Source organism: Juglans regia, chromosome 6 (genome assembly GCF_001411555.2).
Source record: "Juglans regia cultivar Chandler chromosome 6, Walnut 2.0, whole genome shotgun sequence".
NCBI lineage: Eukaryota > Viridiplantae > Streptophyta > Magnoliopsida > Fagales > Juglandaceae > Juglans > Juglans regia.
Genome location: NC_049906.1, coordinates 1,091,279 through 1,163,367, shown reverse-complemented (window position 1 = coordinate 1,163,367; position 72,089 = coordinate 1,091,279). Strand labels below are relative to the sequence as shown.

At 35.6% G+C, this 72,089-nt stretch overlaps 1 protein-coding gene and 1 pseudogene across 1 annotated transcript; both read left to right on the top strand.

Moving 5' to 3' along the window:
* The first annotated feature begins 23,806 nt into the window (after positions 1-23,806).
* On the top strand, positions 23,807-24,487 carry LOC118348752 (secreted RxLR effector protein 161-like). Its single transcript, XM_035691073.1, has one exon. It carries the CDS (start codon positions 23,807-23,809, stop codon positions 24,485-24,487), a length of 681 nt encoding a protein of 226 aa, XP_035546966.1.
* Positions 24,488-32,180: 7,693 nt separating this feature from the next.
* Positions 32,181-53,132, top strand: LOC108998085 (annotated as a pseudogene).
* Positions 53,133-72,089: the final 18,957 nt, after the last annotated feature.

The window sequence follows — 72,089 nt, the reverse complement described above, 5'->3', positions numbered from 1 at the left end:
CACAACAATATAATTAGCCATTGTGGTAAATAGTGCTACTGTCTTCTACAAATTTGAACCTCAAGACACAGTAGCACCACCCAAAGTGTATACAAAACTTGTGGCACTCTTCCTACTGTCAGTTTCACCACTAGGTCAACATCAACATATCCCTATAGCTTTAGATCAGCTCCGGTTATAAAACAAAGGCATGTATCTGAGGAGCCCAGAGATACCTCAAGACCCACTTTACAACCTCCCAGTGTTATTTTCATGGATTACTCATATACCTGCTCACAACTCCCACTACATGGGCAATATCTAATCTTGTGCAGACCATAGCATAAATCAAGGAACTGATAGCTGAGGTGTAGGGTATCTTACGCATGTGATCATGCTCCTCTTTTGACTTTGGTGACTGATTCTTGGTAAGTCCGAGTGACTTTCCAAGGTTGTACTTACTGGTTGTGCCATGTCCATATTGAACTTGTTGAGCACTTTTTCAATATAATCTGTCTGTAAAAGTCTCAACGTACCTCTGACACTATCTCTGATAATTCTCATGCCAAGGATTTGTTTTGCAGATCCCAAATCTTTCATTACAAACTACTTTGACAACTGCCTCTTCAAATCATTGATCTTCTCAATGATAGGTCCTACAATGAGCATATCATCCACATATAATAATAAAATGATACAAAAGTCGTCAAAATACCTCATACAACAACATTGATCTGCCTAACATTTGAAGTACCCTGAACTATACAAGAAGCTCATGTCAAATTCCTTGTGCCATTGTACGGGTGCTTGTTCAAGACCATACAAGCCATTCTTTAGTTAGCAAACCCAGTTCTTCTTCTTTCCATATACTGTAAATCCCTCAGGCTCGTGCATGTTGATGTCTTCTTCTAGGTCTCTATGAATAAAAGCTGTCTTGACATCTAGCTGCTCAAGATATAAGTCCTCTCCAATTTCCACTCTCAATACTAACTTGATAGTAGTGATTTTCACCACTGGTGAGAAAATCTCAGAGTAGTGAATGCCTTACTTCTGCTCAAATCCCTTCACAACAAGTCTGGCTCTGTATCTCTTGCTACTGTCGTGCTCAGTCTTCATTCGGTATACATACTTGTTTTGTAAAACTTTCTTTCCTGTTTGAAGTTCTATCACCTCCCAAGTCTGATTCCCTAGTAGAGAATCCATCTCATCTTTCATAGATGACTGCCACTAGCTCGAGTTCTTATCTTGCAAAGTTTCCTCATAATTCTGTGGCTTGTTGCCATCAGTCAGTAGAATGTAGTTCACTACTAGTAGACTAGTGAACTGCAGTTGCAAGTGTGGACAGTTCTAGTTCTTTCTGTGGAATAATGGGAATAGGTGTGTTGGGCCCCTTCACCCTGTCACTGACATTTCTGCTATGCATTATGACCTCTGGCAGGTCATCTACAAACTCAAACTCATACGAGGCTGCATCTACTGATGTCCTAGACTTGTCTTTGTACAAAAATCTTTTAGCTTCTGATGATTTTTTGGCTTTGCTCATCCAATAAGTGATAGCCAAATAACTCATCTCTATAGCCAATGAAATAACATTTCCTTAAGTTGGCATCAAGCTTGCTACGAGAAGCAGAATTAACAAGAACATAATAAACACAACCAAAGTTTCACATCTTTCCCACTCTAGAATGTTTCAAGTAGTTTGCACTCCAATGGAACTGATTATCCTCTTTTTATCAATTAGACTTTCGTGCTGACTGCATCAGCCCAAAACATAGGTGGCAACCCTGCATGCAGCCTCATACTCTTGGCACGTTCATTGATGGTTTTGTTCATGCGCTTTGCAACATTATTATGTTGTGGGATCCCAGGAATTGTCTTCTCCATTCTAATTCCATGTGTTGCGCAGCACTCTCTAAATCTTCCATCAATGTACTCGCCACCATTGTCAGACCTTAAGCATTTCAGCTTCAGGTCTATATCTGTCTCAACTTGAGCTTTCCATTTCTTGAATACATCTAATACGTGAGATTTAAATTTCAAGAAATAAGCCCATACTTTCTGCTATGGTTGTCGATGAATGTGAGATAGTATCGAGGATCTACAAGTGATAGGACTGGGGAAGGTCCCTATAAATCAGTGTGAACAAGATCTAGATGTTTGGATCTCAGTGCTCTGCCACCCTTCAAGAAGCTTAGCTTTTTCTTCTTGCCCTGAATGCAACTCTCACACGAGACCGGATTAACTAACTTCAATTTTGATAGCTTTCCCTATGACAGAAGTGACTTCATCCCTTTCCGACTCATGTGGCCAAGTCTACAATCCCACAATTATGCTGGATTCTCAGCTGCAGTGGTAGCAATTGTGTCACTCGATCCTGTTGTAATGTACAAAGTACCCGTCTTCTGACCACGAGCCAACACCACTGCTCCTATGGTAACCTTCCAAGTGGTTTTTGAGAAAACCATTGAATGATCATAGTCATTAAGCTTTCCTACAGAGATCAGACTCTTTTTTAACTAGGAAATGTGTCTGACTGTTTGCAAGGTCCACACATTCCTGTTCAAGAGTACAAAATCAACATTTTCCACTCCCATGAGTATTTATACTCAGTGCCTCACTGTCGACTAGGTATGCCTTACCAAAATCTTTAGCAACATAGTTCTGCATAATTTCTATGCGTGACGTGGTGTGAAAGGAAACCCCTAAATCGAATCTTCAATCATCAACAGAGTTGTGAACTGTAAGAAGTAGAGCTTCCGGTAATTCCTAAGTTGTAGCGTTTTTCACGTCATTCTCTATTTTCTTAACAAGTAATCTGCTACCCAGATCTTCACTTGCTTATGCCCCAATTCTTGGACTTTGATCTACCCTTCTTATAATTCCTATAATAACTTTTGCCCCTAGAATCAATGTTTAGGGCAATACTTGAACTAGAGGTTTCGCAAGAATCTCTCTTGCGTACCTCCTTATCAAGAATTAAATCTTAAATATCTTGATATTTTCAGCATAATTACCTACAATTATTCTCATGGCTACCCAATTATTTGACAATGATACCAACAAAATCAATACTCTAATCTCATCATCAAATCCAATTTCAACAGATGACAATTGACAATTGATTTGTGATAGTATTAAATTCATTCAAATGTTGGGTAACATACGTACTTTCAGACATTTTCAGATTGAACAATTTCTTCATCGAGTGCACCTTGTTATTTGCTGACGGCTTTCAGTATATCCTAAACAATGCCGCCATCAGATCCGTTGTGATCTTTTCCTTAATAACATTATGTGCAACTTATATGGATAGAGTCAGCCAAACAATCCCCATAACCTATCAATTTAATAGATCTCAATCAGCATCTTCCATGCTTTTAGGCTTCCTCCCTAGTAGTGGAAGTTAGAGTTTTTTCTCGTACAGATAATCCTCAATCTGCATTCTCCAGCATCTATAATATGTACCATCAAACTTCTCTATTCCCGGCAGCTTCAGTGTTGCTCCAGTCATCTTTCTTACTTAATCCGGAGGCTAAAGTTTTGATACCAGTTGTTTGGGAAACAATAATGCGAGACTGGTAAAGCAAAATAGAGAATAACAAACACATAACACAAGATTTATGTTGTTCGGCAATTTGTCTACGTCCACAAAGCTGCATGGAACTTTATCCAGAAGAATGTTGAAGTGCGTTATGAAAATTACTAGATTTTCACTCACTCAAGCTCTCCCACTTTCTCTATCACCTCACTTTCTCTTTGCTGAAAAAATGTCTGTTACTCACGTTTCAACATTTTATATTTATATGCCTCATTCAATGTAGTGAAAAAACCCTAAGGAGGTGAAATTTTTCGTATGTTCACTCTAGTTGTATGTCCAGCGAGCCTTGAGTTAACTCTCTGTCTGGTGTTTGCTCGAGCACCTATCAAGCAAATTCTCTGCCTAGGCTTCACTTGAGCCCACTGTCGAGTGAGCTTTCTGTCTGAGCTTCACTCGAGTGGAATGTTAAGCGAACTTTCTATATGGTGCTTCCCGAGTAACAAAACAGTGCAAATCCACCCAAAAAAATCATAATGAATCTTTATCACATTGGATCATCATATCGGGCTATCACAAGAATACACCAGGCTCCACACTCAACATATATAGTCGCATATGGACTTAATTCATTAATTTGAAAAGTGAGAATTTTATATGTGTTTACGTTTGTGTGTGAAAGTGGTAACATATTATTTAAAAAGATATTTAAAAAACAAAATCTCAAGTTTTTCAATAAAAAAATATATATATAAATAGGCCAACCATTTATTATCATTACACATTGAATTTTAGAGTTTTTTGTTATACAATTTCCTACATGGTATGATATCAGATCAGGACACCATCATTGACCCATGGTGCCTGATCTAGTCGCTATTGTCCATGTCAAACCTTTTTGTAGAAGCCATTTGTGTTTACTTGCTGTTTTCTTGACAGTTCACCACAATTGCTATGTCGGTTCTAATATTCCACTTGACAGTTGCATTTCGTTCTGCGTATACTTATATTTTCAAAATACTCAAGCCGCCATATGACTCTTCGAGTGTTGCTCGTATTAAGCCCGTACCCACTACAACACAATTGCTTTTTAGTGATGGTTGGAAAATTGTGACAGTCCCTAGACCGTCACTAAAAGGCATTTTCTGTGACAATTTTTGGAAACCGTCACTAAAGATAGAATGAGATTTTTTTACATTCGAACGTATGGGAAATATGCGTTCGAACGTCACATATACGTTCGAACGTTATGTCTGTTTACGTTGGAACGTAAAATGTTTTGGCGCAACCGTTCGAATGTTATTAATTTTACGTTCGAACGTAAAATGTTTGCCACCGAACGTGTTCGAACGTTCATTGTAAATTTAAATTAAATGACTTTAATTTAAAAATTATGTATTTTTATTGTGCATAATTTGTGAACAAGTCTAAAAAATTGAATTGTATATATTTATATATACACACTTTGTAATATATAAATATATATTATTGATTTATATATATTTGAAATGCAGTGATTTAGTATTAAAGTTGAAAATTATAACATCAAAGAAGATTAAAAATTGAAATGAAAAAACGATAAAAATATTCCATAATATTTTTCGTTACAAATATTAAAAATAAAATACAAAAATTGATAGAACGTAGTAAACAACAGTCAGATGATAACGTTATCCGCAAAAGTCGAACTCCGTACTTCCTCAGTCAAGGTATCAACCTTGTCGTTGAGGATAGTTACACGATGGGTGAGTTCGGCAACAGACGCCGATATAGCCTCGAGCGATCGATCGATCTTATGATCAATATGCGCAGTCAGCTGTGAGATGACCGCATCAACCCAAGCAGGCCGCACATCTCCTGCAGATGTACTCGGCGTATGCTGACTACTACTCCCGACATGACCTGGCTCAGGCTGCGTCGGAGGAACTAGATCCTCTACAGGGGGTGGCTGACGTCCCCTCGCCTGTCCAATGCTACGCCGATGCGTGGTCATGTCGAGGGGGCTCATCTGATCTTTGACCCGCTCCTCTGGCTGGGTCGGCACTCCCCGTGCAAGTAATAGTCGGCTGATGAGGACACCATATGGGAGATTATCCGTGGAGACGATGCTCGCCTCGTAACGGATCCTCTCAAAAATGTGCAGTGGCAAATCTATAGGATCTCCACGTGCCACTCGTATCAAAAATTGTGCCCAAAGCCGACTAAATGTGGTTTTATAAGCCACAGGATCGAAATTTGTTGCAACAATAAGGTGCAACATGCGGAAGAAATGCAGCAGATGGTTCTGGTTGAAGGCGTTCTTCCGCTCGATCTGCATGCGATCCCTCCCGGTGAGGATGTAGAAATCCTCGTCTCGGTCATCCGGCTGATGCTGGCTCACATCCCCGGCCAGTAGATGATGCAGAAGTGCCTACATCCTCACGGGGTGTTGAGTGTGTAAATGTCTGAGCACCTCGATGAATCCCGAGGTGCTCGCCGATGACATCTGCCGATACCTCAATGGAAACACCGCGTACAGTCACGGTGTGAGAGGATGCATCCGGAGGCATGTCACACATCCCCATATAGAATTCTTGAACCATTGAGGGGTATACCTTCCCCCTCAATGTGCAGATATTTCCCCAGCCTCTACTGAGGAAAACATCTCTTAGGTTCGTCTGCTGCCAACAGAGTTCGTCGAACTCATTAATTAAGACCTCTCTCTCTACCATAACAGTACGAGCTCCGATACGGGCAGTGTCCGACGTGGCTCCTTCCCTCCCTCGTTTTCGTGTATGCAGTGGAAGAGCCATATCCTGAAAATAGAAAAGGAAAAAAAAATTATTTACAATAATGCATTTTTTTGTATTAATTTTAAGATGCTCTGAATTAACGTTCGAACGTTTTATCTTTAACGTTCGAACGTTAAAGATAAAAACGTTCGGACGTTAATTTATACGTTCGCACGTAAAATAATGTAAATAAATTTACGTTCAAACGTAAAACAAATACGTTCGAATGTACAGATGTACGTTCGAACATAAGCAGTAAACAAATACGTTCGAATTTAAGTTCGAACGTATTTGTTTTACGTGTGAACGTAAATATGAACGTCCGAACGTCGAAGCATGAATAATGTAGAAAATCACTACGTTCGGATGTTATAATTAAACGTCCGACCGTATGTGATTTACGTGCGAAAGTAAATATTCACGTTCGAACGTATGTCGTTTAATAATATTCACGTCCGAATGTAAGACGATTAACGTTCGAACGTGGAAGCCGTAACGGCTCGGTAATTTAAACGTCGTACGTTCGAATGTCTTGGTGAAACGTTCGAACGTTTTGACGCAGAATGGCTGAGTCGACTCAGCCATTATTGAAATCTCGAAAATTTCTCTACAAGGGTCTAAATGCCGAAATGTCACCATGTAAATGAAGTATACACTTCAAGAAACATTTCTACGGTGACTATTCGGCCAATGACTGGTCGTGGTGGCCGGAAAATGAAGTTGAAAATCCGGTAATATTTATCCGGTTTTAAACCAAACTCAATCCAAATGTCAATCTAAATCTCAATAAAATACATGTTATTTGCATAAAAGATGAATGCCTACCTTTTAGTGACGGTTGTGGCGGAGTTGACGGCGGCGGTGACGGCGGCGTGGCGGCAAATAACGGAGAAGACGATGGATACGGGCAGGGAAATGCGTTTCGACGTTCGGTTTTGGCCTTATATACATAGAACGTTCGAACGTACTTATTATTATGTTCGAACGTTTGTCAATATAATATATTATATTATAAATGTTTAAGTTATATATTAGGATGTTATATAATATTATTGACAATTAGATTATTGGTTTTTTTGTGAGTGCTTCTTATATTTATAAAGTTTAGCAATATGTTTATACATGTTGTTAGGGCTGAGCACCGACACTTTCGGAGTCGGAGGGCCCAACCTCCGACTCCAACTCCGAAACATATAAAATCCGCTCCGACTCCGACTCCGACTTGTCGGAGCGGAGTCGGATTTTTTTATTATTATTTTTTATCTTTTTTAACTTCATATTTGACCCACTTTTTTTTTTAAAAAAAAAATTGTGAGCTTTTAAATTTCAATTTTCTCAACATTACAATCTAAATTAATTAAACTTTTGATTATAACAAAAAATACAACTAAATAAAACAAGTAACATAATAACATGCATTCAAAAATTAAAAAGAAAGTCCTATTGCAATAGAAACGACGCCGTATTGTATAGTAGTATACTAACTAATATAAATCTATTTTATATATTATATATATATGAAAATTTATAAAAAAAAATATATGATATATATTATTATATATGAATATTAAAAAAAAAAGCACCGAAATATTAATAATAAACTAATATACTTGATATATATATATATATATAAATCTCTAATCTCTTATACTTGATATATATATTATATAAATATTAGTTATACTAATAATTATATTAGTATTAGTTATTATTAATACTATATATTATAGTATTATACTAATAGTGATATTAATACTATATCACTATTATAGTGATTAGTATAACTATATTAGTATTAGTTATAGTGATTTAGTATAACTATATAATATATTAGTATAAGTTATAATACTATAAGTTATAACTATAGTCTATATTAGTATTAGTATTAGTTATAGCGATTAGCATAACTATATATTAATATTTGCTATAGTGATTTTAATTTAGTATAACTATATAATAGTATTAGTTATTATTAATACTATATATTATAGTATTATACTAATAGTGATATTAATACTATATCACTATTATAGTGATTAGTATAACTATATTAGTATTAGTTATAGTGATTTAGTATAACTATATAATATATTAGTATAAGTTATAATACTATAAGTTATAACTATAGTCTATATTAGTATTAGTATTAGTTATAGCGATTAGCATAACTATATATTAATATTTGCTATAGTGATTTTAATTTAGTATAACTATATAATAGTATTAGTATAAATATTATTATATTACACTAGCTATATCACTGATAGTATTAGTATACTAATGTCTAATACTAATATATCACTATAGTTAATAGTATCACATAGTAATATAGTATTAGTAATTAATACTATAGTGCTTTATATAGTAATTTATATATAGGCTTAAAGTGGTTTACTAATAGTATTAGTATTAGGCCATAAATCTAATTATTATACTAATGTATATTAGAATTACTAATATATTTATCAAAATGAATATGTTGAGAATTTATTAGGTCAAAAAATATAATTAATACAAGATATTGTTATATAAAATTGATATGAATAATACTTTAGTTATTATACATTAGTATTATATGTTATTATAAATTTATAGATTAGTGTTTATCCATTAGTATATGTATTACAATATTACATGTTGATGTTATTATGCATCTTAGTGTTTATAGTATATTATATATACATTAGTATTACATGCTATTATATTTATACATTAGTAATTTAGAACAACATGGTAGTAATATTGTAAATTTTTAGTAGTATGATATTTACATATAGTCATATACTAAACTATTATTAGTAAATTTAGTCTATATATTATAGTATAAATATATTATTTAACTAGTATATTATTGAGTTTAACTAATTATATAAGATATAGTTGTATAAAATTTAAATAATTAATATATAGAAAAACACATATATAGTAATTTAGAAAAACACATATTTTGTGCATAATATATAAATTATATTATGCACAAAATACTATACAATGTAGTATATATATTATACTATAAGTTAAGTATAGTAGGAATCTTACGTTCGAACGTTTGAAGTTAACGTTCGAACGTTAAACTAAGAGGCGGGAATTTTTCCGCTCGATTAAGGTATCTGTGTGATTATTCAGACGTAAGGACGTTTATACTATACGTTCGAACATCAAATCCGTCAACGTTCGAACGTTAGTTAAATTAGTGCGGGAGATTTCCCGCTCAAATATGGTAACACTTTCATGAAATGTACGTTCGGACGTTTAAGTAGTATGTTCGAACGTTTATCTATAAATCTACGAACGTTCGAACGAAAAATTGTGATACATTCGAACATATATGAGGAAAGTGCGGGAACTTTCCCGCTAGATTTCATGTTATATCATAAGAAGGGTACGTTCGAACGTGTATTTTAAACGTCCGAACGTTCTGGGCGGGAATAATTTTAGAATTAACGTTCGGACGTTTGAAGTTAACGTTCGAACGTTTAAACTAATAATTTTAGAACTTAATCAGTACGCGCACGGGAGGATGCCCATTATTTCTTCTTCTCCCGTGCGCGCAACAGAAAGAGAGAGAGAGAGAGAGAGAGATTTCGACGAGAGAGAGAGAGAGAGAGAGAGTTAGAGTGAGAGAGAGTTGAGTTAGAGAGTGAGAGAGAGTTGAGTTTTGGTAAGATAATATTTTTATTTCTTGTCTTTATTTAAATTTTATGATATTTATAGAATGTGTTTTTGTTATAGAATATTTCTAATAAGTTTGTGTTGTATGTTTTTGAAGGATTGCTTGTTTTAGGAAGTTTGAAAATTTTGATTTGTAAGAGGATATTGTGAGTGCTAGGTATATTTCTAAACTTTATCAATATGTTGTTGTGATTTGATGCTTACTCTTTATCATATTGTGATTATTGTTTGTATAGTTTGTAAATAGTTTGTGAGTTATTCTAAATATGTTGTGATATAAATTTGAAATATTGTGTTTATTATTAAAAATATATTGTCATTAGGCTTTGTTTCCCTACATGTTTATTGCTTACTCAAGTTTAGAAATATGTTAATACATGTGGCATGTTATTTTGTAAATATATTGTGAGTTATTGTGATATGGACTTGAAATATTTAAATTATTATTTGTGAATGATATGAATGAATATGTTTACATTGTTACAAATATATTGTCCTTAAGCTTTGTTAATACATATGGCATGTTATTTTAAAGTAACTCTTTTTATCATATTGTGATTATTGTTTGTATAGTTTGTAAATAGTTTGTGAGTTATTTTAAATATGTTGTGATATAAATTTGAAATATTGTGTTTATTATTAGAAATATATTGTCATTAGGCTTTGTTAATACATGTTTATTGCTTACTCAAGTTTAGAAATATGTTAATACATGTGGCATGTTATTTTGTGAATATATTGTGAGTTATTGTGAATATGTTGTGATATGAATTTGAAAAATTGTGATAATAATATTTGAAATTATGTAATAACAAGCATAAAAGTAACTCTTTAAGAATTATAATAATTAAAATTATTGTATAACCATTGAAATTTAAGTATGATAATTAAATATTTATAATAATATTTGAAATTAAGTAATAACAAGCATAAAAGTAACTCTTTAAGAATTATAATAATTAAAATTATTATATAACCATTGAAATTTAAGTATGATAATTAAATATTTATAATAATAATTAATATATAAGTAATAACAAGCATAAAAGTAACTCTTTAAGAATTATAATAATTAAAATTATAGTATAACCTTTGAAATTAAGTATAACAATTAAAATTATACTTTAAGAATAATGATCTTGTACACAACAAGGGAATATAATCTTGAAGAAATGTTGAAATTTCAATTTAATTGCTTGACTGTCATAGTCTCTTCGGCCTTGAGAGTTGTCAAGGTCGGACAGTTTGTGACGGTTAAGTAATTAGACTAAAATTTAAACATTTCTTCAAGATTATTCTCTCTCGTTGTGTACAAGACACGAAACGTAGGGTCACATAATCTTCCATCCCTCTTTAGTTTAACAATATAACACTATTTGAAGGTGACATTGTTAATTTAAACAACATGGAGATATTGTTGTATGATTTTTTGCTAGATGCGTGTGACATTGCATAAATACCCTTAGACCCGTTTGGGAATCAGTGTACATTTATGTGTCCACTGATTCCTGAATTGTCCAGTGTGGACAGTTTGAGATTATATTATCTGTATTACACATTTTTGTTACTCACTACTTTCCACGTTTAATATGAAGTTTCGGTATCTTCTTCTATTGTTCTTCGGGTATACTGTTCGTAGGGTCACAATCCCGATATTTGAACATGTATACTTGGAGAATTATGGGGAGGTGCTGCCGGAATTTCTACTAACGTGGAAATTAGTAGAGTGACGAGATTTGTGTAATATGGAGAATATAATCTCGAATGGGATAGGACCAACTACCTTATCAAAAAAGTAATGAGAATTGGAGGCAAGACATGCATGTGAATTTTCAATGTACGTGTTATTAATATCTGGATGTTTTTAGAAATGGACAAAAATTGGATGCGTCTGGACGATAGACTTGGAAAGGATTACGTACCCTATGCATGTGGAGTAAGAACTTTCATTGATTTTGCACGGGCCTCTGCTGATAGTCGTGGTTACATTAAGTGTCCATGTCGAGGGTGTAAAAATTTGTGTGCGATAGGATTGGATGAAGTAGAGCGTCATATATTTGTGAACGGTATGGATCTGGGGTATACGCGATGGGTACTGCATGGTGAGCCGTATGAAGGGTCAGCAGATGTATTGGTCGATCATCACAATTATTTACGGCACATGGATGATGATTATGAGCATGATGAGATGGAGGAGATGTTGGGTGACATTGGAGCTGGGATGTTTATGGATGAGGTTAACGACAATGCCTCAAGTGGTGGATCAGGGACTGATTGTGAAAATTTTCCTTCACTGTGGGAAGATGCAAAGCGCGAGCTTTACCCAGGTTGTACAAAACATTCCAAAATGTCGTTTATTGTGCGGTTGCTTCACATAAAATCATTGTGTGGGATGTCGACGAAAGCAATAAACATGGTATTGGACTTATTTAACGAGGTGGTTCCCGAAGGGTCTGCATTGCCTAAGAACTTTTATGAAGCGAAACAGTTGAGAAAGGGATTAGGATTTGAGTACAAGTCCATACATGCATGCAAGAATGATTGTGTATTGTTCTGGAAGGAGAACGAGGAGAAACAAGCATGTCTTGTATGTGGAGAGTCGAGGTTGAAAGGTAAGAAAAACGTGCCGGCTAAGGTGTTGCGGTATTTTCCCTTGAAACCTAGGTTGCAAAGACTATATATGTGTAAGAAAACAGCTCATGATATGAGGTGGCACGAGGAGAAAAGAGTTAAGAATGACGGGTATATGAGGCATCCAGCTGATTCACTTGCGTGGCAGTCTTTCGATAATCAGTATCCAGAGTTCGGGTTAGAAGCTCGGAACGTGCGCCTGGGACTCACAACCGATGGATTCAACCCTTTTGGGAATATGAGTACAAGTTATAGCACTTGGCCCGTTGTATTGATTCCGTACAATCTTCCACCATGGAGGTGCATGAAGGCGCCAAACTTTTTGTTAACTTTACTCATCCCTGGCCCTAGATCACCTGGGAATGATATTGACGTATTCATGCAGCCGTTGATTGAAGAGCTGAAAGAGTTATGGGAAACAGGGGTTAGAACTTATGATGCATCTAAGTCGACATCTTTTCAGATGCATGCTGCGGTAATGTGGACCATAAATGATTTTCCGGCGTATGGGAATCTTTCCGGCTGGAGTACGAAAGGGAAGTTAGCGTGTCCGACGTGTAATAAAGAAACTGCTAGTGAGTGGCTAAAATTTTCTTAGAAGTTGTGTTTCATGTGTCATCGACGTTATTTACCAGCAAATCATGCATGGAGAAGAGAATGTGCCAAGTTTGATGGGAGAGTAGAGGATAGGATTGCACCAAAAGAGTTGTCTGGAGAAGAGATAGTGGAACAACTGCAACATGTTAGAGCGAACAATTTTGGCAAAGGTCGGGGAAAGAACAAGAGAAAACGAGCCGTATCAGAATTGAATTGGACAAAACGTAGTATTTTTTTTGATTTGCCGTATTGGTCGTCATGCAAGTTGCGACATAGTTTGGATGTAATGCACATAGAGAAGAATATTTGTGATAATATACTGGGTACATTGATGAGTATTAACAAAAAGACGAAAGACACGATCAAGACGAGGAAAGATCTTGAGAGAATGAGAATTAAACATAATCTGCATTTGCGGGTGGAAGGCAACAGGGTGGTCATGCCGCATGCATGTTTTACGATGACGAGGGAGGAGAGGATTGATTTCTGTAAATGGTTGCAAGGTGTGAAGTTGCCAGATGGTTATGCTTCAAATATTGGTAGATGCGTGAGTCCTGATGATTGGAAAATCAATGGATTGAAAAGTCATGATTGTCACGTATTTTTGCAGAAGTTATTACTTGTGGGAATTCGTGGGAAGCTGACATCTAATGTACGTGTTGCCATATTTGAACTATGTATGTTTTTCAAGGATTTGTGCACTCGGGTAGTAAATCGAGATGTGTTGTCGAAATTGGAAGAAGACATTGCTACTATACTATGTAAATTCGATCAGATCTTTCCACCATCATTTTTTGATGTCATGGTCCATTTAGCAATACATTTACCGCGAGAGGTACTTCTGGGTGGACCGGTGCAGTTCCGTTGGATGTATCCAGTTGAAAGATATTTGGGTCGATTGAAGCACATTGTTGGGAATAAAGCCAAAGCTGAGGGTTCAATAGCAGAGGCTTATATACACGATGAATGGTTAACATTTTGCTCTCTATATCTTCGTGGTGTTGAGACACGATTTAGTCGTCAAGAGCGAAATGCTGATCTTGCTACTCCGCCTCCTCGTGAGCTATCAGTGTTTTCCCAGAATGTACGACCCTTGGGTGCACAAACAGGTTACGATTTAATTGATGGAGTGTTGGGTAAGGTTCGGTGGTATGTGCTAAATAACTGCCGAGAGATTGATGATTATCTTAGGTATGTCATTTAATTTATTTGAATAATTATAGTTTTCTTTAAATTAATTAGAATTGTTGTGCTCAAAATATACTTCTTTTGCAATATGTTATAACAGTGACCACTTCGAATAGTGCATTGGCCCGTGGTCCCTCAAATAGAGCACTTCGATATACTGCATGCACGGTTCGAGGTTATAGATTCCATACTTTGGACCGTGAACGTAATAGAAAGACTCAAAACTGTGGTGTGTTGGTCGAGGGGAGTCATGGAACAGATGATATTGACTATTATGGTGTCATACGTGATATTATCGGATTGAAATATCTGGGTGGGTCTGTAACATATGTCTTCAAATGTGATTGGTGGGATCTAGGCGGTGGTCGGGTTTCGATACATAGGGATAATCACTTTACGAGTGTCAATACTGCATCTAAATGGTACGAAGATGATCCATTCGTATTGGCTTGTCAAGCTACCCAAGTCTATTACTTGATTGATCCAATGAAAAGTGCTGATGAAGATAGTGGGGAGATAACTTGGCGAGTCGTACAAAAATTTGTTCCTCGAAATATATATGAAGCAGGAACGAGTGCAGATTACGAGAATAGTGGAGATGAAGATGACAATCCGATTGTTGAGGCATACCAGGAAGATGGAGAGGGTATTAACTTGTTTGTTGACCTCGGTGCACTCGAGTTGCTCCCCTTGTGTAGAGATGATGTCCCACCCGTACATCTCGACCCGTCTGTATTAAATGATCATTCAATTCAAGTCAGTTTGGAGGAAGATGAAGAAGACGAGTCAGAAGATGAATACGAATCAGAATCCGGGCAGGAGGTGGATAATGATGATGAAGATGTTATTGATGGAGATTCTGAAACAACTATGGAAAATTCATCTGAAGAGTAAAAGTACTAAATATTTTATTTATATAGGTGACTATAAAATATCTTAAATTTTCATAATTTCTTTTAATTAATTTTCTTTGATATAATTAATTATTTTAAAGAATGCCGCCAAAACGACAACGAAGAAATGTGCCTCCGCCAAGTCCAAGTCCTGAATCCATTGAGGACTCCCCACTCGAGGAATCCGTTCCTGAAGATCAAGCTAACACAGAAGAGAACAACAGCCAGTCGACACCTACCAGTAAGGAAATATTGTCGTTGATAATTATATATATAGTTAATACTTTTTTCTCAATAACTATATAATTATAATTATAGTATATCTATTATTATCATGTAGTTGATGCATCTGCACGTCGCGGTCGTGGCTATACACGTGGAATCTCTCTTGAAAAAAATAGAAGGCACGGTAAACTGAAGGTCACAATTCCTGATAATTCCACTGGAGGAGTGGATGATAGTGCAGCAGCGCTTTCCTCCTATATTGGCACAGTAGTTCGAGCTTATGCTCCATTTTATGTGCGCTCATGGCGAGATGTTCCGAATGAGATTAAGGAGCACATTCGAAGTCGTGTGCTGGTGAGTTTACTTTTCAGTACATTTTTTTCACTTAGATTAATATATTACATTTTTTACCTGATTCCCTTGTTAGGATGAATTCGACCTCGACTTTGGCCGTAGCGAGGATTTGAGAACCGTGAATGAGTTGATGGCTACACTATTCCGACGTCACAAAGGACGATGTCATGACCACTTCAAGAAGTTTGAGACGTTGGAAGAGGCTGCGCAGTCTCCTTTTCAGCAGATGAAGTTAGATGATTGGAGAAAGTGTTGTGATCTTTTCGCATCTCCAGATTATCAGGTATTTTACATTTATATCTTTTAATTATTTACATTCATATTCGTTTTATACATTATATGTATACATATTACAATTAACATTTTTAATATATTTTGTAGCACTTGAGTTCTACAAATGCACAGAATAGATCCGTTCTGACTGTCCACCATCGTGCCGGTTCAAGGTCATTCCACCGTCTTGTTGGAAAAATGGTAATTAAAAAATTATATAATTCATTTATTTTCCTGATATTCTTTCTGATAAGTACTAACATTATCTTTTTAAAATTGATAATATTGTCGCTTTGTTAGAAACGTGATGATCCTGAAAACTTTTCCCTCATTCATATCTATGCTGCTGCTCACACTAATGAGCATAGTGAGTGGATGGATCCTGTCGCTGCAGATAATTATGTAAGCAGTGTTAATTTTGTTAAATAAATTTTTTATAGAACATTTTAATAGTTTATTTCTTATTTCTATTTCATTTAATACGTTACTAATTATTTACGATCATTACCTTTTAAATTGCAGAACAAAATGTTGGAGATGCAGTCGACTTCTGCGGAATCCTCTCCTAGTGACATAGACATATTCACCCAAGTGCTCGGGCCGCAGTCTAGTATGGCAAGAGGTTTGGGACGATCTATCAAGCATAAATGTTCATCCTCCTCAACCTCATCGGCTTCACAAATTAATAATCTTACAGCAGATTTAGAAGCTGCACGGCGTGAGAATGAGTATATGAGGTCGAGACAGCAAGAGTTAGAGTCTCTCTTAGAACGACAGTCTCATTTAGAGACGCGTTTGCAGGACCAACAGAGAGACCAGGAGGAAAGAATACGCAGTGAAGTGCAAGAGCAAGTGCAACGAGAGATGATGGTGCAAATGGAGCGTGTTATGTCGTTGCAACAGAATCCCCGTGGGCGAGGGAAAAAGAAGAAATAAATTTTATCAATATTTCTGACTAGTTTTAATATCTAATTTTGTACTTTTATAAGACATTGTTACTTGTTAATTGGGTATGTAATATGATACCATTGGTATTTTGTTTTTAAATTTTATGAAATTAGTATTTCTGATCTGTACGTTCGAATGTAAATAAAAATCGTTCGAACGTTGGTTCACACTGTAACAAACGTTCGAACGTAAATACAATTGAATCGTTCGAACGTTAAACCGACTAACGTTCGAACAAAGAACTTGCATTCGGACGCTCCTTCGTTTACATTCGAAATAACGTCCGAACATTAAACGCGCTACGTTTGAACATTTACGTTTACGTTCGAACAAATATTCGAACGTTTATTGTAATTAACGTTCGGACGCATTAACATGCGAACGTAAATATGATACGTTCGAACGATATACAACAAACGTCAACTTCTCTCATTCGAACGCCAATCGGGTCGGGTATAACGTCCGAACGTTTAATTTTACGTCCGAACGTGATTTTCTGTGACAGTTCATAACCGTCACAAAAAAAGGAACGTTCGAACGTTGTACCGAACGGAACACTTCCAACCGTCACTAAAAATATTTTTTGTGACGGTTGAACAGTAAACCGTCACCAAATGTTTTCTGTGACGCACTTTACGTGACGGTCATGGTGACGGTTTCAAACCGTCACCAAATATGTTTAGTGACGGTTTGCCATTTTTTTGTGACAGTTTCCTCTGTCACAAAATACACATTCTGTTGTAGTGTCACTATATATATATATATATATATATATGATATTATTCTCTAGCTAGCTAGCTAGTAGCTAGCATTAATATTACGCTGTTTACATTGAATATGGTATAGGAATAATAGTACTACTTGTCCCGACAAATGGATTCCAACAAATTATTATTATTATTTTTATTTAGTGATTAAAAAAGTATTTTTGAATAATATTGTATTTTTTTAAATATGTAGGAATATAAAAAAGTAAATAAAAAGATAAAAAAATAAAAAAGACCAAATGGCCTTATCGTGACCCATCCTCATGCTATACTTAACCTCGGTGGGTGTAGCTGTACTAGTACTCATGCTATAGTACTAAGGAATTCTCTCAAGACCAAAGCTCGTGAAAAGAAGATCAAGCTATATATTTACAACTCAATTCAGCTATGCATGGTCCCATGGGGTTACTTGCACAATATCGATGAAAGTTATCGATCAATGTGGCGAACCCATTTTTGTTTTCGCACGTACGTTACATTGAGTAGAGGAGGAGAAATAATGTTGCATGCAATATGTTTGCATGTGCTTTGAGAGAAGTAGTGTAACGAAGCATGATTGAATCGGTGTGGTGTATGTGTACGTCGTTTTTGTAAGAGTTCTATTTGAACTTTATGTCCCACACATCCATATCTGATAGAGTTTTAAATAGTTGTTAGAGTTATAATGGGATTGAAACTCCTAAGAGATAAGATTAACTCTTATCTCTAATTATAGTCTAACTCAAAGACTTAGATTTCATGATGGCCAGAAATCTATAAATAGGACTGAGGGGTTAAAGGGTTCTCACCTACAACATTAGAGTGCCTCTAGCTATCGGGAGACACTAGTGAGGCCAAGTTGCTAGGGTGATCCTTATCTCATAGCCAGATTCATTTATTCATCAAACAGATGGAGAAAGGTACGTCTTTTATTATTATTGTTTATTATTGTGGATCATATAAAATCAAAGATCCATTTATTAATGTTCATGTTAAAATATCTAACATGTGGTATCAGAGCTTTAGGTTGATAGATTTTTTATGATCTCGATAAAATATACAATGAATATGTGTTTTCGTATATTATGATTCTATCATATTACGGAAGGTTAAAAATATTGATTTTATGATGATTTTATGATCTGGAAGAGAAAGTTCATAACGACGTTTTCAACATTAATTCTGTGTTATATGAAATACGATGCACACAACTATTATTGTATTTCGGCTCTACATCTGCTTTTGATTGGGCGTATGTCACATATTATGCATTGTTTACCTTGCTGTGTTTTAAAAAAAAAAAAAGCCTTGATAACACTAGGAGAAAATTGAGAAACCGTGTGGTTGAGGTTGTGGAACCATCGTATATGGTGGAACCACTGTGGGTGGTGGCCGGTGTCACGACACGCGGCTGTACAAGGAGGTGGACGGGACGGCACAGTGGGCTGTGAAATCCCAAATGAGTGTCGTCCCTGCCAAAATAAAATCCCGAGGGAGGACGGCGCTTGGAGCGAGGAGGTCTCAACCTCCTCGCCGGCGTCTCTGAAATGGCGACAGAGGGCTCTCAAGCCGACTGCCCGCGGCGATTTTGTCTAGAAATTTAGTAAACAAAACAAAACAAAACAAAAAAAAAAAAAAAAGAGGGGAAACCGTGAGTGAAGTGGACCTCGGTGGCGGGAGGAGGCTGGGAACGCCATGCCGTCTCTTCCTCGCCGGTGACTTCCACCATCGCACGGTACCGAAAGGAATATGGCACTGGAAGGCTGGTCTGTGTGAGCTGCGGCACCATCACAGGAAACAATGTTCATGTGGGCGGGAGAGAAAGAAACCGTAGGGTTTCTTCTAATTGATACGGGTCTGGGCCGTGGGCCTTGGCCCAGCCCGAGAGACTTTTTTTTTCTGTTTTGTAATGGGCCTGGGCCGTGGGCCTTGGCCCAGCCCGAGAGTTTTTTTTTCTGTTTTGTAATGGGACTAGGCCGTGGGCCTTGGCCCAGCCCAGAAAAGTTTTTTTTTTAAAAAAAATGTAGAATTTATTTTTTCTGTTATTGTTGGTATTAATTAAATTTTATGCATGTTATTATTGTTAAAGACATGTATTAAATTTTTTTTTAACATGCTAATTTTTGGTATATACATGTATTAATTAGATTTTATGCATATTATTAAATACATGTATGAATTGTTTATTTTGGCTATTATTATGTCATGCATATTTTATCCAATATAAGGCAAATGATTTACTTCAAAAATTAAGAAAATATTGGTTGCCCAAAGGTACAAGATTTTCTTAATTTTTATGATAAATCATTAAACCCATAGTAAGGTAGATATGATGGAGTGAACAATTTGTGTGTCAAGATCTACTCCCAAAGGAGGGTCTTGATGACACTTCTAGTTCATCCATCAAAAGTAAAGATTGGAGGGATCACTTTGTATATCAGAGTTTACTCCCAAAGGAGAATTCTGATGATACAACTAGTTCATCCACAGAATTTAATACTGGTGAGAACACTTTGTGTATTAAGATCTACTCCCAAAGGAGGGTTTTGATGATACTATTAGTTTATCCATAATTGTTTAAATTCTGATTATTATTTATAAGTGTCTAATTCAAAGCATTATGTGATAAAATTTTCTTGCAGTAAGCGTATCTACATCACAAATTTCATATGTTCCTGTTTTGACTGCTCTAATTTTTCTGAATGGGTTGAGCGAGTTAGGTTCACATTGGGAGTTCTTGACTTGGACTCATCACTTACAAGTCCAAAACCACCACCCATCACTGAGAATAGTGACAGAGATCAGAGAGAGTCATATAAACAATGGGAGAGATCAAATAGGCTGAGTTTGATGTTCATGAAAATGACCATAGCTGAAAATATAAAAAATTCACTCCCTAGTGCTGAGGAAGCCCAAATTTTTTTGAAAAATGCTGAGGAGAGGTTTAAGTCCGCAGATAAATCTTTAGCAGGAACACTTATGGCTAGACTTACCACCATGAAATATGATGGTGCTAAAGGAATGCAAGAGCATATCCTTGAAATAACCAATATTGCCGCTAGATTACAAACCCTTGGAATGAAAGTTGAGGAGTCCTTCATTGTTCAGTTTATTCTGAACTCATTGCCACATCAGTATGGTCCATTCCAGATGCATTATAATTCTATTAAAAACAAATGGAATGTGAATGAGTTGGCAAGTATGGTAGTTCAGGAAGAAGCGAGCCTGAAACAACAAGGACATTACTCTGTTAATTTTGTGACCAAAGAAGCCAGAAAGAAAGAGCACAAGTATGGCAAGATGAAACGAATTGGACCACCGAAAGGAAAGCAGCCTAAGAAAGTTAATCAGGTTCAACATAACAGTAGCAAATGCTACTTTTGTGGGAAGCATGGACACATGAAAGCTGAGTGTCCGAAACGTAAGGCTTGGTTTGAAAAGAAAGGTAAGTCACTTGCCTTTGTATGTTTTGAATCAAACCTTGTAAATGTTCCCACTAACTCTTGGTGGCTAGATTCAGGTGCTAATGTTCATGTTTCTATAACCATGTAGGGATACCTTACAAGCCAAACACCAAGCCCCAGTGAACGATTTATCTTTATGGGAAACGATAATAAGGCTGAGGTTTTAGCCATAGGAACTTTTCGTTTGGTTTTAAGTACCGGTCAATATTTAGACCTTCATAACACAGTATATGTGCCCTCTGTGAGGCGTAATTTGATTTCTTTATCCAGACTAGATACTAATGGTTATTCTTTTTCGTTCTATAATGGTAGTTTCAGTTTGTTTAGAAATGATTTATCTATTGGTTCTGGGTTTCTTTCCGATGGTCTTTATCGACTTTGCCTCGATAATATATTTATTAAAAATACCTATACCCAGTACCATGAAACATGTATTGGAACTAAAAGAAACATTATGAATGAAAATTCTTATGACTTGTGGCATAAAAGATTGGGGCATATCTCTAAAGAACGGTTACAAAGATTAGTAAAAGAAGGGATACTTCCGCATCTTGATTTTACTAATCTTGAAGTGTGTGTGGATTGCATTAAAGAAAAGCAAACCAAACATACTAAGAAAGGTGCCACAAGAAGTAAAGGGCTTCTTGAAATAATTCACACTGATATATGTGGACCATTCTCCACTGAATGTTTTGGTGGAGAAAAATATTTTATCATCTTTATTGATGATTTTTCACGGTTTAGATATATCTACCTACTACATGAGAAATCTCAAGCTGTTTCAGTATTTGAGGTATTTCTCATGGAGGTGGAAAGGCAGTTAGATAAAAAAGTGAATCATCAGGTCGGACCGAGGTGGAGAATATTATGAAAAGTATGATGAATCGGGCCGTAACCCTGGCCCATTCGCCAAACTTCTTGAACAGCGTGGCATTGTTGCACAATATACAATGCCCAGGATGCCACAGCAGAACGGTGTTGCTGAAAGGCGTAATCAGACCTTATTGGATATGGTCAGAAGTATGGTAAGCAATACTACCTTACCCAAATCACTGTAGGGTGAAGCTATTAAGACGGCAATGTATATCTTAAACCGAGTTCCTAGTAAGTCAGTTCCAAAAACTCCTTTCGAGCTATGGACTGATAGGACACCAAGTTTAAGGCACATGCATGTTTGGGGTTGCCCAGCCGAAGCGAAACTTTACAATCCACATGAAACGAAATTGGATCCTAGAACTATAAGCGGGTACTTTATTGGGTACCCAGAGAGATCCAAATGGTATAGGTTTTACTGTCCTAATCACAGTCCGAGAATAGTGGAAACAGGGAATGCCAAATTCATTAAATTTGGTGAGATCAGTGGGAGAATTGAACCCAGAGATGTGATAATTGAGGAAGTACGGATAGATGTCCCTATACCTACATCCTCAGAAAGGATAATAGTTCCTCTAATTGATCATCACGATGATACATTGGAACATGTAAATGATTATCCATCTCAGAATGATAATATCATTGATGAACCAAGTTCGGAGTCACCAGAACAGGTTGTCTTACGCAGTTCTCAGAGAGACGAAGACCTACTATTTCAACAGACTATGTGGTGTATCTCCAGGAATCTGAATTTGACATTAAGACAACTAAAGATCCACTAACATTTTCACAAGCTATACAGGGAAATGATTCTAGTAAATGGATTGATGCCATGAAAGAAGAATTGAAATCCATGGATCAAAATCAAGTCTGGGATCTCGTTGAATTGCCTGAAGGGAGTAAAAGAGTCGGGTGTAAATGGGTCTTTAAGACCAAACGAGACTCAAAAGGCAATATTGAACGATATAAGGCCAGACTTGTTGCCAAGGGTTTCACTCAGAAAGAATGCATTGATTACAAAGAGACCTTTTCTCCAATATCTAAAAAGGACTCTTTCAGGATCATTATGGCATTGGTGGCTCATTATGATTTAGAGTTACACCAGATGGATGTGAAAACGGCATTTTTAAATGAAAGTTTGGATGAAGAGGTCTACATGGAGCAGCCAGAAGGCTACTCAGAAGAGGGCAAAGATCACCTAGTATGTAAGCTTAAGAAATCAATATACGGACTTAAGCAAGCTTCCCGACAATGGTACTTAAAGTTCAATGATACCATTACTGCCTTTGGATTTAAAGAAAACATTGTTGATCGATGTATATACTTAAAGGTCAGTGGGAGTAAGTTCATAATTTTGATTCTGTATGATGATGATATCTTGTTAGCTAGCAGTGATCTTGGCTTACTTTATCAAACCAATGGTTTTCTTTCTAAGAACTTTGAAATGAAAGATATCGGTGATGCATCTTTTGTGATCGGAATCGAAATTTTTTGAGATTGAAAACAAGGACTGTTGGGATTGTCTCAGAAAAGTTACATAGAAAGAGTTCTTGAGAGATTTGGCATGAAAAGTTGTTCATCACTGGACACTCCAATATCAAAAGGTGATAAGTTTAGCCTATCTCAATGTCTTAAAAATGAGTGGGAGCGCAAAGAGATGGCAAAAACCCCCTATGCATCAGTCGTGGGGAGCTTGATATATGGACAGATTTGCACGAGGCCAGATATTAGTTTTGCAGTTGGCATGCTTGGGCGCTACCAAAGTAACCCAGGGATGTCTCATTGGAAAGCAACAAAGAGGGTATTGCGATATTTGCAAGGAACTAAGGATTACCAGCTTACCTTCAAAAGAATTGACATTTTGGAGGTAACTGGATACTCAGACTCTGATTTTGCTGGTTGCTCTGATAGCAGGAAATCCACTTCAGGTTATGTTTTTCTGCTGGCTGGTGGAGCGATCTCATGGAGAAGTATGAAGCAAATAATCACTGATTCATCTACAATGGAGGTTGAGTTTGTGGCATGCTTTGAGGCCATAGTACATGGTTTATGGCTGAGGAACTTTATTTCAGGGCTTGGAGTTATCGACTCTATAACCAGGCCGCTTAGAATTTATTGTGATAATTCCTCTACAGTATTTTTTTCCAAAAAAGATAGGTATTCTAAAGGTGCCAAGCACATGGAGCTCAAATACCTAAGCATTAAGGAGGAAGTACAGAAACAAACAGTGTTCATAGAACATATTAGTACTATGCTTATGATAGCAGACCCATTAACAAAGGGTCTAGTAGCAAAGCTATTTAAGGAACATGTTGATAGAATGGGTCTTATGATATGAACATGTTAATGAGCTTGTAAATGTTTTGAATTCTATTTTGACACTTAATGATATCTATTATGGTTATTTTGTTTCTGTTTTCTTGTCTTTCCACTTTATATGTACATTAAATTATATGGATGAATGATGACAAGATAATATCAACAATAGACATGAATTGGAACCCAAGGCATTATAGCATTAGCCTTAATTATCCCAATCAAAGATCATGTTAAATTAAGTTACTAATGTTGTGGTACATGGAAGGGAATTTGTTGATTATATAATAAAGGACCGCCATGACTCGCATTAGTATCTAGTTTGACATTGATATTACGGAACTCATGAAATGTAAATTAAGCTATGAAAAATTTCAAGAAATGAATTTGCGCAGTATGGTTAATTTCCTGTAATAAACTCATGAACGGAAAATATCATTTATGGGCGTATGGGCCAAGTGGGAGAATGTAAGAGTTCTATTTGAACTCTATGTCCCACTCACCCATATCTGATAGAGTTTTAAATAGTTGTTAGAGTTATAATGGGATTGAAACTCCTAAGAGATAAGATTAACTCTTATCTCTAATTATAGTCTGACTCAAAAACTTAGATTTCATGATGGCCAGAAATTTATAAATAGGACTGAGGGGTTAAAGGGTTCTCACCTACAACATTAGAGTGCCTCTAGCCATCCGGAGACACTAGTGAGGCCAAGTTGCTTAGGTGATTCTTCTCTCATAGCCAGATTCATTTCTTCATCAAACAGATGGAGAAATGTACGTCGTTTATTATTATTGTTTATTATTGTGGATCATATAAAATCAAAGATCCATTTATTAATGTTCATGTTAAAATATCTAACAGTTTTCCCATATATAGTCATCATAACCTCCGTCCATATATATATGGACATTAAGGAAATAGATAAGTCATGTATCATACTATATATGTTAATTTGTTGTTTTAATCATTGCTACTTATGCTTGTAAAGGAAAAAATCCGGTGCCAAAGAAGTAAATGATAATTATATATATAGTCGATCGACACACTCAAATTTATTTAATTTTTACTTTCAAAATGCCTACCTGCTGTAAGTAGCTATTGAAGTACTCATCTCTATTCATGTCATTGAATCATAATTTTTGAAAAACTCAAGATTATTACTTTCATATCATGGAAGAATTAAATGGGTCATGAATTCAACAATTATAAACTCGAATACATATATATTAATAAAAGTATTTTATACAGTCTTAGGGCGTATAAGCTCGGCGCACTTCCTTTAAAAAAAATAATTAAATATGAGACCCACATAAAAAATCTCACTTTTTAATGATAGGTTCTACTATTAACATTTATCTTAAATATTCTTTGAAGCAGACAAGTAATAATGTTATCGCGATGATCATATTACTGGAGTTGATGTCATTGAAGCTACTTAAGTGTATTATTAAGTATATCAAGGAAAAAGTATGTTTTTCAAAGGAGCTCCCTAAATCATGTACTTCACAATTAACATATTTTCTGCTCAAACGAACCGATCAATAACAAACAAAAATTTTCAACATAACAAATTAAATTAAGATGAGGACTACGTATTATATATAATATATGGCAATTTTCACATATAGGAGGAAAAGTCCTAATTCAATTACCCCTGAAAGATTCTTGTTACGATCAATAACAAATTCATTATATGGAAGATGAGGCCTCATAATTGTGGTTGGTTGTTTTGACATGAGTAATGCTAGATACAGTTTTAGAATATTATGTAAGCTCTGTGTACTTCATTTAGAAAAAAGTGAGATCTACTATTAAAAAATAATTTCTTTATGTGGATCTCAAATTTACCCACTTTTCAAAAGAAAAAATGCGCGAGGCTTCACACCCAAAACTACAAATATCATACATTTGTCACTTTGTGAGGAAATTGCCATGATAGCGGTCAATACATTAATCAGTTGCTAATTATTATAAGTAAGCTGGTGTCAATATTAAACACGCATGCTTAAATGGTGTCACCAATTTACTAATAATTATTATACACATATGCAGATTATTGTACTAAATGTAAGTCCTTTATTAAAGAAAAGGAAACTTCCCTTCCACATAGGCCTGCAATCCGACCACCATTTTTTTGTTATGGGCCCGACCCGACCTGTAACTTTTGAAGAAGCACACGAACCCGGTCCGACCCGACCTGTGCGGGTCGGGTCGAACCGTCTCTCTATATCGCTCTCTCTCTCTTTTTTTTAATCTATCAGAATTACGCTAAATACCCGTTAGAACAACAAGTAGAAGAACAAGCAAAAACCATATCTCCCATGCATCTTTCCACCTTATGTATGAAACTTCTCTTTTTTTTTTCTTTGTTCCTTTTTATTTTTTTTTATTTTTTTTTTCTCGTTGTTTTGTGATATCTTTTCTTTGGAGGTAATCTATGGGTAACAAAGTCGACTACGACGACGATCTTGAAATGACCAAGATGCGTCTTGAAGAACTAGGCTTGCTTATCAAGAGTAAGAAAAGAATGGAGTGGTGATCGTAGATGCATCCATGAAGGACACCCAACTGAATAAATCATTTTGAAAGCAAAAAGAAACAAAAAAATCCATCAATCCAGCAATACTTGAAAAGAGAGACGAACCGAGTGAGAGTGTGTAGATATGGGGCAGATGGAGAAGAACCAAGTGAGAGTGTGTAGATCTGGACATGCAAAGATGGCGAATGGAGAGGGCTGAAGAGTCTTTGCTGCCGGGTGTGTACAGAGAGGTGGTTGCCTTCCTCTGGCAGGAATGGAGAAGATGAGTTAATGAAGAGAAGCTTCGGGATGATGAAGACAAAGAGCTGATATTGTGTTTTACTTTGGGCGGCTAGGGTTGGAGATCTGAAATAGTTTTATATACGGACGGATTCAACTTCAAGATATAAACCTGTTAACTAGTCGGGATGCAAGTCGATAAATTAATAACCCGTCAAATTCGGGTCGGGTCAGGCCACTTTAAACGTCCATCGGGTTTACAGATTATTTGCACAAGCCTAAAGTTCCACATACAATATATGATATTAATATTCTCTAGCTAGCTAGTATATGCCAACCTCATGACCTGTATATATTGAATATGCTATACTATATATATATATATATATATAAATATATATATATATATATATATTTAAGAAACTGGAGATCAGGTCTCCTTATTATTAATATGCTATACTATATGAGAAATGATAATTGCAGTCGTGAGTGTACAAGCGTCATGCAATCATTTTAAAAAAAAGTATATAAATACGGGACCCACAAGAAAAAATAATAACTTTTTAATAGTGAACCTCATTATTTTTCAAAGTGACTGTATATCGGTTTATAAGCACTCCATGACTGCATGTAGTATTACTCATACTATATACTACTCTTCTTTTTCATCGAAAAGGATGATGCTTAGGAATCTCAGGACCAAATCTCATGTAAAGAAGAAGCTATACAACTGTATTGCATTAGCTTAGCCAAATGCTAGTGAAATGTAAATATTGATGAAGATGTCTAAAAAATACTCTACATTGACTTAGCCATAGATCAATTAATTAAGATATGGACCTAGCCATAAATCCATGGACTTTTGCTAGAGTTGTTCAACAAATATGTAAGAAAATGACTAATTTTGCTCTTGGCAAATTATTTTTAATTGTTAATTTCTCAAAAATAATAAAAAAATAATAATTTAGCCAACCTTATACCTAATTCAATGTGGGATGAAATTGATTGAGGTTAGCTAAAGCCACTTGAATGTCATTCTTAACTCAAATTTATGTACATGATCATATATGCACAAACCAATGTTAATGCTCTCAAGTCAGTTATGCATGGCCGCAAGGGTTACCTGTGTAACACCCGGACCCAAAATTTGTATAGATGGACTGATTTTTTTTAATTTATTTGGAGATTTATGCCGTTTATTTATTTATTTTATTATTATTATTATTATTATTATTATTATTTTATTCTCCCCGCTTGTTTTATTTATTTATTTTTTCGTTTCCTTCTCTTTCCGTTTATATTATTTTTCGCACGGCTTATATTTTATTTTTCCGTCGCACAGCATGCATACACACATGCATTCGTTCACGGCATGCATGCACACACGTCTCTCTCGACTCTCTAGGGTTTCACCTCACATATATATAGATGATTATGTTTTTCCCAAGCACTGAGATTTTACCCAACACTGCCGCCGCTAGAAACTCCTCCCCGCGCAAACAGCAATCCGTAGCCCTCGACGCAGCAACCGTTCACGTCAACCCTGCATCCGTAGCCAACCACTAGTGTGCATGACGAAGACCTAGAATAGCCGCTTCCTGTGTTTTTTTCTCTCCCTCTCCTCTCGATTTTCCACAGTTTTCTCTGCACCTTTTAGCCATCCCCGTTGCCGTCCGACACCCTCACGGAAGCCCAAACGTGTTCGTCACCACTGCTGCCCGGTTCGTCCTCCCCCAACCTCCATCTCCATGTAAAATCGACGCCCAGAAAAAACCTCGGAAAACGCTTTCGACAGCCACGGGAATCAGCAATCCATGCTTTTACCGAATTAAAATCCTCTGTTTCTCCTCTCAAAAACAGAGCATCACCTCTAACACGGTTAGCCACCACCGTACGTCGGGAAAACTATCGGACCAGCCACAGAATCCGCCGGTTGTCACTTTTCCGTCAGCCTCGAGCCGCCTCAGTTCCGCCTTGTCCCTCGCGGTGAGTACCTCCCTCGGTTACTCCTTCCTTTCTCTCCGCCCTCTCTCGCTCACTTTTCCCTCTCCTTCTCTAGTGCCCAGCGCTGCTCGACAGAAACTTCGCCTTGCTCTTGCTCTTCTGCCGCGCCACCGCAGTCCCTCCAGTCAGCCCCGTCGCGCCTCACCCTCGACGCGTGTCTCGGTTTTCCTTGGTAGTTTCCGTCGTGCATGTGTTTCAGTACATAGGTTCTGTTTTGGTTACTTTTCAAGGAATTAATTGAATTACCGTAATGCCCTTCACTGCATGTTTTATTAATGGGCTTTTATATTTTATTATGTATTAGTTCACTATTATTTAGTTATGATTACAGAAAATAATTTTATTATGTTATTAAGTAAAGATCTATGTTAAGAGTAAATAATTTTGGAGTAATGTTGTTTTTACATTTTAGATATGTTTTAGTCTATTTAATAATAGTTATGGTTTACTTTAAAATATTTTGGGATAATTATTTTATCTAGTATTGAAATTTATAAGTTGTTTTCATTAATAAATAAGTTAGATTTTTTAAATGTTTTTAGTCAAAGTTATCAATTGGACAGTGGCGATTTTAGAAAAAGATGATAAATTTTAAGGTTATGAAATTTTAGGTTTTGAGGAATTAAGTAGGTTATTTTAGAAATTTAGGATTAAATATCGAAATAAGTGGTTGATTGGAAATTTACGGGAATTACTTGATTATTTGATAGGTGACGATTGTTAATTGTTCGACATTTTGAGGAAAATTCTGAAAAGCTAAGAAGTCCAGGTAAGCGGGGTTCCTATGCTAGACTTTGCATTAAATAAAACGAACTGAGGTCCTTTTTGGAAAATGTGCATGTTCTGCTATGAAAAGAAATTTGAAAACAATCTTAGATATTTGTTCTGCATTACTCATGAGATTCTGTTTAAGAATAACGTATTTTCTGTCATGACTGGTGTAGACATGAGCTTATTTTTGACATTTTGTTTCTGAACTTTGAAAATGAGAGCGAATATGAAATTTGTGCATAAATTATGTTGTGATATGATTTTGTCCTGTTCCGAAGATTTTTGTTCAGTACACTGTTTGGAAAAGACATGATTTCTGAAAACCTTTGGCATGACTCTCTGATTCTGAATTTGATTCTGTTTCTGTTCTATTCAGTTACGACCCTGCCACGGGTGATAATAGTGGCATACGGCCGAACCACGGGTAATAATAGTGGATACGGCCCAACCACGGGTTATAATAGTGGATACGGCCCAACCACGGGTAATAATAGTGGATACGGCCCTGCCACGGGTTATAGTAGTGGTCTCTGTTTTGAGTGCACACCTTGGTGACAAAGTGTTTTATGTTCTGCTTGGCTATCCGCAGATGCACAACCCTACCACGGGGGTTATACATGGCCTCTGTTCTGATATGATGTTTTGATGATGACGATGATCATTTATGCTATGCCAAAGAATATTTTGAATGAAATTATTTCTAAATCTTCGCTCTGATATTTTGATAACATGTTCTGCTTCCGCACTCTGAAAATGAAAATGTTTTGTTCTGCATTCTGATTTCTGTAAATGCTCATGTTTATACACTGGTATATGTTCTTTGCTTACTGAGTTGTTGATAACTCACCCCTTATCTCCATATATTTTTCAGATAATTTTGATGGTTCAGCTGGGGAGCAAGAGTAGAAAGTTTAGCAACGTGTGATGATTGTAGGGGAATAAGTGTCTGAGGGTACAAATGCTTATTTGAGAGTCGTAGTTAGTAAGCTGATTTATTTTTCGGGTCTTTGATTTGATGAGTTGAGGATGTGTTCGAGTTTTCGGAGAATTTCTAATTCAAGTTATTGGGGATTTTTTTATTGTCGCCATGGAAGAACTTAGATTTTTGGTTTGATTAAGTGTATTAATATTTTATGGGATTTTTCTGGAGTTTATAAGTTGTGTTATTTAAGTTAATTTTAAGTATTAAGAGCTAACTCTCCGGACCTCTGGGAACGGGGCGTTACAACCTGCACAAGGATGAACGTGATCGATGTGCCTAATCCATTTCCCTTTTCGCAACTACGGCCGACCCGTTAAAGACGTTGTAGAACTTCGACATACATTAATGAGGAGATGATCAGGAGGAGAAACAATACTGCATGTTTGCACTTTGCATGATGTGTTTGAGAGAACTGTCTTGAACCTAGCATGATTGCTTCGGTGTGGTGGCAGCCCGGTCATATGCATGTGGTGTTGTTTTCCCATACTAATTCATATAAACTCCGTACATATGGACATTAAGGAAACAGACAACTCATGTAAATTGTATCATTCAATATATACAAATATAAATTTTAATATTAATATTGCTGCTTATGTTTGGATAGGAAAAAGTCTAGGTCTTCCGACACATGACACAGTGCCAAACAGTAGTAAATGATAATTTAATGTAGAGCTTAATTGTGATATTATGTATTTTAGTGTATTTTAATTGAAAGATTATTTTCAATAATTTAAATATTAGTTCTCTTTCTTTTAAATTTATTAGATTTCTTGTTAGTTTATTTTTATGACTTTTAAGTTGCGAAATTTATTCTTATATAAATGTATAAGAAAGAAAAAGAATAAAATTACTTTACCTTTCTATTTTAATCGTTTTATTCGGTCGTTGGTTAAATTTTTTTTTTAAATATTTAAATATATTTAATAAATATAAAAAAAAATCAGTAGACGGTATCGTGGTAAAAGTGGAGAGGCATAATAGCCCCACTAAAAAAAGAGCCAAGTCTTCTCGGAAGGTAGCACCGTGGCACGACTTTACTCTACTTGGCTCACCGAATAGGTCACTCATTAGCTCACCGAATACGTCACCAGCTCAGCCCAACTCCTTATGCTCTTTGTATATAAGTAGTAGTACTGGTCTCAACATCTCTCCCAAATCATCTCTCTCTCTCTCGTCACTTTTCTGCATTCTACGTGTGATAAAAGAAATGGCGAAATCACCAGAGGAAGAGCATCCGGAGAAGGCTTTTGGATGGGCAGCTAGAGATTCTTCTGGCCTCCTCTCGCCTTTCAAATTCTCCTGGAGGTCCCGATCTTTCTCTTAATTTTATATATCTGCATGTCCTTCAAATCTTGCTTGATTCGTTTTCCTTTCCTCTAAATTTTGATGCTCCACAACTACAAAGAACTAGAAGAGGAAATATCTATAGATTGTTATGCCATATAAACTTTCATTTTACTTTTTTTTTTCTTTCCTTTCTTGGTGTTTCCTTTTTAAAAGGAGAAGATAGTATGTGCGAGTGTTTGATAACATCTATAATTTTTTTAACTAGTTATTTATTCTTGAGTCATGTTAATTTTTATAATGAAAATAAACTTATTTAAATTTAAAAAGATTTAAGATGTCGTATCAGCTAGCTAGAAAATATAATTTAGTCTTCAATTTTAAAGTCCGAAAGGTATTTGACTATAGGATTCATTACTTTATTAATTTAGTTAAGACGTACACTACAAAAATTACTGTATTTTCTCACGGAGTAAATTCTTGATAAAAGATCGGTTTTTCGTGGGAAAACCCTTTTACCCACCAAATCTGTCCGTGGGAGTCTCGTGGCGTATAGTTCGCCACAAAAACTATTATTATCCACGATAACTCTAACTCGTGGATAATACCAGTGTTTCTACACAGAACCTTTCGTGGCCAAAACTTCTATTTACGTGGCAAAAGGGAATTTAAGTTCTATGAATCTCGTGGTAAAACGATCAAGTCCCACGAGTACTACCGGTGCGTAGAACTATTACCCACCGATTGTATCTTGTCGGAGATAAGGATGTGTTAAATATGCATGACAGTTTACCATGAAATATGATGGTGGGTAAAAGGGTCAAGTACCACGAGTAGAATCGGTGGGAAAAACTATTACCCACCCTTACCGCTTGTGGGAAATAAGTTCGTGTTAAATTTCCATGCTAGTTTACCCATAAAATGTGATTGTGGGTAAAAGGATCAAGTCCCACGAGTAGAATCGGTGGGTAAACTATTACCCACCCTTACCGTTTGTGGGAAATAAGGATGTGTTAAATATGCATGATAGCTTACCCATGAAATGTGATCGTGGGAAAAACTTACTTTCCATGAAGGGATAATGTGGAAAATACTTTTGTATTAATGATGCAATACTTTTCCCCATCAAAACTAACTCGTAGGGAAGGTATAATCACCATGAGGTCGTGGCGTGGCAATTGTGTTATTTGCCATGGAGGAATCCTGTCGCAATAACATTGGGTTTTTTGCCATGATTGCTACCTCTTGGGAAAAAGTTTGAAAACCAACAAGCTGGAACCGTAGACAATAATTAAAATTTGTCTAAATTTTTGCCTGAAATTTGGACATTATAATTAATTAATATACCCAATTTATTGGTTGATACCTAGTTGAGATACATGGCAAAATTAAAAGTGAATACACTCACAGTCATATAAAATATCAGGTACTGTTCATATATATATAAGTTAATTCACCACCTGAATACTGTCCATTTAAGGAAATGGAAATACATCAATGTTCACTGTGTGGGAGGGACAAGACAGGGTCATCAGCTTGATTGTTACAACTATTGTATATATAGCCCATAAAACAACTATATGAACTTGTCTACATATATCCATTTGATGAACTTTGCTCCAAATTAAATCTCCCCATATCTCCATTGCACTCATCCACATGTACCAATGCAGCCTCTATATCAGGGTCAGATTCCCGTATATTGTGAATGAAGAAGACCTGTCCAACATATGGAATACATGATGTTATCATCACATCAACCTCTTGCCTCAACCAAAAAACCATTACATGTACACTACAAGGAATTAGTTCCTGACAGTGATCTGAGTAAGAATCCCTTAATATACTGTTAGCATCTACAATATTAAACCCACGGACTAACCATTGTAAAATCCTCTAGCAAGCTAGCAATAGTATATATACTTGCAGCAATATATAAATTGTCCAACATGATCTATAAAAATAATAAGTATGCCAATTCTTATTATTTCCCTAGCTGGAACCTAATATATCAATAGCACATTCTGTTTTCACCTCCTTCATTATTAGTATACAATAATCAAGTCTTCCACATTAGATGGCATATATATATATATATATACATATATATATATGTATATCTCAGTATGCTCTATATTGTTGACAAAAACATCCAAAATATGACTCTGTACATAGAACAAAAACATAAATACTTGATCATACTCAAAAATATTATTGCGAAAAGAATTCAAGTATGTTTATCATACAATGGTTATAGGGATATTAGCCCATTTCCAACTTGAGGTTTGGTTTTCAATCTCAAATTAGAACAACAAATCATTGATTATCACATTTCAAAATAGAAAGGCTGACTTAAAGCTAGATAAATGCCTATGGTCATTGTAGAATGACCAAACTGCATTTACGAGTGCTAAACAAGATCACAAAAAAATCAAGAGGTATTGTTGTACGAACACCATTTGGCTGGGCAGAAACTGTTGACCACATGTTTAGCCAATATATAAACAATATATTATATATTGTCACCAGCATCAATCATGTGTGAAATATGACATAAAACTACTTCATATGTGAACAATGAAGTTGCATGACAGCTTCAATATATAATATGAAGCAACCACATCCCATTCCAAAAACTATACATTATTACATACAACAAGTATTCCATGTAGCAAGGCCATCATGGAATTCACCTCTGTTTTCCTGTACACGTGGAAGACCAGACTTGCTTCTCTTCCAATCCTCATTTTAAATATTGAAAGCAAATCCACGGCCATAAGTTCATGACTTTATAATTTTCTTCCTTTCTTGTTTCGATTACCTATATATAACTCGAAAATGTATATTGCTGTAAAATTGAGTTACTATACACACCATGTTAAAAAGGGAACTGCGTCAAGTACTTTTACTACAAAAACTGACTCTTATCTTCCACCAACATCAGAACCACCTATTAATTAAGAATTACTTATTCTTTCAATACACCAGTCAATACCAAAATCCAATCTACTTTAAACAAACATGTGGTACGTTCCCAACTTCCATATGCTAACATCATGCACTAAGTGGTCCAGTACTAATAAACAGTAGCACAGATAAATTAAGCACATACCATCAGTACTGGATCTGGAGCTCCTATCCAATTCTATTTTTCACTTCTCTTTGTGAACTGTCGAGGTCATGTTCAACTGTGATGCAAGGGTTGTCATATACTTACAGAACTGTGCACTGTTGGAACCATTCAGTATATGCAGCTACCTACATGCATGCAGCAATATCCCTGTATAAAAAAACAAAAATTGATCATTGTCAACCCATCCCACACATAAAAAAATATATTGAATCCTACAAACCATAATTATCATTGTATATGAGAAGATACTCACTGATATTTTTGGGTAAAAACCATTACCTGATGCATGCCATCACGAAACCTTTGCATGCAGCAACTTCCATTACATTACCAGGTTACGATGGAAAAAAAAAAAAAGCCCACTTATATAACCACCTCCCACACTTTATATAAAAACACCCCAACCTGCCCACAATCTCCTTCTTAACCATTGACATTTAACTAACTGCCATTTCCATAGGGGGAACAAAAAACACAAAAGTCCCCAACACTCAAAAAATCCCAACCATATGAGAGATGCCTAAGCATCTCCTGGAGCCTCTTCTTGAGACTCTCTATTTGACTCCAACTGTGAGTTTATCATGTTTAGTTGTTTTTCATGCTCAGAAAACTGTTTGCGCAGATCAGCCATATCACCCAAAATTGACTCTAGTTGAGTCTTGTAAATGTCTGCAAAAGTCTTGTTTCTTACATTCTCCTCGGCCAATCGTTTAAATGCCTTATTTTTTTGCATAAAAGGGGAGGGCTCAGGAATGACTGAATGGCCCTGCCCTTGTGCATAGCCAGATTTATGGCCTAAGACTTCTTTGAAAACATCAGCAGCAACATCAGTATCCTGAGCCTCTTCAGTCTCTTTCTCATTCAACCTCTCTACCATCAGATTCTGATATTTCATAAAGAAAAACATCAGTGCATGCAGGTCAGCCATGCATGTTCGAAGTAAATAATTAGAAATCATCCATAAAATGTATCAGCTAACTCACATAATTGTGTTCACTTGCTGCATTGATGAATTTCCCCTTCTCCTTAGACCAATGTGTTTCTTTGTAAAAGGCAATCATATTAGGTGCCTCCTCACCCTTCATTTACAATTTATGTTAATTAAGGTTCAAAAGCATTGTATGGACAGAAAATCATTCTCCCACACTCACTTTATTTACTATATATCTTACCTTCTCTTCCATAATCCTGACCAAAGATTTCCTCCCACCAGTATGTTTGACCTTCTGTTTTTTCCTATTATTTGTATTTCTACGAGACTGCTCTTGAAAGAATTCCAAAGATTTATTGTCATGCACTTACACACAGGAAACAATGCCTCAAGAAAACACACAATATATATAGATGACACCTAAAAGAGGAAAAATAAACACAATATCCATGTTTTCCCAACATGAATATAACACTATCCATAGTTACCTTGAATGTCCCGCTAGCCCACCTATCACATAGCCACTCCCAAACATGTGGCTCCACCGACGATCTCCGACCAGCTACTGCCTCCTCATGCGATGCATATTTAAGGTAGTGCTTGTGTAGTTCATAATGGTACGCATTGTACCTATCAGCGAGTGTGTTTACTACAGCCTCTCGATGATTGTCTTTTGACCAATCCAAGATAAAATCACCCTGCAAAACATTGTACAAGTTCACATACACGTTGTCACTCCAAAAATCACATGCATAATCATAAATAAAAATCATTTATATATATAAAAAACCCCTACTCTAACACGATTGATGAGCTCATGCTTCTCCTTGTCGTCTACCACACTCCAACTAGCATGCCGCATTTCAGCATGTACTCTTATAATCCAGCTCACTCGACTACTGAATATAGTGGCATTTTCACATGATGGACCCCTATGCCCATCCTTTATGTTTAAAGGGATCTTACCAAACTTTCTCAACCTTTCAAATGATGTACCCTTCGCAGGCCCTCGGCCTCGTTTTTTAATGGGTGGAACTATATTAACGACATTAATAAACTTGTTAATGTTATAGAATCATGGCTAAGGATTCTAAACAGAAAAACTAGTCAATTACCAAAGCTGAACATCATACTAGCTACCTGCCAAGTCTGTGATGTTATCCCCCTCATTGTCGTCATGTTGTACATCATGATTGGACTCTTCTACACCCACCTCTGGTACTGCTTCAGTTGAGGCATCAACTATGGGATCTTCCTCATCTCTTAGGCTCCTTGTCGGAGGCACCAACTCTGGAACTTCGTCAATAGGGCTTGATGTGACAATTAGTGGACGTCTGTGTCGAAGACCCCGACCTCTTTTGCCTCTAATCACCATTGTTGTATTTCCTGTAATTACAATACAACAACCAACATGGAACCCATAACATAACCACGTATGACTAGTTATCAACACTAGTCCTAGTTGTGTTAGCGTTTTCATAAGTACTATCTACGAATAATTCCCCATCAACATCATTATGTAAGTTAACATCACTGTGTGAATGTGTGTGAAAATATACATGGCTTCCTCAGGTTACAAAAGATATTGAAAATTCAACATAAAGTCACGTTTTCACCAAAAACCCATAACATTCTTTCAAATTTTCCAGAGCTCTAACACACCTCATGTCATCTATTTTGAATAATTGGTAATGACATGCCATCTTAGGAGTAGATGGCATAACTATACCTAATGTTCATTATTCACCAATTAATACGCACTTATCACATGCAAATCCATTGAACACTCTTACTTCAACTTATGCTCAACCCAATCCATGCACATTGTATAATCACAATATCCATAACATTCTGGCTTCTTCATCAAAGGAAGTGAATTTTAAAAACTTTGGAGTTATCACAATCTGTCTCTTGTTAAAATCAGATGACTTATCACATTTAAAGGATGTGAAAACATAAATATCTAATCTGTTTGTCCTCCACTTTGAGACAAAAACCTAAAGTAAAAATGAGAGAGACTGCAACACACCATCCAAAGGGTATGCTGCTGCTCCCTGGGTTCACATACACTTAGCAACTTGGTTGAAGTGCATAGAAGGTACTTCTATGTTAACAATGACAACTTTCTGTAAATTATATGTACTATCTTCTTCTAATTATTCCTTATATGCAAACCCCAGTATACATTATTACATACCTCAATATCTGTCAAAATTCCTACCATTTATGAAAAATTAGTCTTTACAGTCAACATTCAGAAAATTTAGCAAAGTATATGCCTCTGGAAATTTTCCAGATTTTTGCCATTGTTATATCACACAGGAATACCATGAAGAGAGTGTCTTTGCTCATTGAAGGCAAGAATATTATTCTAGGGTTACAAAAAAGCTGTACCTTTTCTTGTCTGAGTTGGTTAGTTCTTCAGCCAAATAGGTGAACAAGTGTGGTGGGACTTCAGTATGTTCAGAAACTGTGGTGTGCGTACTTGGAGTTTGGTCTTCTGATTCAGAACCCTGGATTCTAAATCTCCTTGCTTAATCACTCAGTCTTAATCTGGAACCCAGAGCAGTCGACATGAACTGGCCTTTAGAACCCACAAAATACTGATGTACAGCTCCTGTCACTTCCGAGGTCATAGACTGGCGCCAGTTCACCCACTCTCCAGGCTTTAAAATCCCGCCTCTTCCAAATATTACTTTCCCGCGTATGCCTCTGAAACCAAGCATGTATGTGGTCATATCTCACCTTTTCTGCTATGCACATGGGTCATCAGAGGTCTTGTTAGGGGCTGGAAAAACTGTGAATTGTATATTAACATTAAAACACAAGAACTACTTTAATTTGATAATGTGATAAATGAAGACAGCTGGCGTTATTTGGTACACATGTTAGTATATGATAGAAATCACCATGCAATTAAAAAATATGAAAACATTCCTATAAAATGCACGTTGATATGAATTGGTGTTCTCTGCCCAACATATATCTTTGTGTCCAAACTATGGGCTGGGCCAACTTTGTTTTAAGTATTTTAACCCTCTTAGAAACAAGAACTACTTTAATTTGATAAAGTGAGAAATGGAGACAACTGGTGTTATTTGGCCCACATGTTAGTATATGATAGAAAGCACCATGCAATTAAAAATTATGAAAACATTCCTATAAAATGCACGTTGATATAAATTGGTGTTCTCTGCCCAACATATATCTTTGTGTCCAAACTATGGGCTGGGCCAACTGTGAATTAAGTATTTTAACCCTCATATCACTAGAACTACTTTATTTGATAATGTGACTAATGAAGACAACTGACATTATTTGGTACACATGTTAGTATATGATAGAAAGCAAAGTGCAATTAAAAAATCAATTATGAATGAGGCTTTTTACTCATTCATCTACATTAGCTTTTTAATCGTGTTACAGTTACAATAAAAGGATTTTGTTGATGTCTTAGTGTGTAAAGTATAAAACGCTAGTATATATGTTATATTGAATAAATTACACTAGACTTTTATTAAATTCATAAACACAAGCTACTTATGTCTACAAAAAACATTTATAATTTTTTCTCATTAAAGATTATATAAATAGTCTTTTCGTGTGGCAAAACGATTATCGGTGAATTAGATTTGTACCCCATAGAAGCATGTATGGCTTCAAGGGGTTCTTCCAATTTTGATCATTCGTGTGAAGATCCTTGGCAGGATTTTGTTAATTTTAGTACATGCCAAGCAACGAACACAATTGCGGAGTTGTTATGCTTTACTTGATGGGTTACGATGGTGTCATTCGCTTGGGTTTAGAGAGTTATTTGTGTATGCTGATTCGAATGTCGTCGTTGGTGGCCTCTTACCTGTCCCGTTCATCACCTTCCTTTTAACATGTCCCGTTCATCACCTTTTACGCAATTATGAGTGGAAAATAAAGAAAGGGAGACGCATCTACTCAAAATAAACTTTTTCATGCAACGAATACACACTTCCAATTCTTTATTCGATCTAAGCATGTACATTTCCAGATATTTATATTCCAAATCCGCCTTATACTTGGCTTTTGCTTTGACAAAGTCGGTGAATATATAATTTCCTAAATAGCATAGGCATCAAAAGGTCCATACATCAAGTACAATATGAAAACTGTATCACCATTGCTTTAATACTTGAACTTTCCATGTATAAAACTTTCCATATCAAAAGCCTTATCCATGAATGTGTCTTTGCTTTGATACTATAGAAACAGAGTTAGACATTCTATATTCCCATTGACTGGCTGCATCTCTCTTAATTACAGAAACGTATAGGTCATCATAGAAGCCCAATGCAGCAATAAAAATGGTATTACATGGCTGACATCAATTCCCCACAAAGTACAAATTGTGTATGGAAGTAGATTAAACTTCAATGTCACTCTTTATTTTTCAAGTTAAACATTAAAATTTTGAGTATATATGTGAGAATTCATAAGGTTGGCAACAAACTGTTTATATATGGCAATCAGTAAATTTTGAGTTTTTCCCCTGTTCATTGGGTGACATACACATTGGCCACCTCTGTTTGCACCTGGAAAGCAAATAGACCTATACTCACATTTAAATATCCCATCATCGAGATACCCATACCATTTTAAGTGGTAAGTTTAGACACTTCATATGTATTTTAAATGCTTTCTCAAACCATGTGTCATTCATGTCGTATCCATTCATTTAACACTCTGGCTTCACAATTTGTGCAACCATTGGGTCTGAAAAATGGTGGTAAGGACAGTTTGAAATTTAGCTTACCACCACGCGTGCATTTGCAATGGTGTGGATTTGTAATTAACGTTAAGCAACTGTCCTCCAGCCCAAACAATTGTTTCTATGTACCAGAATGGTGAATATTTTTAGGAGCTATTCTTTTTCTTTGAGCTAGATGTGACAACTAAATCTTTCCATGTAAACCATAATATTGAGAATTGTCTACATTGGATTCATGTAAGAATTCTAGAAGATACTAGATGGTCTACGAAAAATCCACACCAATATCTAAAAAAAAAAAAAAATTAACATGTCTGATTCGGCAATGTATATTTTAGACCCAAAGCACAATATTATACTATTCATAATTTGAATAGTGACTCCATTTTGTAATTTTCCTAGTGCTTTCAATTTGTTAATGAGTCCATAAACTACTTGTATGGACTGCTCGATGTGGTCCATCTCCCCATACCTTGTTGTATTTAACTGCCATTCATGACTAGATTTCAAGCAAACTAACATTCAGCTAAAGCACCAAACAATTGTACGCATCTGTCTTCCCTTGTCAGTATTATAAAGTTGCATCATTAGTCCATTCTTTTGTTGTATCATATTCAGTTTTTTCCAACTACCAGCACTATCATCTGTATCTTACTAAATTCATTACTTGAATTTAGGTGGTCTTATGTGTATTGGATGATAGGTTGTAGTGACTGATACATTTAGTTGTATAACTCATGTGTATTGGGCTGCTCCCCTTTTATTTGTGTAAAAGACATTAATTGTTAAAAGAATGTGATGGTTGGAATTTTTAATAACTTAAATTTAGTTAAGTTCGTTGGGTTTCTAAAATGCAAGGCTTTTGTATCTTGGAAACATTCTGAATATCAAAAGGAACAGTGGTAGTTGAGAACCAATTTTCAGCGTTGCAAGTCAAAGTAAAGAAAGCATACAGACAGTGGCCACGTTATATCAAAATAATGCCTTCACACATGCTTTCTTGAAGTGTGGAGATGATCTCCCAATGAGTAAAGTCACGCGCTGTCTGCAAATAGATGAAAACAGAAACCAAGTCAGTCAGCAATATAAATCCCGGAGTGAATATATACCCTCTTAATGGTGAATTAATATTACTATAACTTAATGACTAAAAAACATATCATGTATATAAAATCCTCATGCATCTAATTGCATGTATGGTGGAATTGAAAGTCGGGCACAACATTTAATAAGGGAAATAGTTATGTAGAAGTGATTAACATTATATATAATTAGAGAAACCATTATCATTAAAATAGGATAAGAACAACCATCAGAAACAATCTCTATAATAATGAAACTGAGGTTTTTATTCAGTACCATCGCCATCCCCCTCATCTATGTTCTCCATCCAAAACACGCTGTTAATGTTTTCATCATCAGTGAAGGCCTCATCAGCACTTTCTTCAGCCAATTGCTCTGGTGACAATGTTGATGGATCAACGGGCAAGTGGTCTTCATTTACTCTGGTCAATGGATTGAGCATGCCTGGGTTAGTTTCATTAACATTACCATAGTTCCTAACATCAGTGTCACTATCGTCTTATGTTTCAACAACGTGCAATTCATCATCAAGTTCATGCAAGTCCGAGGTCTTGTGGGGAATATTGTAAACATTCCTATTTGTTATCTTGTGTACCGCGTGCCAACTTCCCCCCAAAGTCGGGTCTTTTATGTAAAACACTTGCAACGCTTGGCATGCTAGAGCGAAAGGCTCATCTTTATACCATTGCCTAGAAGTGTTGACACTCGTGAAGTGATCCCCAATGTGTATCCCCCTTCTCGTGTCGCCAATGTCCCACCAATCACATTTAAACAAAAAACACTTACGCCAACCCATATAGCGTAATTCTATGATGTCCTGCAACACACCGTAGAAGTCAATTGGCAATCCTTCATGGTCGGCATGAACAACAACCCCACTATTTTGGGTGCGGCGACGCCCTTCGAGATCATTCGTGTGAAACCGAATTCCATTCATTATACAGCCAGCATATGATGCAACTAGTGGATCTGGACCACATGCTAATGCATATATGTCATCGGTCACCTCAGGGGGAGTCTTCGCATGCAACTCGGCAATCTAACATGGATATTTGACAAAGGAGAACATTAAGGAAGAAATTCGAAGGTTCTATAAAGGGATATGTTTATAAGTGAAAAAGGGAAATCTTACGCGTGTTCTGAACCACGTTGGGAATTGACTTTGGTGCCTACACTCAATGTTACTGGGGTCCTCTTCTTTCATTTTGTTATAGTGATCACTACAAAAACTATATGCATTAATAAGTTATCCAATCATAATAAAACAAAATAAAAAGCATGTATGGATATAGAGGGTGCACTTACTCTATATAGTCCTCAATCTCTGCGCAATTATTAAGGACGTACCACTCGGCCTTGGAAAAAAGTGCATCGGGTAATTTTTCCATTCTTGCTGCCCCTAACGGGCGCACCTTTTGGGAGAAAACTGATAAACTTGCCTCTCGAGAGGTTTGGCCAACCAAGTCAATGTTCCGTTCCTCTCGGTTATATCTAGTCTCGATATCATTAAGGTACATAGAGCAAAACGTCAGGCACTCAACATGAACATATGCCTCAGCAATTGAGCCTTCTGGACGGGCTCTGTTGCGGACATATCGCTTGAACTTACCCAGATACCTCTCGAAAGGGTACATCCACCTGTACTGAACAGGTCCTGCTAGCAATGCCTCATCTGGCAGATGAATGGCAAGATGCACCATGATATCGAAAAATGCAGGTGGGAATATCATTTCTAATTTGCAAAGAATGATGGGGATATTAGCTTGAAGCCGTTCCAACACTGTTATGTCTAGTGTTCGTGAACATAATTCTTTGAAAAATGAGCAGAACTCGATTAAAGCTCCCCTAATATCGGGTCGTAGGTACCCACCAATAACAACTGGCAACAAATATTGCATAAAGATATGACAATCATGGCTCTTCATCCCCATGATTTTTCCTTCAGTAATGTTGACACACCGGGCAATATTTGAGGCAAAACCATCCGAAAATTTGACTTCTGAAAGACGTGCACAAAAACTCCTTCGCTCAGTTACATTTAACATATAACATGCAAGACTCATAGAAGTATGATTACCATCATGCTGTAAATGTAATTCTTTTCTTAGTCCAAGATCTTCCAAATCCCTACGCGCATTGGCGGTGTCCTTACTTTTGCCTTCAATATTCATCAAGGTTCCCAGGATTGAATCACAAATATTTTTTTCAATATGCATGACGTCCAAGTTATGTCGCAATCCCAAATCTAACCAGTAAGGAAGCTCAAAGAAGATACATTTTTTTGTCCAATTAAGTTCATTGGGCATACGTTTCCTCTTTTTGGTTGATTTACCAAACTGCACGTTTGAGACCTCATGTAATTGCTCCATTAAAGCTTGTCCCACTTTCATTTTAGGTTGGAGACGGTGTTCCTCCTTACCATTAAAAGCATTTTTTTTCCTTCTCCAACTGTGATCTGGCACCAACCACCGACGATGACCCATATAACAATGTTTTCGACCATGCACAAGCCATAGTGAATCTGTTTCTAAGTTACATGTAGGGCATGCCATCTTACCCTTTGTGCTCCAGCCTGAAAGATTTGCATATGGAGGAAAGTCATTGATGGTCCAGAGCAACGTTGCCCTTAACTGAAACGATTCTCGTTTGTATGAATCATATGTACGAATTCCCTCTTCCCATAATTCTGTCAACTCATCTATTAGGGGACGCAGGAACACGTCAATATCATTTCCCGGTGCCTTTGGTCCAGGGATTAACAATGACATCATCAAATATGGATCTTTCATGCATGACCAAGGAGGCAAGTTGTAAGGCACAAGTAGCACTGGCCAAATGTTGTACGGTTTGCTCATGTTATTGAATGGGTTGAACCCATCACTCGCTAGACCAAGTCTGACATTACGAGGATCTTGGGCAAACCAATCATATTTGTTATCGAAGTCTTTCCATACCCTAGAATCAGCCGGATGTCTCATGAAGTTGGGATCATCAACACGCTCTTCTGCATGCCATCTCATGGCTTGGGCAGTCTTCTTTGACATAAACAGCCTTTGCAACCGTGGCTTCAAAGGAAAATAGCGGAGGACTTTTTGGGGTATCCTTTGTTGGTTAGTTGTGTTTGAGGCCCACCTAGATGCATTACATATAGGGCACTCATCTTTATCAGCATGATCCTTCCAAAACAAGGCACAATCATTTGGGCATACATGTATCTTTGTGTAACTAAAGCCCAAACCACGTTGTAAGCGGCGAGCCTCGTTATATGAGGCAGGGAACTGAGCATCAGGAAATGCTACTTGCAAAAGCTTTATAACCATGTCAAATGACTTCACAGTCCAACCACCAACTGTCTTTATGTGAAGCAACTTGACTATGAATGATAGCTTTGAGAACTCTGTGCAGGTTGGATAAAGTGGAGTTCTTGCATTGTCTAGCAGCTCGTCAAAGTTAGGGTGTATTGGAGTACCAGAGGTGTGTCGTGAAGGCCCTGCGTCTGAGTGCAATTCTGTTCTACTAGAATTATCCATAAAGGACCCAACACGGATGTCATCTAACATCTCGTCTACATCATCAATGTAGTCATTGTAGTTATAGGCATCATCACCATCTTCGTCAGAAAATGTGGCGTCTGGCAAAGTTTCCTCCTCGCCATGGAATATCCATTCCGTATAAGATGTATCAATACCTACGATGAACAAGTGATCCTCAACCATAGCAATATGATGGAAAGATCGATTTCGGCATCTCCTACATGGACACCTGATGCATTCTCTACCCGGTGCATGGGCCTTCGCCATATCTATGAATTGTTTAACGCCATTTGCGTATTCATTGGAACGCAATCTATCTTCAATATGCATCCAAGCCTTATCCATCTGGTTGAGTTATATGGAATTGAAACAATTAATAAGGATATGAGGAAATTCTTGGTAGACTATTAACTGTATGAATGTTTGTAATGGGTTATCACGTTAAATATTGAAGGTCCTCACCAGAGTATGAAAGGTAAAAAACTATTTCAAGGGCGGCATCTAGGCCAACTGGGTAAGTAGTGTTATGATTGTAGGGTGTCTCTTGATGATATGCCCAAAAGTCTAGTTCCAGCTATTTATATATAATTTTGAATTGAACTATGGTCAATTAATTCTTATATGGAAAAAAAAGATCCTTTGTCAATGAATTCAACAATTACTATCTACTTTCCTAGTAATTTCCATACACCATATATATATATAAATATATATATATATATACTCATATATGTTCCTAGTAAAAAAGACCCTATGTATGAGCAACACAAAGAAATTAAGAGAATATATACGAGCAACACTATTCTTAAGAGAATTAAGAACAGATTCTGCTTTATACATGATATTATTGGTCATTTCAAGGTACATTTATATATATATATTAGTGCAAAGTTACAATGAGTTCAAAGAAACTGCATGCAGCAAGCTGTAAATATAAAGTGTACATTTATATAAATTATAATTATTAATAATGCATCAAGAGATTTATATTCCCAAGCGAATTCCCAAGGGTTGGGAACCATGCATTAAAGTCTAGAGGGACCAGATTGGCAGAGGTTTTCGTTGCATTAATTAAAATTACAACCTCAACAAAACACTAAAGTAATTTACACAGCAAACTGTATTATGTCCAAGCTTGATGTATTGAGAACAACACTACTTTAATTATTCAACACATTCACATGATATATCGTGTGAATGTGAGTTTGGAAGAGAGGGTCATCAGAATTTCAACACTAATTGCTACTTGGGGATAGGTAGTGGTAATTTTAGTTGCCGCAAAAGGTGTTTCAAGAAAAAAAAAATGCACAAAAAAGAATACAGAAAAAATATAATACACATCCAAATTATATGTTCTGGCTCAAAAAAGAATATGTCAAAGTAGCAAAAGAAACAAAAGAAAAGAATGAACTAACCCTCTTAGCTTTTCCCAACTTGCACCTTTCTGGTAGGATTTCCACCTAATCATGTGCCTGAAACTAGTACTTCAGTCTCTGTTTCTTGCCCAATCTGCAAGACATCAATTATCATATTAAAAAAATGGCAAATATATCTATAAGTCATTCTCCCAATATGAAGCTAGCACAAAAAGCTCCCACTGGGACTAATTCTTTTGAGAGATTGCACAAATATGGCTAGACACATCCTCAGGTCATGTTCAAATGGATTAAGAGCCAACTTAATAACTCCATGTGGCTCAAGGTGCACACAATGCATATTCACTTGAAGATGTGTGAAGAAAAATAAGAAAAAAAAAATGATGTACGTGGATCAGTTTTTAATTTACTACGAAAAATGGATGTTGTTCCAGAAATTTTATCTCATAACTTATCACTTATGACCGTGGATTCTTAGATAATGTTGTCCTAGTAAAAATTACATGCAGAACATATTGAAAATGAAGAAGTTACGAGGAGTACTAGATATAAGATCCAAGAAAATCACTAGTTGTGTTCATGCAAGATAATGATTCTTCACTTTCAACCACCAAAATGAAGCAAATCCCACCCCTGTACAGGGTCATCAAGTGCAATATAATTGCATGACAAAAACCATCAGTGGAAAACGGCACTAGCAACCAGGGAATCAAAATTAAGAATTATAAATATCGACTGAGAAGGCGAAGGAAAAAACAGTAATACACGGCCATACACACACAAAGCATGATGGAAGTAAACAAAACAAGTAAAAAGGTGACTCCCTACTTCAAAACATTATACCTTTTGTGACCTGAATGGCAAAAATCAATTGACACTTTGGTTTATGAGTTAAAGAGTTCCTACCATTTGAAGTAGAATGGAAATCAGTAGGGGCAAAACCATATATACTCTGTTTTCCCAATCAATATTGAGACAATGCATTGTCATCATCTTAAGAAAATTTTGCTTATAGAAAAAGATCATGACTTTAAAAATGCAATGCAAGTTATTATATTAAAATTCATGAGCAAAAAGACTATGGCTAGCATCCCAATATGCTAGCCATACCATCCACACTAGAAACAAAGGGGTGCTACTCCAATAGAAATGAAGACATTAGAAACACCTTAGTAGAAAATAAAAAGATAAATATTTTGACATTGTATAATCACTATGTGCAGTTCTCTTCCAGTGAATTAGCAAACTAGCATCACATTGTAATCTCGCAAACTATGATAGCATAAATAAAAATCATTTACTACAGACCACTTGGAGTCATTCTAGTACATGCATGAAAAGGTATGTGAATAACGTTGTTTCATGGCACTTGTGTTTTGGAATTCTGCTAGCGATCGAGCTAGTTAGCTAGCTAGGTTGATATATATGTCTCTCTCACAAAGATGAATACCGGCCACATGCTTCGGCAAGTTCATGCTTATTCTTTCAGATTTTTCTAGTGTTTGAGTCATGAAGTTATATCACACAAAATTCATTATCTGCTGGTTTTGTCAATTCCTTGTGCTAAACTCCAGTTTTGTTTTTTCCCACCTCATAAATCCCTCTTTGCACTTTCTTATCCCTCTGTAGAGAAGTTTTAAAACCCAACCCAACCCTTTATACATAAATACTACGCTTTATGTTAATTTAATAATCTCCAATGTTTCCCCAAGGATAACACTTTATTCTTCTGATCTGACGGCTTGGTTACTTGCGTTAATTATAATTGCATGCTAAAAAACTTGGAGATTTTATTTCTACTTGTTTCTAGCCATACTTCCAGAATCTCCTCAAGGTTTTAGACCAGCATACCATTCGTCTCTGAGGCTAACAGTGGTGGTGTTGTGGTTAAAATACATCATGATTCTACTTATTCTTTGCATCATGAATCATGATGCATTTAAAGGTGATGATGTTTGTATTTCCTACATAGAGTTGGTTATATTCAACCAACTCTCACTCTCCAATAAAAATATATGGTCCAGTACCTTTGAAATGAATAAGGTTTGAAAACCTTATTCATTCATATATTACTACTTTATTGAAACTTGCGGATTTCACTATATGGACACCTTTGTTTTATCATTGCGAAGGTATTTTTACAAGACTTTATTGGTTTAACATTAAGGGCTAGCATTTCATTCTTTCTATTATTGTATGTTGTCCAGTCTGTTTTGCTATTTGATAGCATATTTACTGGAAGCCTTGTAGCAACTGCATGCAATATACTGTATAAACACCAGGCATGCCAGATAGAGAACACTCACTGAATTGCAGAGACTAAACACCAACATTAGAATTTATATATACTGGATGAAATAATGTCTTATTTCATCTTCATCCTTAAAATTGCAGAGAAGTTGATCTCCTAACTCCCTCCTCCATAATACATGAACAAATTAGTAAGTCTATAAATACTGAAATTTATAGCTAATTAGACCATATTTACAAGTTATGTACACTTCTCTAAAACCCAGAAATATATATATACATGTATATAGAATCAGAGAGAGAGAGAATGAGAGAGATTACTAGCTTACCCATAGGCACGGATTCCAGGATTAGACAGAAAAACAAAGGCATGAGCACAGATTACAGGTGGACTTTATTCTTATAAGCCACAACCATTTTGCAGCAGTACATGTTTCCACTACCATACCACAGCCACAGATTCCCAAGAGGTAGAGAAAACAGTAGGAAGAACATAGTCAACGAGATAGAGACAAAGTCCATTGAAATGATAGTTGGTCTAATAAATTTCTAATTAGAAACTATGATTAATAAGCAACTGTAAGTGACATGTAAGTTTTGGTTTTGGTGGGTGGGGTAGCTCAAAATATAACTTTGAGATAAATTTTTCTAATTACATGAAAAGCATGTTCAACTACTTTTTTTTATCTTCTTCTTCCTCAACCCAATCTATTATTATTTTGCAAACTTATAAATTTACATTTTAAGCCAAGGTACTGATGATTTTTGGAGCGCGTCCTGCTTTTTCTGGATTAACATTTGCTCTCCCAAGGATCGACAATGCTGTCCCTATATATCATCAGTTTGTCCTCCTACTGTTAATTCTATTTTGGTACCTTTCCAGTTTCCATTATTCAATATATAACGCCATCCTCGTAAGATTAATAATTTCTAAAAAGGCTTTAGAGCTCTGCTTTGCAGGCTTTTGTACGTTATATGGCTACTTGATGAGAACACGCATAAGTGCGAATTAACCTGATCAGTAGCAACGCTAATAATTGTTATCATGCATGAGAACGTAAATCGAGTTGTAGTGCATAATTATGTTTGTGATTCACAGTAACTATCATGCAGATAAATGAGTTTGATAATTAATGAAGATCATCATCCTGGCTAGAGCTATGGTTTGGCCTTTGACCACTAACATATTTTCCTTCTTTTTGTTAAAATGAAATTTGGGAGCACACATTCAAATTCCTAGCATACTCGCACATCAGGTTATATATGCATCCAATCAATTCAAGCTATTTTACAAACAACAAATGAGCATATTTTGAAGGGGTAAAAATTCATAACTCAATAATCTTTAGCACATAACGTTCTAAATTTAAAGGCAAAAACATGAATGTAGGAGTTAAAAGAGTTGGATTCACAAGGGATCAGAACCTAATTAATGGGACGCAAGTATTCAAGAAATATTATGTATATTCATGGCTAAACAAAGACAATGAAAAACTATGAAGAAGAAACCGGGCTCATGAACCAGAGATTCACACACGTAGAAGAGGCAGCAATAGGCGAGAGATTTACCAAGGGGAGAGGGAGAGACAGAGATATAAGAAGAGAAATCATCAATAGGCAAAGATTTGACAGAGGGATGCACCTTTACTGGAGTTGACAGTAATCAATGCCCAGATCGTGAGTGGCGGCAACTGGCGGTAGTGAAGTTGAACGGGGCGGCAACTGTCGAAGTGAGTGGACGTCGAAGGCGGCGACGCAAGGAAACCACCGTCGATGCAAGGAAACCACCGTCGGCAGTGAGGTTGCAAGGTGAAGGCAAAATCGCTAGGTTATTCTAATTGAGGGCTCGGCTAGTATATCTAACGAAGCAATACACACCTTCTGTGGAAAAAAGCTCTTGTATTGGGGCACAAAAGTAGAAATTCCCAAAACCTTTTAACACGAACGAAATCTCGTCGCTATAGATAGGTTTTCTACACGGTTTTTCACTCGACGCAGCACGAAATCTCGTAATATATGGCAAAAGTTATTGCGACGGGAGAGTTTTGTGCCATAAGTCCACTATTTCCCACCAGTGGTAGTCATGGAGGAAGAAATCGTGGGAAAATCCTAAATTTCTTGTAGTGCGTTGAATATTTCTGAATATTCTTTTTTTTGTCACACATAAATTAATGGTTTGTGATGGTGTTTGCAGGGCAACCGGAGAGAAGGACATAAGATTCAAAGTTCTTTATTGCGGAGTATGCCACTCGGACCTTCACATGGCCAAGAGCGAATGGGAGGGCTTTCCATCTACCCACTAGTTCCTGGGTATATATCATGTTTCTCAGCATTGACTACAATTTTGTACTTTTTCAGCCATCTATAATATTTTCCTCAGCTATAATTTTCTTGTGTAAAGAGATTTAGAAGCCATGGCATTGGAACTTGTTTTTGCAGGCACGAAATTGTCGGGGTAGTAACAGAAGTGGGGAGCAAGGTGAACAAAGTAAAAGTGGGAGATAAAGTAGGAGTGGGATGCCTTGTTGGTGCATGTCACACCTGTGATGACTGTAGTAGTGATCTTGAGTCTTACTGCACCAAAATGATACTAACCTACAGTACCATTTACCACGATGGAACAGTAACATATGGAGGCTACTCAGACACAATGATAGCTGATGAGCGCTACGTTGTTCGGTTCCCGGAAAATCTACCACTTGACGCTGGTGCTCCACTGCTGTGTGCAGGAATCACAGTTTATAGTCCCTTGAAATATTATGGTCTTGCCGAGGCAGGTAAGCATATTGGGGTTGTTGGCTTAGGTGGGCTCGGTCATGTTGCTGTTAAATTTGCCAAGGCTTTTGGAGCAAAAGTGACAGTAATTAGTACCTCCCCTAGCAAGAAGGATGAAGCTTTGGAACATCTTGGTGCTGACTCATTTTTAGTTAGCCGTGACCAAGAAGAAATGCAGGTGAATGTTATATAGCGTTTAACTTATTCTTTACTTTGCAATATATATTCTGTTTTTTATGCTCTTCATACACGATTTTGGAAAAAGACGCTCTTCAGTTTGAACAGATACCCTCAAGTTCGTGTTTGAACTTGCGGGTCTCAAATATAAAAGAGAGAAACATATAAAGTATCTCTTAAAGCATTTGTTACTGTCCACATAGATTTTTTAGACAATGATCAATAAATATTGTAAACTCGCTTCATGTGTCCATCGTTCTCCGACTTGAGAGGATCTTGATCTATATACTTTTAGTCTAACCTACAGAACCTGACATGAGGCACATTAAATTTGTGTAGGCTGCACAAGGCACATTGGATGGTATAATTGACACAATATCTGCTGTGCATTCCATTTTACCTTTAATTGGTCTATTGAAGACCCACGGAAAGCTTGTTATGGTAGGTGCACCAGAGAAGCCACTTGAACTGCCCGTCTTTCCTCTGCTTCTAGGTATAACTTCAGCATAATATCTTTCCTAGCCTGCTTTATATGTTGGTATCACTTTTTGGTCATTTAATTACAAAATATAAATTTCATTAGATTTGTATATAAATAACAGGAAGGAAGATGGTTGCGGGGAGTGCCACCGGAGGAATGAAGGAGACACAAGAGATGCTGGACTTTGCGGCAAAACACAACATCACGGCAGACGTTGAAGTTATTCCAATGGAGTATGTAAACACTGCATTCGAACGTCTTGTCAAGGGTGATGTTAGATACCGATTTGTCATTGACATTGGGAACACCTTGGCTGCTACGAAGCCTTGAAAACTAGCTCGGTGTCCATAGTTTCTTGTACTGTTCAGTAATTTGTTTTATTTCTACATGAACCTGCTAGCTCTTTGCTGATCTATTGTCGTTTTCTTGAATAAAAAGGTTTGAGATTTTATCTAAATTAAATATTTTTGAGGGGTTTAATCCTATAAATTCTTTCACACGTTCTTGCTAAATATAGTCCATGATTGAGAATGATCTTCCTCCACCAACTAATCTTTGAGCCGAATTGATCAAATCATTTCTCCGACGTTAGGATGATCTTCTTCGACTAGGAATTTAAGATGTCTTCCTCGTTTATACTAAAATTGTGCTGATCTTCCATATGAAAATACTGCATTAATATCATTAACTCAGAATTTGAACGCACACCTTTCGATTTTTCTGTCGCAAAGTTAGTTAAGATTATAAAACACCCAAATGCATGGAATTCCTCCATATCACCATCATCCAGTACTTATGTATGAAGTGTTACTATTTATATATATATATATATATATATATATATATATTATCTTCTTTATACTTAAAAGCATCTATAACGTGAACAATAATGAATGGTTTCGTGCGTAGAAATGCCACTGTATTTTTCTATGAGCCAAGAATGGGTTCGTGCATGTGAATGCCAGTGTGCGACAAAGAGGAAAGGGAGGTTCATGGTGGTTGGGTCTGCGAAAGGAAGTCGCCTGTGTGAGGTGGTGGAGGTGCGGCGGTCTGGGTGGCTGCATATGGCAGCGCAATTGGACAGAAACGGTTGGGTTACCGCAGGGGAGAGAGAAGGCTGCTCATGGGGGAGATCGATGGTAGCTGGGTTGGTCGCCGGCATGTGGAGGACTCGCCGGTGGTGGCAGTGAGGTTGGGTGGTCGCATACGGTGGTGCAACTAGTGAGAAATGGAAAAAACCCATTTTAGTTGGGTTACCGCAGGGGAGAGAGAGGGCTACGTGTGGGGGAGATCGGTGATGGCTGGGTTGGTCGCCGACGGGAGGGGGACTCGCCGGTGGTGGCGATGAGGCTTGCCAGCGCCGGGTTGGGCTGAAGGAGGATGAGGTGTTGGGGAAGAATCGGGCCAGAGGAGAGAGAAAGAATGTGAGGAAAAAAAATATAATATTTATCACTATTATATATAAATAAAAAATAAAATCACTATAATATTTATCACTATTATAAATAAAAATAAAATAAAATCATTAAAATATTCATCACTATTATGTAAAAAGTAGATTCTTTAAAGTGGATCTTAAATATACAAATTTTTTTTTAAAGATATGGTGCAGATTTTGCACACTCTAAAATTATATAAATAATTTCTTTTGTTAAAATTTAGAGATACAATTATAAGAATGTAATATTTATCACTATATTAAATAATTTCTCTTGTTAAAACACTGATTTACACTAATTTAAAATTAAATAATTTAAAATAAATAACATATCATACATAAACTGTCAAATTTAATTTATAAAGTAGTAATATTTCATCATTAAATAAATGATGAAATTTTATTAAATATTTTTAAGAAATTAATCTCAACCCTTCATTTTAAGTCTTTAGATTTGATCTAACAATAGAAATTTAAACACTGATTTAAACTAATTTAAAATTTAAATAATTAATATATAAATAGCATATCATACATAAACTATCAGATTTAATTTATAAAATACTAATCTTTCATCATTAAATAAATGATGAAATTTTGCTAAATATTTTTAAGAAATTAAAACAATATAAATAATTAAAGTTTTAACATAATTTAAGTATGATAATATCCTTAATTAACTAAATAAAAAGCATATCATACATAAACTATCAAATTTAATTTATAAAATACTAATATTACATCAATAAATAAATGATGAAATTTTACTAAATATTTTTAAGAAATTAAAACCATATAAATAATTAGAGTTTCATTATAATTTAAATATGATAATATTCTTTAACTAAATTTGGCAAATGTGCGTGGAGAAGGAGAGAGAGGGAGCAAGTTGGTTTTGGGGTTTTAAATTTCAACCCTTCATTTTGAATCTTCAGATTTAATCTAACAGTAGAAGTTTAAATATTGATTTAAACTAACATAAAATAGATAATTAAAATATAAATATTATATCATACACTTAAAATTAATTTTAATTTATAAAATATTAATTTTTCATCATTAAATAAAAGATAAAGTTTTACTGAACATTTTTAAGAGAATAATATTATATCATACACTTAAAATCAATTTTAATTTATAAAACACTAATTTTTCATCATTAAATAAATGATGAAGTTTTACTGAATATTTTTAAAAGAAAAAAACTATCTAATTAATTTAAATTTTTAATATAATTTAAATTTCATAATAAATGATAAAAATAAATAAATAATAATTTCACTGTTATATATTAGACTATTTTAATATTTAAATTTTTACCACTACTAGTATATATAAGCGAGAATAAGAGCATTCTCATTGGCTTAGCTAGGCAAATGCATCTTCAAAATTTAGCCAATATCACACTTTTTTACATTTGCCTATTACATTTAAATTCAATCTCCACATTGGATTAGCCATTCACATTCTATATAATACTAAAATATTATTATTTTAATAATTAATTAATTAAATTTATTTTTATCACATTTTATAGTTCTACCAATTAAATGTTAATAATAATTATATTCTAGTTAAATTAATATTAAAAAAATTATTATTAAATGTCAATAATAATTATATTCTAGTTAAATTAATATTAAAAGAAGTTTTATTAAATGTTAATAGTAATTATATTCTAGTTGAATTAATATTAAAAAAAGTTTTATTAAATGTTAATAATAATTATATTTTAATTAAATTAATATTAAAAAAGTATTATTAAATGTTAATAAAAATTATATTCTAAATGTTAAATGTTAATTATATTCTAATTAATTTAATTTGTTTGCTTGGAGTGAGAAATTAGTATTTTAATATTTGGTGAATCAATTTTGGTTCTTCATATTTGGCTAATTACTGTAGCGGAAATCTAAATTATTTTGGAGATGCCCAATCCAATGTAGGGTCTTTTTGACACAAGTTATTTAAATTTTAAACATTCTTCAATTTTGACCAAGCCAATAAGAATGCTCTAAGCTGGCAAGAATTGTCACATTTCTTTTCGATTTTATCCTCTATTTTCTATTCATTTTCCCGCCATATCCTTCACGGCAGACATTGAAATTTTTTTTTTTTTTTTTTTTATTAAAAATAAAGACCACATTTCATTCATAATAGTGAACATATAATGGAGTATGTGAACACTGCATGCGAACGTCTTGTCCAGCGTGATGCTAGATACCGATTTGTCATTGACATTGGCTCTACGAAGCCTTGAAAACTAGCTCGGTGTCAATAGTTTCTTGTACTGTTCCAGTAATTTGTTTTATCTGCTAGCTCTTTGCTGATCAATTGTCGTTTTCTTGAATACAAAGGTTTGAGTTTTTATCTAAATTAAATATTTTTGAGGGGTTTAATCCTATATTTTGTTTCACACGTTCTTGCTAAATATAGTCCTTGATCGAGAATGATCTTCCTCCATCCAACTAATCTTTGAGCCGAATTGATGAAATCATTTCTCCGACGTTAGGATGATCTTCTTCGACTAGGAATTTAAGATGTCTTCCTCGTTTATACTAAAATTGTGCTGATCTTTCGTATGAAAATACTCCATTAATATCATTAATTCAGAATTTGAACGCACACATTTCGATCTTTCTGTCGCAAAGTTAGTTAAGATTATCAAACACCCAAATGCATGGAATTCCTCCCACTACAACACAATTGCTTTTTAGTGACGGTTGGGAAATTGTGACAGTCCCTAGACCGTCACTAAAAGGCATTTTCTGTGACAGTTTTTGGAAACCGTCACTAAAGATAGAATGAGATTTTTTTACATTCGAACGTATGGGAAATATGCGTTCGAACGTCACATATACGTTCGAACGTTATGTCTGTTTACGTTGGAACGTAAAATGTTTTGGCGCAACCGTTCGAATGTTATTAATTTTACGTTCGAACGTAAAATGTTTTCCGCCAACATGCGAACGTTAATTACTAACGTTCGAACGTTCATTGTAAATTTAAATTAAATGACTTTAATTTAAAAATTATGTATTTTTATTGTGCATAATTTGTGAACAAGTCTAAAAAATTGAATTGTATATATTTATATATACACACTTTGTAATATATAAATATATATTATTGATTTATATATATTTGAAATGCAGTGATCTAGTATTAAAGTTGAAAACTATAACATCAAAGAAGATTAAAAATTGAAATGAAAAAACGATAAAAATATTCCATAATATTTTTCGTTACAAATATTAAAAATAAAATACAAAAATTGATAGAACGTAGTAAACAACAGTCAGATGATAACGTTATCCGCAAAAGTCGAACTCCGTACTTCCTCAGTCAAGGTATCAACCTTGTCGTTGAGGATAGTTACACGATGGGTGAGTTCGGCAACAGACGCCGATATAGCCTCGAGCGATCGATCGATCTTATGATCAATATGCGCAGTCAGCTGTGAGATGACCGCATCAACCCAAGCAGGCCGCACATCTCCTGCAGATGTACTCGGCGTATGCTGACTACTACTCCCGACATGACCTGGCTCAGGCTGCGTCGGAGGAACTAGATCCTCTACAGGGGGTGGCTGACGTCCCCTCGCCTGTCCAATGCTACGTCGATGCGTGGTCATGTCGAGGGGGCTCATCTGATCTTTGACCCGCTCCTCTGGCTGGGTCGGCACTCCCCGTGCAAGTAATAGTCGGCTGATGAGGACACCATATGGGAGATTATCCGTGGAGACGATGCTCGCCTCGTAACGGATCCTCTCAAAAATGTGCAGTGGCAAATCTATAGGATCTCCACGTGCCACTCGTATCAAAAATTGTGCCCAAAGCCGACTAAATGTGGTTTTATGAGCCACAGGATCGACATTTGTTGCAACAATAAGGTGCAACATGCGGAAGAAATGCAGCAGATGGTTCTGGTTGAAGGCGTTCTTCCGCTCGATCTGCATGCGATCCCTCCCGGTGAGGATGTAGAAATCTTCGTCTCGGTCATCATCCCGAGCCTCGACGCCAGTATCCTCATCCTCTGACTGGCCTGCATCATCGGCTGATGCTGGCTCACATCCCCGGCCAGTAGATGATGCAGAAGTGCCTACATCCTCACGGGGTGTTGAGTGTGTAAATGTCTGAGCACCTCGATGAATCCCGATGTGCTCGCCGATGACATCTGCCGATACCTCAATGGAAACACCGCGTACAGTCACGGTGTGAGAGGATGCATCCGGAGGCATGTCACACATCCCCATATAGAATTCTTGAACCATTGAGGGGTATACCTTCCCCTCAATGTGCAGATATTTCCCCAGCCTCTACTGAGGAAAACATCTCTTAGGTTCGTCTGCTGCCAACAGAGTTCGTCGAACTCATTAATTAAGACCTCTCTCTCTACCATAACAGTACGAGCTCCGATACGGGCAGTGTCCGACGTGGCTCCTTCCCTCCCTCGTTTTCGTGTATGCAGTGGAAGAGCCATATCCTGAAAATAGAAAAGGAAAAAAAAATTATTTAGAATAATGCATTTTTTTGTATTAATTTTAAGATGCTCTGGATTAACGTTCGAACGTTTTATCTTTAACGTTCGAACGTTAAAGATAAAAACGTTCGGACGTTAACTTATACGTTCGCACGTAAAATAATGTAAATAAATTTACGTTCAAACGTAAAACAAATACGTTTGAATGTACAGATGTACGTTCGAACATAAGCAGTAAACAAATACGTTCGAATTTAAGTTCGAACGTATTTGTTTTACGTGTGAACGTAAATATGAACGTCCGAACGTCGAAGCATGAATAATGTAGAAAATCACTACGTTCGGATGTTATAATTAAACGTCCGACCGTATGTGATTTACGTGCGAAAGTAAATATTAACGTTCGAACGTATGTCGTTTAATAATATTCACGTCCGAATGTAAGACGATTAACGTTCGAACGTGGAAGCCGTAACGGCTCGGTAATTTAAACGTCGTACGTTCGAATGTCTTGGTGAAACGTTCGAACGTTTCGACGCAGAATGGCTGAGTCGACTCAGCCATTATTGAAATCTCGAAAATTTCTCTACAAGGGTCTAAATGCCGAAATGTCACCATGTAAATGAAGTATACACTTCAAGAAACATTTCTACGGTGACTATTCGGCCAATGACTGGTCGTGGTGGCCGGAAAATGAAGTTGAAAATCCGGTAATATTTATCCGGTTTTAAACCAAACTCAATCCAAATGTCAATCTAAATCTCAATAAAATACATGTTATTTGCATAAAAGATGAATGCCTACCTTTTAGTGACGGTTGTGGCGGAGTTGACGGCGGCGGTGACGGCGGCGTGGCGGCAAATAACGGAGAAGACGATGGATACGGGCAGGGAAATGCGTTTCGACGTTCGGTTTTGGCCTTATATACATAGAACGTTCGAACGTACTTATTATTACGTTCGAACGTTTGTCAATATAATATATTATATTATAAATGTTTAAGTTATATATTAGGATGTTATATAATATTATTGACAATTAGATTATTGGTTTTTTTGTGAGTGCTTCTTATATTTATAAAGTTTAGCAATATATAAAATCCGCTCCGACTCCGACTCCGACTTGTCGGAGCGGAGTCGGAGCGGAGTCGGATTTTTTTATTATTTTTTTTTATCTTTTTTAACTTCATATTTGACCCACTTTTTTTTTTAAAAAAAATTTGTGAGCTTTTAAATTTCAATTTTCTCAACATTACAATCTAAATTAATTAAACTTTTGATTATAACAAGAAATACAACTAAATAAAACAAGTAACATAATAACATGCATTCAAAAATTAAAAAGAAAGTCCTATTGCAATAGAAACGACGCCGTATTGTATAGTAGTATACTAACTAATATAAATCTATTTTATATATTATATATATATGAAAATTTATAAAAAAAATATATGATATATATTATTATATATGAATATTAAAAAAAAAGCACCGAAATATTAATAATAAACTAATATACTTGATATATATATATATTAAATCTCTAATCTCTTATACTTGATATATATATTATATAAATATTAGTTATACTAATAATTATATTAGTATTAGTTATTATTAATACTATATATTATAGTATTATACTAATAGTGATATTAATACTATATCACTATTATAGTGATTAGTATAACTATATTATTATTAGTTATAGTGATTTAGTATAACTATATAATATATTAGTATAAGTTATAATACTATAAGTTATAACTGTAGTCTATATTAGTATTAGTATTAGTTATAGCGATTAGCATAACTATATATTAATATTTGCTATAGTGATTTTAATTTAGTATAACTATATAATAGTATTAGTATAAATATTATTATATTACACTAGCTATATCACTGATAGTATTAGTATACTAATGTCTAATACTAATATATCACTATAGTTAATAGTATCACATAGTAATATAGTATTAGTAATTAATACTATAGTGCTTTATATAGTAATTTATATATAGGCTTAAAGTGGTTTACTAATAGTATTAGTATTAGGCCATAAATCTAATTATTATACTAATGTATATTAGAATTACTAATATATTTATCAAAATGAATATGTTGAGAATTTATTAGGTCAAAAAATATAATTAATACAAGATATTGTTATATAAAATTGATATGAATAATACTTTAGTTATTATACATTAGTATTATATGTTATTATAAATTTATAGATTAGTGTTTAATCATTAGTATAGTATTACAATATTACATGTTGATGTTATTATGCATCTTAGTGTTTATAGTATATTATATATACATTAGTATTACATGCTATTATATTTATACATTAGTAATTTAGAACAACATGGTAGTAATATTGTAAATTTTTAGTAGTATGATATTTACATATAGTCATATACTAAACTATTATTAGTAAATTTAGTCTTAATATTATAGTATAAATATATTATTTAACTAGTATAAATATAAGTAATTTAGAAAAACACATATTTTGTGCATAATATATAAATTATATTATGCACAAAATACTATACAATGTAGTATATATATTATATTATAAGTTAAGTATAGTAGGAATATTACGTTCGAACGTTTGAAGTTAACGTTCGAACGTTAAACTAAGAGGCGGGAATTTTCCCGCTCGATGTTTAATATCTGTGTGATTATTTAGACGTAAGGACGTTTATACTATACGTTCGAACATCAAATCCGTCAACGTTCGAACGTTAGTCAAATTAGTGCGGGAGATTTCCCGCTCAAATATGGTAACACTTTCATGAAATGTACGTTCGGACGTTTAAGTAGTATGTTCGAACGTTTATCTATAAATCTACAAACGTTCGAACGAGAAATTGTGATACATTCGAACATATATGAGGAAAGTGCGGGAACTTTCCCGCTAGATTTCATGTTATATCATAAGAAGGGTACGTTCGAACGTGTATTTTAAACGTCCGAACGTTCTGGGCGGGAATAATTTTAGAATTAACGTTCGGACGTTTAAAGTTAACGTTCGAACGTTTAAACTAATAATTTTAGAACTTAATCAGTACGCGCACGGGAGGATGCCCATTATTTCTTTTCTCCCGTGCGCGCAACAGAAAGAGAAAGAGAGAGAGAGAGAGAGTTAGAGAGAGAGAGAGTTAGAGAGAGAGAGAGAGTTAGAGTGAGAGAGAGTTGAGTTAGAGAGTGAGAGAGAGGTGAGTTTTGGTAAGATAATATTTTTATTTCTTGTCTTTATTTAAATTTTATGATATTTATAGAATGTGTTTTTGTTATAGAATATTTCTAATAAGTTTGTGTTGTATTTTTTTGAAGGATTGCTTGTTTTGGGAAGTTTGAAGATTTTGATTTGTAAGAGGATATTGTGAGTGCTAGGTATATTTCTAAACTTTATCAATATGTTGTTGTGATTTGATGCTTACTTTTTATCATATTGTGATTATTGTTTGTATAGTTTGTAAATAGTTTGTGAGTTATTCTAAATATGTTGTGATATAAATTTGAAATATTGTGTTTATTATTAAAAATATATTGTCATTAGGCTTTGTTAATACATGTTTATTGCTTATTCAAGTTTAGAAATATGTTAATACATGTGGCATGTTATTTTGTGAATATATTGTGAGTTATCACTTTTATATGTTGTGATATGGATTTGATATATTGTGATAATAGTATTTAAGTATGATAATTAAATATTTATAATAATAATTAATATATAAGTAATAACAAGCATAAAAGTAACTCTTTAAGAATTATAATAATTAAAATTATTGTATAACCATTGAAATTTAAGTATGATAATTAAATATTTATAATAATAATTAATATATAAGTAATAACAAGCATAAAAGTAACTCTTTAAGAATTATAATAATTAAAATTATTGTATAACCATTGAAATTTAAGTATGATAATTAAATATTTATAATAATAATTAATATATAAGTAATAACAAGCATAAAAGTAACTCTTTAAGAATTATAATAATTAAAATTATTGTATAACCATCGAAATTTAAGTATGATAATTAAATATTTATAATAATAATTAATATATAAGTAATAACAAGCATAAAAGTAACTCTTTAAGAATTATAATAATTAAAATTATAGTATAACTTTTGAAATTAAGTATATCAATTAAAATTATACTTTAAGAATGATGATCTTGTACACAACGAGGAAATATTATCTTGAAGAAATGTTGAAATTTCAATTTAATTGCTTGGCTGTCATAGTCTCTTCGGCCTTGAGAGTTGTCAAGGTCGGACAGTTTGTGACGATTAAGTAATTAGACTAAAATTTAAACATTTCTTCAAGATAATTCTCCCTCGTTGTGTACAAGGCACGAAACTTAGGGTCACATAATTATCTTCCATCTCTCTTTAATTTAACAATATAACACTACTTGAAGGTGACATTGTTAATGTAAACAACATGGAGACATTGTTAGTATGATTTTTTGCTAGATGCGTGTGACATTGCATAAATACCCTTAGACCCGTTCGGGAATCAGTGTACATTTATGTGTCCACTGATTCCTGAATTGTCCAGTGTGGACAGTTTGAGATTATATTATCTGTATTACACATTTTTGTTACTCGCTACTTTCCACGTTTAATATGAAGTTACGGTATCTTCTTCTATTATTCTTCGGGTATACTGTTCGTAGGGTCACAATCCCGATATTTGAACATGTATACTTGGAGAATTATGGGGAGGTGCTGCCGGAATTTCTACTAACGTGGAAATTAGTAGAGTGACGAGATTTGTGTAATATGGAGAATATAATCTCGAATGGGATAGGACCAACTACCTTATCAAAAAAGTAATGAGAATTGGAGGCAAGACATGCATGTGAATTTTCAATATACGTGTTATTAATATCTGGATGTTTTTAGAAATGGACAAAAATTGGATGCGTCTGGACGATAGACTTGGAAAGGATTACGTACCCTATGCATGTGGAGTAAGAACTTTCATTGATTTTGCACGGGCCTCTGCTGATAGTCGTGGTTACATTAAGTGTCCATGTCGAGGGTGTAAAAATTTGTGTGCGATAGGATTGGATGAAGTAGAGCGTCATATATTTGTGAACGGTATGGATCTGGGGTATACGCGATGGGTACTGCATGGTGAGCCGTATGAAGGGTCAGCAGATGTATTGGTCGATCATCACAATTATTTACGGCACATGGATGATGATTATGAGCATGATGAGATGGAGGAGATGTTGGGTGACATTGGAGCTGGGATGTTTATGGATGAGGTTAACGACAATGCCTCAAGTGGTGGATCAGGGACTGATTGTGAAAATTTTCCTTCACTGTGGGAAGATGCAAAGCGCGAGCTTTACCCAGGTTGTACAAAACATTCCAAAATGTCATTTATTGTGCGGTTGCTTCACATAAAATCATTGTGTGGGATGTCGACGAAAGCAATAAACATGGTATTGGACTTATTTAACGAGGTGCTTCCCGAAGGGTCTGCATTGCCTAAGAACTTTTATGAAGCGAAACAGTTGAGAAAGGGATTAGGATTTGAGTACAAGTCCATACATGCATGCAAGAATGATTGTGTATTGTTCTGGAAGGAGAACGAGGAGATACAAGCATGTCCTGTATGTGGAGAGTCGAGGTGGAAAGGTAAGAAAAACGTGCCGGTTAAGGTGTTGCGGTATTTTCCCTTGAAACCTAGGTTGCAAAGACTATATATGTGTAAGAAAACAGCTCATGATATGAGGTGGCACGAGGAGAAAAGAGTTAAGAATGACGGGTATATGAGGCATCCAGCTGATTCACTTGCGTGGCAGTCTTTCGATAATCAGTATCCAGAGTTCGGGTTAGAAGCTCAGAACGTGCGCCTGGGACTCACAACCGATGGATTCAACCCTTTTGGGAATATGAGTACAAGTTATAGCACTTGGCCCGTTGTATTGATTCCGTACAATCTTCCACCATGGAGGTGCATGAAGGCGCCAAACTTTTTGTTAACTTTACTCATCCCTGGCCCTAGATCACCTGGGAATGATATTGACGTATTCATGCAGCCGTTGATTGAAGAGCTGAAAGAGTTATGGGAAACAGGGGTTAGAACTTATGATGCATCTAAGTCGACATCTTTTCAGATGCATGCTGCGGTAATGTGGACCATAAATGATTTTCCGGCGTATGGGAATCTTTCCGGCTGGAGTACAAAAGGGAAGTTAGCGTGTCCGACGTGTAATAAAGAAACTGCTAGTGAGTGGCTAAAATTTTCTCAGAAGTTGTGTTTCATGTGTCATCGACGTTATTTACCAGCAAATCATGCATGGAGAAGAGAATGTGCCAAGTTTGATGGGAGAGTAGAGGATAGGATTGCACCAAAAGAGTTGTCTGGAGAAGAGATAGTGGAACAACTGCAACATGTTAGAGCGAACAATTTTGGCAAAGGTCGGGGAAAGAACAAGAGAAAACGAGCCGTATCAGAATTGAATTGGACAAAACGTAGTATTTTTTTTGATTTGCCGTATTGGTCGTCATGCAAGTTGCGACATAGTTTGGATGTAATGCACATAGAGAAGAATATTTGTGATAATATACTGGGTACATTGATGAGTATTAACAAAAAGACGAAAGACACGATCAAGACGAGGAAAGATCTTGAGAGAATGGGAATTAAACATAATCTGCATTTGCGGGTGGAAGGCAACAGGGTGGTCATGCCGCATGCATGTTTTACGATGACGAGGGAGGAGAGGATTGATTTCTGTAAATGGTTGCAAGGTGTGAAGTTGCCAGATGGTTATGCTTCAAATATTGGTAGATGCGTGAGTCCTGATGATTGGAAAATCAATGGATTGAAAAGTCATGATTGTCACGTATTTTTGCAGAAGTTATTACCTGTGGGAATTCGTGGGAAGCTGACATCTAATGTACGTGTCGCCATATCTGAACTATGTATGTTTTTCAAGGATTTGTGCGCTCGGGTAGTAAATCGAGATGTGTTGTCGAAATTGGAAGAAGACATTGCTACTATACTATGTAAATTCGAGCAGATCTTTCCACCATCATTTTTTGATGTCATGGTCCATTTAGCAATACATTTACCGCGAGAGGTACTTCTGGGTGGACCGGTGCAGTTCCGTTGGATGTATCCAGTTGAAAGATATTTGGGTCGATTAAAGCGCACTGTTGGGAATAAAGCCAAAGCTGAGGGTTCAATAGCAGAGGCTTATATACACGATGAATGGTTAACATTTTGCTCTCTATATCTTCGTGGTGTTGAGACACGATTTAGTCGTCAAGAGCGAAATGCTGATCTTGCTACTCCGCCTCCTCGTGAGCTATCAGTGTTTTCCCAGAATGTACGACCCTTGGGTGCACAAACAGGTTACGATTTAATTGATGGAGAGTTGGGTATGGTTCGGTGGTATGTGCTAAATAACTGCCGAGAGATTGATGATTATCTTAGGTATGTCATTTAATTTATTTGAATAATTATAGTTTTCTTTAAATTAATTAGAATTGTTGTGCTCAAAATATACTTCTTTTGCAATATGTTATAACAGTGACCACATGGACAAACTTAGAACGGAAGGCGTAGAAAATATAGAGGCAAGACACGAGGAAGAATTTCCCGGATGGTTTGAAGAACGTGTATGAACTAAAATTATATATATGTTATATTGTGAAATTTTTAACTCTGGATAATAAAATAATAAATATATACTATTTCAATTTTTAGATTTTGGAACAAAGTGCTCGTGATCCCGGATCAATTTCTTCTGAATTGTATGCATTGGCCCGTGGTCCCTCAAATAGAGCACTTCGATATACTGCATGCACGGTTCGAGGTTATAGATTCCATACTTTTGACCGTGAACGTAATAGAAAGACTCAAAACTGTGGTGTGTTGGTCGAGGGGAGTCATGGAACAGATGATATTGACTATTATGGTGTCATACGTGATATTATCGGATTGAAATATCTGGGTGGGTCTGTAACATATGTCTTCAAATGTGATTGGTGGGATCTAGGCGGTGGTCGGGTTTTGATACATAGGGATAATCACTTTACGAGTGTCAATACTGCATCTAAATGGTACGAAGATGATCCATTCATATTGGCTTGTCAAGCTACCCAAGTCTATTACTTGATTGATCCAATGAAAAGTGCTGATGAAGATAGTGGGGAGATAACTTGGCGAGTCGTACAAAAATTTGTTCCTCGAAATATATATGAAGCAGGAACGAGTGCAGATTATGAGAATAGTGGAGATGAAGATGACAATCCGATTGTTGAGGCATACCAGGAAGATGGAGAGGGTATTAACTTGTTTGTTGACCTCGGTGCACTCGAGTTGCTCCCTTTGTGTAGAGATGATGTCCCACCCGTACATCTCGACCCGTCTGTATTAAATGATCATTCAATTCAAGTCAGTTTGGAGGAAGATGAAGAAGACGAGTCAGAAGATGAATACGAATCAGAATCCGGGCATGAGGTGGATAATGATGATGAAGATATTATTGATGGAGATTCTGAAACAACTATGGAAAATTCATCTGAAGAGTAAAAGTACTAAATATTTTATTTATATAGGTGACTATAAAATATCTTAAATTTTCATAATTTCTTCTAATTAATTTTCTTTGATATAATTAATTATTTTAAAGAATGCCACCAAAACGACAACGAAGAAATGTGCCTCCGCCAAGTCCAAGTCCTGAATCCATTGAGGACTCCCCACTCGAGGAATCCGTTCCTGAAGATCAAGCTAACACAGAAAAGAACAACAGCCAGTCGACACCTACCAGTAAGGAATAATTATATATATAGTTAATAATTTTTTCTCAATAACTATATAATTATAATTATAGTATATCTATTATTATCATGTAGTTTATGCATCTGCACGTCGCGGTCGTGGCTATACATGTGGAATCTCTCTTGAAAAAAATAGAAGGCACGGTAAACTGAAGGTCACAATTCCTGATAATTCCACTGGAGGAGTGGATGATAGTGCAGCAGCGCTTTCCTCCTATATTGGCACAGTAGTTCGAGCTTATGCTCCATTTTATGTGCGCTCATGGCGAGATGTTCCGAATGAGATTAAGGAGCACATTCGAAGTCGTGTGCTGGTGAGTTTACTTTTCAGTACATTTTTTTCACTTAGATTAATCTATTATATTTTTTACCTGATTCCCTTGTTAGGATGAATTCGACATCGACTTTAGCCGTAGCGAGGATTTGAGAACCGTGAATGAGTTGATGGCTACACTATTCCGACGTCACAAAGGACGATGTCATGACCACTTCAAGAAGTTTGAGACGTTGGAAGAGGTTGCGCAATCTCCTTTTCAGCAGATGAAGTTAGATGATTGGAGAAAGTGTTGTGATCTTTTCGCATCTCCAGATTATCAGGTATTTTACATTTATATCTTTAAATTATTTACATTCATATTCGTTTTATACATTATATGTATACATATTACAATTAACATTTTTAATATATTTTGTAGCACTTGAGTTCTACAAATGCATAGAATAGATCCGTTCTGACTGTCCACCATCGTGCCGGTTCAAGGTCATTCCACCGTCTTGCTGAAAAAATGGTAATTAAAAAATTATAGAATTTATTTATTTTCCTGATATTCTTTCTGATAAGTAGTAACATTATCTTTTTAAAATTGCTAATATTGTCGCTTTGTTAGAAACGTGATGATCCTGAAAACTTTTCCCTCGTTCATGTCTATGCTGCTGCTCACACTAATGAGCATAGTGAGTGGATGGATCCTGTCGCCGCAGATAATTATGTAAGCAGTGTTAATTTTGTTAAATAAATTTTTTATAGAACATTTTAATAGTTTATTTCTTATTTCTATTTCTTTTAATACGTTACTAATTATTTACGATCATTACCTTTTAAATTGCAGAGCAAAATGTTGGAGATGCAGTCGGCTTCTGCGGAATCCTCTCCTAGTGACATAGACATATTCACCCAAGTGCTCGGGCCGCAGTCTAGTATGGCAAGAGGTTTGAGACGATCTATCAAGCATAAATGTTCATCCTCCTCAACCTCATCGACTTCACAAATTAATAATCTTACAGCAGATTTAGAAGCTGCACGGCGTGAGAATGAGTATATGAGGTCGAGACAGCAAGAGTTAGAGTCTCTCTTAGAACGACAGTCTCATTTAGAGACGCGTTTGCAGGACCAACAGAGAGACCAGGAGGAAAGAATACGCAGTGAAGTGCAAGAGCAAGTGCAACGAGAGATGATGGCGCAAATGGAGCGTGTTATGTCGTTGCAACAGAATCCCCGTGGGCGAGGGAAAAAGAAGAAATAAATTTTATCAATATTTCTGACTAGTTTTAATATCTAATTTTGTACTTTTATAAGACATTGTTACTTCTTAATTGGGTATGTAATATGATACTATTGGTATTTTGTTTTTAAATTTTATGAAATTAGTATTTCTGATTTGTACGTTCGAATGTAAATAAAAATCGTTCGAACGTTGGTTCACACTGTACCAAACGTTCGAACGTAAATACAATTGAATCGTTCGAACATTAAACCGACTAACGTTCGAACAAAGAACTTGCATTCGGACGCTCCTTCGTTTACATTCGAAATAACGTTCGAACATTAAACGCGCTACGTTTGAACATTTACGTTTACGTTCGAACAAATATTCGAACGTTTATTGTAATTAACGTTCGGACGCATTGACATTAGAACGTAAATATGATACGTTCGAACGATATCCAACAAACGTCAACTTCTCTCATTCGAACGCCAATCGGTTGGGTATAACGTCCGAACGTTTGATTTTACATCCGAACGTGATTTTCTGTGACAGTTCATAACCGTCACAAAAAAGGAACGTTCGAACGTTGTACCGAACGGAACACTTCCAACCGTCACTAAAAATATTTTTTGTGGCGGTTGAACAGTAAACCGTCACCAAATGTTTTCTGTGACGCACTTTACGTGACGGTCATGGTGACGGTTTCAAACCGTCACCAAATATGTTTAGTGACGGTTTGCCATTTTTTTGTGACAGTTTCCTCTGTCACAAAATACACATTCTGTTGTAGTGTCCATATCACCGCCATCATCCACTTATGTATGAAGTATTACTATATATATATATTATATATATATAATATATATCTATGAATATTATATATTATATATATATATTATATATATATAATATATATCTATGAATATTATATATTATATATATATAAGTGTGAATAAGCTGGCAGGAGTTGTCACATTTCTTTTCGATTTTGCCTTCCATTGTCTATTCATTTTTCCGCCTTGTCCTTCACTTCTCTTACATTTTGCTTTCCACTTCTTATTTTTGTTATCACCGCTTGGACCACCGCTTGCACCAAATGCTTTAAACTTCCCCACTACAACAAAATCCTGAGTTTTCCGAAAAGGATTGTTGTGGCAAAAAGCTAGTGGGTCCTTTGTGGGTAATAGTCTTTTCACACAAAATGCTTTGGTTGGGAGTTCGTGGCATTAAAATGGTAATAACAAGTATTTTTTTCCACCAAAATGCCCACTCGTAGGAAAAGATGAGTTTTTATGAGGAAACTATTTGTGGGAAAAGAAGTTTGAACTCGTCTGAAATAAATAAAAATTTGTGTCAATCTCCTGAGGAATACTTTTATTTGCCACCAAAGGTGTTGTGGGTAATAGTTTAACCCACAAGAACCTTTTGGTGGAAATTGCTACTTTCCCAAGAATACCCCTTCAAGAATGGGGCTGCACCTTTTTCCCACAAAAACCACTTCGTAGGTAATGTTCATTTCCATGACCAAAACTTGTGGAAAATAATGTATGGTGTTGTGAAATTAAGAATTCCCCACCAACATCATTTCCTGAGAAATAGTTTTTAGTCGCAACAAACTACCATAACAAATACATATAATTAAGAATTCCTCACCAACAACATTTCTTGAAAAAATGTTTTTCCTCACAAAAAGCTACCATGAAAAAAAACTACCAGTACTGTTCATAAGGTCTTGAAATTTACGCCTATCTACAAGTATACATATTTGCCCACTAAGACACAGCAACAAATTATGATTCCTAGGGTGCTGATTAAAGGTCCAATCGCACTCATGTAGGAACTCACCACTTGCACTCTTCATCCAAACTGACTCTTGAGGGTTGAAGTACTTGGAAAAATACCAGTCAAAGCTTATTAGGCATTAATTAGGATTTCCTTCTATATTAGGAAACTAAAACAAGTAGCATCATATGATTCAATTCACATCCTCAGCAGCCCCCTCCCCCAAAAACAAACAATCTATAACAGCCCACTATAACATACACTACTACTAAAGCATTATAAAATCTAGTGAGGTTTTATGGAAAGATGTGACTTCATAGGGATTAATGCTAAGTCTGCCTTTATATATGTCTTTCCAACATATTCATATATTCATTCCACACCCTAATGCTAAGTCTGGTACCAGGTCTTTTTAATCCAAACATATTCATCCACACCCTAGCATATCAAGCATGATGACCAAACTATTGATTTCATTTTAAAAACACTTCCATATCAAAACATATAATATCTGAAAAATATCAAATCAAGGTTCTACTTCAGAGTTGTAAAATATTGGTAACTTACTCTTGTCCAAATATACTTTTATAATGGTTAATGGTTGTCAATACTTCAGAAAGTACTTTCTCTTTACCACTGCCTTCCATGAAATCCCATATGGTTGTCAATATCAAGCTGAGTATGTAGTTATTCTTATATGCTGCCTGTTGGTGTGGAACTTGCATAAAAATCACCAATTGTCTTTAGGCATCCAATTGGTTACTATATAATCAGCACTAAAATATATATGTAACCACTAAAATATACATCTGGACCCAAGTGCTCATCACCAATTGTCTTGAGCCACAAGATTGACACAATCCACCAAAATTAGTGAAAGAAAGATACCTAAGCATCCTGCTGAGTCTCTTTATGAGATTCATTATTCGACTCCAACTCAGACACCCGAATGTTCATTGTTTTCTCATATTCAGAAAAGCCCCTCTCCTCATTGCATCCATATCACCCAGAATCAGGTCTAGACTAGTCTTGTAAATTTCTGCCCAAGTCTTGTTCTTTTTATTCTGCTTGGCTAGACAAATAAATGTCTTGTTCTTCTACATCGAAGGAGATGGATTGGGAATTAATGAATGTCCCAACCCTTGTGCATAGTATCCAGATTTTGTTTTCCATAATTAACACAAAAAAAATATGCCTCAAGTCTTGTGAAAGTTATGAACCGTACACATGAGAAAACCAACACATTTAGTGCCACAGCATATGAAGGCACCCAAAGCAGGAGTCGACACATGTATTTGGATTAAAAAATAAGGT

Excerpts from the sequence above, each read along its gene's own strand:
- LOC118348752 (XM_035691073.1), top strand. The coding sequence starts at position 23,807 with ATGGCAAAAACCCCCTATGCATCAGTCGTGGGGAGCTTGATATATGGA.